The sequence below is a fragment of the Electrophorus electricus genome, chromosome 4, assembly GCF_041902795.1.
Source record: "Electrophorus electricus isolate QZ-2024a chromosome 4, ASM4190279v1, whole genome shotgun sequence".
Lineage (NCBI taxonomy): Eukaryota > Metazoa > Chordata > Actinopteri > Gymnotiformes > Gymnotidae > Electrophorus > Electrophorus electricus.
In genome coordinates this window covers 28,479,213-28,549,304 of record NC_137500.1, presented here as the reverse complement: position 1 = coordinate 28,549,304, position 70,092 = coordinate 28,479,213, and the positions used below count along the sequence as shown (strand labels likewise).

General features: G+C 40.5%; 5 protein-coding genes and 2 long non-coding RNA genes across 14 annotated transcripts in view; 4 read left to right on the top strand and 3 right to left on the bottom strand.

The window, feature by feature from the left end:
* Positions 1–11,524, bottom strand: part of marchf4b (membrane associated ring-CH-type finger 4b) — a 12,186-nt gene extending 662 nt beyond the window's left edge. The window contains exons 1-4 of the mRNA XM_035534412.2: positions 10,094–11,524; positions 3,956–4,111; positions 3,469–3,661; positions 1–401 (exon numbers count right to left, since the gene is read on the bottom strand). The exon at positions 1–401 is cut by the window's left edge and continues 662 nt beyond it. Of these exons, the coding sequence (XP_035390305.2) occupies positions 1–401; positions 3,469–3,661; positions 3,956–4,111; positions 10,094–10,501 (1,158 nt within the window). The 5' untranslated portion in view covers positions 10,502–11,524. The remainder of the gene's footprint in view (positions 402–3,468; positions 3,662–3,955; positions 4,112–10,093) is intronic.
* Positions 11,525–12,176: 652 nt separating this feature from the next.
* smarcal1 (SWI/SNF related, matrix associated, actin dependent regulator of chromatin, subfamily a-like 1) lies at positions 12,177–21,075 on the top strand. Of its 2 annotated transcripts, XM_027010855.3 has the most exons (17): positions 12,177–12,934; positions 13,023–13,386; positions 14,354–14,404; positions 14,588–14,848; positions 15,134–15,184; positions 15,466–15,649; positions 16,397–16,547; positions 16,668–16,829; positions 17,235–17,300; positions 17,547–17,687; positions 18,013–18,231; positions 18,535–18,605; positions 18,872–18,974; positions 19,203–19,385; positions 19,754–19,854; positions 19,982–20,078; positions 20,636–21,075. In XM_027010855.3, the coding sequence occupies exons 1-17, from the start codon at positions 12,677–12,679 to the stop codon at positions 20,825–20,827; spliced, it is 2,655 nt and encodes an 884-aa protein (XP_026866656.2). In that variant the 5' UTR covers positions 12,177–12,676; the 3' UTR covers positions 20,828–21,075. The 2 variants fall into 2 exon arrangements, 1 of the variants encoding a protein (XP_026866656.2); XR_014123352.1 differs by lacking the exons at positions 18,872–18,974; positions 20,636–21,075 and having other exon boundaries at positions 19,982–20,020.
* A 92-nt stretch (positions 21,076–21,167) lies between these two features.
* On the bottom strand, positions 21,168–32,016 carry nme9 (NME/NM23 family member 9). 4 transcript variants are annotated; one of them, XM_027010857.3, is made up of 18 exons: positions 31,788–32,016; positions 31,520–31,577; positions 31,073–31,176; positions 30,753–30,824; positions 30,535–30,651; positions 30,240–30,321; positions 30,068–30,150; positions 29,816–29,908; positions 29,230–29,384; positions 26,976–27,184; positions 26,473–26,617; positions 26,261–26,368; positions 25,787–25,938; positions 25,119–25,263; positions 24,287–24,552; positions 23,989–24,084; positions 23,661–23,780; positions 21,168–21,599 (listed from the first exon to the last, which is right to left on the bottom strand). In XM_027010857.3, exons 1-18 carry the CDS (start codon positions 31,818–31,820, stop codon positions 21,550–21,552), a joined length of 2,088 nt encoding a protein of 695 aa, XP_026866658.2. In that variant the 5' UTR covers positions 31,821–32,016; the 3' UTR covers positions 21,168–21,549. The 4 variants fall into 4 exon arrangements, with proteins under 4 accessions (XP_026866658.2, XP_081569212.1, XP_081569213.1 ...); XM_081713086.1 differs by having other exon boundaries at positions 30,068–30,147; XM_081713087.1 differs by lacking the exon at positions 31,073–31,176.
* Positions 32,017–34,264: 2,248 nt separating this feature from the next.
* dap1b.2 (death associated protein 1b, tandem duplicate) lies at positions 34,265–36,793 on the top strand. Its single transcript, XM_027010884.3, has 5 exons — positions 34,265–34,423; positions 35,172–35,259; positions 35,567–35,630; positions 36,318–36,472; positions 36,517–36,793. Exons 1-4 carry the CDS (start codon positions 34,357–34,359, stop codon positions 36,432–36,434), a joined length of 336 nt encoding a protein of 111 aa, XP_026866685.2. The 5' UTR covers positions 34,265–34,356; the 3' UTR covers positions 36,435–36,472; positions 36,517–36,793.
* An 11,776-nt stretch (positions 36,794–48,569) lies between these two features.
* Positions 48,570–52,969, top strand: LOC113577948 (histamine N-methyltransferase-like). Of its 3 annotated transcripts, none has more exons than XM_081713085.1 (8): positions 48,570–48,590; positions 49,214–49,354; positions 49,501–49,553; positions 49,644–49,751; positions 50,253–50,383; positions 50,611–50,643; positions 50,754–50,847; positions 52,396–52,969. In XM_081713085.1, exons 2-8 carry the CDS (start codon positions 49,218–49,220, stop codon positions 52,749–52,751), a joined length of 912 nt encoding a protein of 303 aa, XP_081569211.1. In that variant the 5' UTR covers positions 48,570–48,590; positions 49,214–49,217; the 3' UTR covers positions 52,752–52,969. The 3 variants fall into 3 exon arrangements, with proteins under 3 accessions (XP_081569211.1, XP_081569210.1, XP_026866675.2); XM_081713084.1 differs by lacking the exon at positions 48,570–48,590 and adding an exon at positions 48,608–48,763; XM_027010874.3 differs by lacking the exons at positions 48,570–48,590; positions 50,611–50,643 and adding an exon at positions 48,609–48,763.
* Positions 52,970–55,031: 2,062 nt separating this feature from the next.
* Positions 55,032–67,983, bottom strand: LOC113577955 (uncharacterized). Of its 2 annotated transcripts, XR_014123351.1 has the most exons (4): positions 67,679–67,983; positions 66,627–66,778; positions 59,926–60,111; positions 57,800–59,819 (listed from the first exon to the last, which is right to left on the bottom strand). It is a non-coding gene; the product is annotated as an uncharacterized LOC113577955 (long non-coding RNA). The 2 variants fall into 2 exon arrangements; XR_003410692.3 differs by lacking the exons at positions 57,800–59,819; positions 59,926–60,111 and adding an exon at positions 55,032–55,114.
* LOC145657653 (uncharacterized) lies at positions 62,009–64,076 on the top strand. The gene is made up of 3 exons (XR_014123528.1): positions 62,009–62,330; positions 62,855–62,946; positions 63,039–64,076. It is a non-coding gene; the product is annotated as an uncharacterized LOC145657653 (long non-coding RNA).
* Positions 67,984–70,092: the final 2,109 nt, after the last annotated feature.

Below are 70,092 nucleotides of genomic sequence, written 5' to 3'. Positions count from 1 at the left end.
TTCCCTGGGCTGGTTGCTGGCAACGCTGGCTGGGGCCGGCTGGCTGCGCGGTTCGTGGGGCCGGAGGTGGCTGAGGAGCTGGAGAAAGCTGTAAGGGCAGTGCTGGTCGGTCACAGCTGGCCTGCTGGCCTGGTTATGCAGCGGGTCATCTACACCAGGGCCCGCCGTCACAGTGCCGGGTGTACCGGGGGCTGGCGTGGCCGCGGCAGCCATCAGTGAGGAGGCAGAGGGTGATATCCCGACTCCTTCCTGCAGCGAGAGTGTCCACTCACCCTCCTCGCTGGCTTTCAGATCCTCACTGTCCGTCTTCTTGTCATAGTTCAGGACTTTCCACTTCTGATTGACTGCCTGCCAGCGACTGAAGATGCGGAACACGGAAGGGCCCTCGTGGACGATCAGAGCTGAGGGCATACAAAAGGAAGCTGCACTTTATTTTACTGCATCTTCATTTTATGCTAAATTATATACATTAACAGCTCTGGCCATTTAATAATGTCTGACGTTAACCACTGTGCTATGATAAAGCAGATACATTAATGTTACTCTTCACCCTTTGACTTTACAGCAAACCTAATTTTGGCTCCAAACCTTAGCACTGTATCTAGTGTTTAAAAGAGATCCCACATACAGTATTTTTTGCCATACAGCTTTTAACTGGTTCTAATATGCCTGATTCTGCTTATTAGCTAATAACAAACTCGTGATCTCAATGAGCAGCAAAGCCTATAAGCACAGTGCAGATGACACAGTGCAGCCTGCTGGGTCTTCCCTGCTAGAGTCCTGGATCCCTTGTTTTTTTTCCATAATATTTTCTACCAAGTGAAAGTGTTTGAGCCATTCTGCTTAGTACCAGAGCCAGATGCACAGCTCATAGCCAGCAGGTATGATCTGATTCCTACATTACTGCTCAGAGATTAGGTAACTGAAAGCATTGTATTGCAGAGACCATCATAAAGGAATAGTGTGCATGAGCTAAGGATTAGGGTGATAATATCACCATACTTTTTGGTAAAATGTCCTTGTTATTAAATACTGGCCAACGAATCATATTTTTCTTCAAAAGGCCTTTATTGAGAACTGTTTTAGACTGAATGCATGTAGCAATCAAGTGAGCCAAGTTCTAACATTCCACTTTCCAAAACAGCTGTCAGATAAGAAAGACCACATAACACAAGCAAAATACATAACATGCCCAGAAGTTGGCAGGTCAGTGAGATGGAGAAGAAAGTGATTTGCAGCACAAACTCACATAACCTGCCAGACTCAAAGTAGTGAAAATGAGAAACCATATTTTTTAAACTGGGAAAAGGTTCATCACCAGGTTAGCTAACAGTGAAAGAGCCTGAGATCTAAATTATATCTTATGTTATCTTCATCTGACAGCATAACTGTTATTTGCTGAAGCAGATTATTGCTAGGTGGAGCTTTATGGTGTAAGCAATGATAAAATTATGTCATGGCTCAGATTTAAGACTGGATTCAGGAGTCCCTCTTAACTCTATCTGATATTTGGGTTCTATTTTCTGTGTTCTAGGAAATGAAGATCACTTCCTTGCCCTTTACTGAGAACAGTCTCTGAGTCAACACTTTCATCAATGCCAGCTCTCCCTTTCTCTCCGTGGTGTCTGCAAGCTGCCACACGGACCTCAGTAGATTGGCATTAATGGCCCTCTGCAGTCAGCCACAGCACTGAAGGCAGTTTACTACTCCTTACCTATAACCCTCTGCTCATTCTTTCATGCTCCACTCCTCTCAGTTGTTTTTAACTTGAAAGCTGGCATGATACTATATCATATGATAGTTTTTTGTTTTAAGCTTTTTGACCAATTAAATATTTCTCTATCTCTTTCTGATTCCCCCTCCCCTCTACTTCTGTACGTGAACGTTTGTGTGCTAGTAGTATTCAATGAAATTTGTGTTTGGTTTGAACTGAATATATCAACAGCCCAGAGATCTCAGAGTGCATTTCTAATTTACACCAGTGGCTCAGAATCATTCACGTGAGACTATTCAGTTATAAGGCAGAGGTTATTTTAGTTAGGTCTTACTGGTTCCTTTCTCACGGATTCTTTTCTAAATGACCCTTTAATTTTGGTTTGTGTTTACATTCCCAAGGAACCTTGAAGACAAGTTCTTTCTAACAAGTACAATAAGCACAAGTATGTATGGATTTTTAAATGTATGCTATTTAATGAGTTAATCTGTAGTTAAAATGTTAGAGATTCAAGTGTGGAGAGGGTGCCTCAAGGTAGTAAGGTGATTACAATTACAATAATATAGATACAACCCAAGCAAGTCTTTTCATTTCACAGTACCCACATATAGATGGATTTATGGATGAGATAGATCAAGATGGTGGAGTTAACGGTAGACGCAATGTGTTCAACTGTGAAGACAGCAAAATACACCTTCTTGCCTGTAAAGCGTGATCTGTGTTCTCACATTAATCATGTAGTTATGCAACAGATTGATTACATCCAAGAATGATCATTTACATTATTCAGGGGCTTTGCTGAAGACAGGCAAACATTCTAATTTGCCAGCTTGTAATATGGGATGTTTGTGATGATGTTAAGGCTGATAAAGATTACTATTATTATAATTATTAATCTGTATATTCTGATTTGTCCAGTGTGGAAAAAAAAAAATGCTGCTAAGGGGCCATCTATGCTGCTCCACCATGAGCTATATCACAGAACGCTCGCGCCCGCAAGTCACGGGGTTTGGCTTGCCACGTGAAGTGGGAGGATATTTGTTTGTGGCCACACCTGCACACACCTGCACCTCGTCTTGTCTGCGTATATAAACCCTTGTTATTGTGTGCAGCGTGTTGGTCATTCTTGGTGTAGCATGTTAATGTTAAGGTTAGTCTCATTATTGTTGTGTTCATGTTCATCTTCATCGTTCGTGTTATATGTGAGTGCCAGTATGTCGTATGTAATAAATGTTCGTCCATGTCAAGAGTCTGTGCGTCCTGCTCCACGTGCTTCGGCACAAGCTGCAATTACCAAGCCATCGGGCACATTTATGTAAAGTTAGGTAAGCTATATAGAATAAAAGACCAGTTACATTTTTTCAAGGGTAACTCTGGGGTCTTTTTAAAATAAGTTACTACCTTTCCATGATGAAAGGCATGTAAACAACAGATCCAAGGGACTTAATGTTTACCATTTATAGTTAGCTGTGGTTATAACTGCGAAGAACAAAGACGAATTGTCTGGAACTCTACACAGCTGATTAACTTGCTGGATTTTCTCAGCAGTGAGATGCAGAAGACAATTCATATCCTCTGAGTCCAAGCATTTTTGATGTCTTTGGTTTCTCTATGAGATTTTGATCAATCCGATTGTGAATCATAATTTTTTTTGTCTTTCTCTAACCTAAAAAAACCTTCCAGTAGAGACAGGCTCCCTGTGTGCCAGGAGAGACAAGCTCCTTGTGTCCAGGAGAGAGAGGCCCTATGCTCACCAATGCAGACCACGTCCATGAAGCCATACATGCCGTAGCAGATCTGGAAGAGCAGGTCCTGCCGTTGCCACTTGGCTGAGGGGCTGAAGGACGACCAGACCAGCCATGAGATGCTGGCAATGAGGAAGAGCGAGCCCAAGATGGCTGCTGCAATCTGCACCTTCTCAATTACTGTTAGCGAGATGGCCTGCCACTTCAAGAAACAAAAGAAAAAAGTGTTTTTCACAGAATCTTTTTTTTTTTCTGTCATGTGAGCAAACATTTGCTGTACTTTGTCATGTTTTTTTTTTTCCAGTGCAGTATCACTAATCATGTTGCCATATACACCACATTTAGGTTTAAGCTGTTAGAAGACTGCCGGTGAAGATCTAAACATGCTACTCCTGTTTAGATCCTGTTTAGATCCATTAAGCATTTCTGATTAGACGTCGGAACTTTTCTGAGACACACAGAGCTTGGCAGCATCAGCGTGGGAGAAGATGCTCACCTGCAGTGGGTTCTTGGTGCTGATGGCAATGACCTGGTACTTGTAGTAACACAACTCACATGTCCAGGAGCCTCTCTCACTGATCCACTTAATGAGACAAGGCTGATGAGTACTGCGAACAGAGCCACTACAGCGGCATGGGCTTAACAGCTCCCCCTGACACACAGAAAACAAACAGACGCACACACACACACACACACACATGCATGCACAAGTTACAATGACTGACCTAGAAGGAAGAAAGAGCGAATGAGAAAGCCAGTAAGCTTAGGTTTGCTCTTATCTTCTAATTCTTTATTATATTCTTTCCTTTTTGTTAAATCACAGATTTTTCTAATTAAATTATATCTTCATCTGTGGTCATTTACAATATTAATAATGAAAAGACAGGCCAGGAAGGTTATTATTATTATTATTATTATTATTATTATTATTATTATTAAATTATTACATTATTCTTCCAAAAAATGAATGTGTGTCAAAATCATTTCCATTCATAACTATTGCCCTGTCCATATTTAATGGGATTTTCTTGAAAAAAAATCCTGAAAAAACATTACCTTCTTCCATTAGAATTAAGGACAACCCTTGTAAATGGTCACATTCTTTTAATAAGTGATAAATAATAATACTTACTCATTTTTTTCCACTTGCAGCAATATATTTTTAGGACCATAATTAGTTGATAACATATTCTTATATTCTTATGCCTTTGTAGGTATTTTCAACACACTCCATTTAAATCACTGAAGGAGCTTTTGATGCATTTGCTTTGTCTGTTTGCATTCATACCAGTATACATGGAAAATCGTAAAAAGAGATCTGGGAAGAAAGCCAAGAGTTCCAAGATTTATACATCAGGTTTCTGTCTGCCGTATTTAATAACCTTGATTCAAACTATTGATTATAGGGATACAAACTTATCACCAGCTTGAATTGAACACTCCACACACACCATCACTCCTCTGTAGTCCTGAGCACCAAAAACTACAGAGGCTGTAAATTAATTAATATCTGTTGATGCACACTAGGCTGTGGTCATCAGTTAGACAGTTTGTAATGTTGGTCTCTAATTTATGTACAATGGATAGGAAAACAGATGGATAGGAAAATCATGATTTCATGATTTCAGAAAAATGGTCAGAGTAACAGATACATTGAAAATTAAATTTTATTAGAATAGTATTTTTAACTTAAACCTTGCTTTAACCTTGTTTTAACTACTTTAACCTAAACAGTGAAAGCTAATAAAGATTTTAATTTCATTTTCAGTACAAAGAAGACAAAAAGACATCAAAACACATCGCAACTGCACATACCAAAACACAAAGGTTACAACCATATAATATATAATACAAAGGTGTAATAATGTAAATCTATAAACAAATAAATAACATATAATGCTGAATGCTGCACATTGTCAGGTATGACCAGTCAATTTTCAAACTCAGTTTTACAACTTTGTATGATCTCTGTACCATGTTGTACAAGTGGAACAGAGTGCAAGCACTGCCTGTCTGAAACTGAGATATGACATGACACTGGGTAACAAGGACATATGGAGCAGCTCTGCTATTTGCATGTTTGTAAACGATACTGTTATAGAAATAATGATCAGGCTGAAATCTTCCGGCTGTTCTGGCAGAGAGCAGAGAGTGGAAAGCACACTCAGGAACAGGTGCCGCGCAGTTGGAGTGGTCATCTCAGCCCAAACGCGCCACCTTCCCACTGAGCAACATGAACATGCAAATACACAGTGTGCCATCTCCCTCCTCTCAGGGAGGAAGGCACAGAGTGAGTTTGGGGCCCATCCATTAGCTTTAATTTTAGCATCTTGCCCAAGCTTCTAAAGGAAATCAAGGCATAGTGGCTACATCATTAAAATCAAGCCTGTACTTGGCAGGTCAGTTCAACCAAAGGCAAGTAGACTGCACTCAAAGGATTAGTCTGAGACAGAAGGTTTGTTGATGTCATGCATAGTGCAAATACTGCAGTGCTTACACTGTGAAGAACAAAGAGGCAAGCTTTTAGTAGTAAGATTTGGTTAAAAAACTAAATGCGGGTGTTAAATAAGGGAGTGACACCTCAGCCGAGGCAGTAGGAAGAAGCAGGCAGCGAGAGTCAGTGCAGAAACAGGCCTGTCTGCAGATGGACATGGTGGGAGCAACTTGGCAGGAGTGCATGAGGAGAGTTGCACTGACCAATGGAAGTGAGGCATCTCAGGGAGAGTGAGGGAAGCCAGCCAGGTGCCCAGGCTAATCCACCTCCGTGCACTCAGGGTGGAGAGCGAGCAGCAGCACTTGTACTCTTATTACAATGGTGACAATCTGCTGTGCATACACTCTCTCTCTCACACCATGAAATGTTCCTGACAAGTTAGTTAATGGCCTGCAGCAAGTAAGAGACCTTTCAGCACAAGCCTGCACGGAACCGGCACAGCGAAGGGGGCTGTGCTGGATGGTAGCACAAGCACTGGAGTCTCAAGTAAGTCGTTCAAAGTAACAAATCTCTTTAGAAACCGGTGGTGGTGTAGGGTTCTAAATCAATATATACCATGACTCTAGCACAAATTTACATCTTATTAACTTGCTTGACAGATTATCAAAAAAGGCTCTGAATTTAAGATGAACTTCATCAAAATGTTGAAAACAACTGTCTGACACTCTATAGTAAATCCACTTAAGTATGGTATAATTAAAAGTCCTTATTTGCATTTAATGCATGTAGGCATAGGTAAAAAAAAAAAAAAAAACTACATATAAACTTAACAGCTACTTAACTTCAGACGAAGGCAGAATAAGAACAACTAATTAAAACTGATGCAAAAAAACCCAGCCTGGCTGACAAAAGTCAGACATGTGTACCCTGATTTAGACACATGCTTTCATTTGAAATTGGTTCTGTATAATTATCCAGAATATAATATTAAGCCTTAGTGGCTAGAAGGTAGTTTCATTTAAAATAGTATACTTTCTTTGGGGTCACCAATTTGAATTTGTTTGATAGCCTGATGTTGAAATACCCAAACTGTACCCAAGATTACTAAACTATTCAAATTCTTTCAGACTGATAGTCTATTTGGAAAGATTCACAAAATGTGCTATAACTAGTGAGCCAAGGTTCACAAGAAAATTTGTTCTCATGTAAATGTGCTACCGTGCAAAAGCCATGTCAGTTTCTGTTTAAAGGTGTGGTGGGTCAAAGAAAATGTCTTGGTTCCTTGTAGCATAGTCTCAGCAGCCTCTGTGTGTAAATTCCAGACCTCTGTAAAAGATTGGTCTGTTTGCTCTGTAAAACACTGCAACATGCTTGCCACTTCCAAGAGGAGATATGAAATGCATCTATCACAAACAACAAAAGAAATATATATCAGGAAAGGGAAGTCTGTCACTCCTATTGGTAAGATATACTCCACAACAAAGGACCCACATGAGAACAGCCTTGAGCTGCACTGAAATAAATAGATTTTTTCATTGCCGTGGTGAGGGCGGGGGGGCTGTGATGAGAATTTAATATGGTAGTGGAGTGGAATGCTGACTTGTGTTATTGTGGAACCTGGTATGTAGACAAGCCTCCTCTGGCTTATTCAAAGCACAGTGTTGCATACCTCATGGTCTTCAGAATATAGATATAAATTTTAAAAATGTGCTGTGTAAATTTGGCATCATTACAGTTTTATGTGCCAAAAATGGGTCCATGAATTTTCGCATTTTACTCTCAGTTGCTATTAAACTGGGAAATGATTTTTTCCTGCCCTGTTATTAATCTGTATTAAGTACAATGTTACTTAAAATGTAATGAAATCATCAGAGCACTGTTTGAATGGTGTTAAATCATACGATGGAGATAATAATGCAACACTGTACTGTAAACATGCATATACCAGAGATATCAGATACTGAGTTGTGTAACGTGTTGACAGAGAGATGAGAGGCTAGACCTAAGCGAGATGTGTCTAGTGTCAATGTTTCTTTCTCAGCAAAAAAAACCTTTTTCTGTAAAAAGATAAAAGGTTGATCTGCTTTTTTGATGATAATTATTTTTTAAATTGAGTTTGCTGGCCATTGACTGACCAAAAATTACATATGCTAAAAGCCAACCACTAACATGAAACAAAAATACCAGCAGGTATCATAGCCATATAAATTCACACCTAGAATTCACATATCAGTGTGTGGCCTACAAAACATCCATAATACCCTCTCTATGGTACCTTATTTAAGACTGTTATAATCAATTGGCACAAGAGAAAGAGGCTTAAGTGTGGCTCTCAGGAGTGATGCTGCCAATTAGTGCAGTGTGTGTGTGCATGTGTGTGTGTGTGTGTGTGGGTGTCTGTATGCATGCACACAGGTAAAGTAACAGCATCTGAGTAGCTGGTAATGTCCTGCATAGACAGACAGCATGACTGAGCAAACATCAGCATGTTTTGTACAGGAGAAAGATATTAACATGGCATGACACTCTTCAGTGACCAAAAAGGAGACAACAGCATGTATAAGAGAACAAAGGCCTTAGTATCTCACTCTCCATGAATTAGCATACACATCATATGCTTTGACTTATATCTGATCTGTGCATAGAGAAACCATTTCCTGCTGAGCAAATAATGCCAGATTTAAATGGATGAATGGGCCCAAGAAGACATGATACAAAATTATTCTGTACCCAGATTTTACTGCCATGTTGTACATTAAAATGGAAGCCAAACACAGTGTACAGCATGAGGCTCACAGACAGAACCATACAAATGTAATGGTGTAAAATTACTCCCTCTTATATAAGTCTACTATCCTTATACTGATTGACAACATTGTTGTGACTGACTCAAATCAGCAGAACATGCATATATTAAAGAGAAATAAATAAATTCATAATCCTAGTTTTCTACTGGGAATACGCTCCACTTGAGCTCTCTGTTTCTTGATTCATTATCTCAAAACATATTCTAATTGGTTATGGCTCTCAGTACCCACAACAACAATGAAATTGCAATATAGGTTTTGTTCCCCTCTAAATGGAACTGTAGTCTGATAGATTTTCTTCTGCATTGAGTTTTAATATCTCTGAGTTCTGTAGTACAATGCTACCATTTGTATTCAGTACAAAAGCAGTAAAAGTTGTTGAAGCTCCTAAATAATACACCCCAGGTGCTTCATGTTACAATCTGGTAATTGAAGGAGACAGAGGATTTGCTTGAGGTCTCCATCATGACAGTATTCTCCTTAACTAATTAATAAAACAGCAAGGCAGAGGTCAGCTAGAAAAGCTACAGTTTGATGCATCACGGTACACATAGTCTATCCCCTGAGAATCTGTAAATGCTTAGACATGAGCCATTCAGACATGATCTAATGAAAAGCATTTTATATGATAGACTTTTCTGGTTGTGGAAAGCCATGGCTTTTGAACCTTCCTCATTTGTGACAAAATGAAGCACTACTTTATAGAGCACACTTAGCAGAGGAGTAAAGTATCCCGCACTGTCGAATGGGGTCAGGTTCCTTTCTTTCTGTACAGGTGAAGCCTGCACTCAGGTAACAGGCTGACACAAAAGCTACTGTTCTAATTACTGTGTTACACATGTGTGAATGCACCATGACTAATTTTTAGTAATGAAACACATTTTTGAAACCAGCACTCTTTAGGCGATGAAGGGGGTACCTTCAATCAAATCTATTTATGTGAATTGTTGGGGGAGTGAGGCAGTCAAAACACACAAAAAAACTACTCTCATATAATAAAACAACCTACAATGAATTAATTCATTTTTTAAAATGTCAGCAGTGTTTTTAGTTCATGTCTACATAATGATTTTATAAACAGGTTTATAACAGGTTAGTACTATTTATGGTAGGATTGAAATATCTCTCTATACACAGATTAAAATACTTGCAGAAGTGTAAATGTAACTAAATGTAATTTTAACTTTGTAGTTTGTGTAACTTTTACTGCATGTTTCTTAAGATTCTGTAGGATGAATTCTGTCCTTACTTGCAACTATATATAAGGCAAGTTTTACCAAGTTATTTTCTGGGCTAATGAATGTTTAACAACTTGACCTAATGACCTTATAAGGCACACAGGGTTGTGATTAAAAGTTCAGCTTGAACTTTTTAGTATTCTGTGACTTCATACCTGCTCTGGTCCTTGAAAACATATCCTGCACACAGGGGTGCCCTCGGCATAACTGATGAAGGAGAACCTCTCATCCCGTTTATCTTTGACGAACTCATCAGTGGAGTAGCTGCTGTGCAGAGCTCCGGAGAGCTCGGTTGCCGTGCCCGACCATCCCGTCGTGTCCTTCTGTAACTCCGTCCCCACAGCGTCTTCTGTTGACGGGGTATTCCAGTGTTGTAGTCGATGGGCGCGCAGTGTGTTGTTATTGCTTGCGACGCACGAGTACGAGTTGACTTCGCTCTCATGGCGCGTCGGCGTTTGTCCGCTCATGGGGCCGAGCGCGGGAGGAGGATCACCCGGAGTCTGTGGCCTGAGCAGTAGCACCTTCAGGTCATTGAAAAGAAAACAGCAGCGGCCTTTCAGCATACCTCGGCCGCACAGTATCCGTTCCTTGGTTAAAAAACCCCAGTGATACTGGTTGCTGTCAGATTTTAGTGAGATAGAAAGTTTAATGCCACCCTTTATTAAGAACGTAGAAAAGACGTATGGATTTCCCAATATTCCTTTAAATACAAACTTGCTGGTCTGACATCCGAAACAATCTTCTGTGTAAAGCACTTTCGTTTTAACTTGGTTTCATGGTTAAAATCTCCTTTGCTCCTCAGATACTAACAGGACGCGCACAGCTTCATCAAATATACATTCCAAACAGGTATAGATCGCAAATATTTAAGCAGATGTTAGAACCCATGTATTCTGTCAATACAGAAAACTATTTTATTAAGTAGTAAGTAATCCAACTCTCAGGGTTGCACCTGTTTATTGGTCCCACGAATAAAATTATAAACTGACGTCCTAAACAATAAAAAATGTCATGTCATTCATTTTTGTGCTTTACTTAAAATAAGCATGTCGAAAAAGGATCCGTCAGGCTGAAAATATGTCCAGTTCATAATAATGTCCAGTTCAACCACTCCACGTAGGCTGGCACCTCAACAGCAAAACGTCCTTAATGGCTAAAAAACCTATAGTTTCCAGGACTTCTGCCTGCGATTCCTCTCAAGGCAGGCGACTCTCCGCAGCATCTCCGTTAACGATCCGCAGTGCAAATAAACGTAGGACAAATCTAATCCTGCGAGAAGCGTTCAGATTATTTACGCAGGCTACTTTAAATTTTATTATGTGTGGCTGTACTTTCAGTAAAAGTCGATTCTATCTGCACATCCTTGTCACTTAGGAATTCGTGCCTGTCTCCGGGAGGTTGTAGCCATGAAATAGGCTATAATCCGAGTGAAGCTCTATCGGATAGGTTTGCGGAGCTCACATCAAATTTCACAAAAATGTTGCAATGTCCAAACGGAGAAAAGTAAATCTCGTTGGCTCTGATTTGCAGTCTTCCTGGCGCTGCGGATTCAGCACCATGGTTCCCGGGACAGCTCCCAAGCATAGTACGTCACACAGACCTGTGTGATTCGTAAATTGGAAGGTGTTTTGCTGGACCCCTCTTGCATCACACAGACCTGTGTGATGCAAGAGGGGTCCAGCAAAACACCTTCCAATTTACGAATCTGTTTAATTGTACTGAATTATTGAAAAATCCCCAGGAAACTGCTTCGTTTCATGTAGTCAAACAACTACTACTATGTCATTTCTCAGTAAACGGTGTTTTACAATTACTTTGTATGACTCAATTTTATTTAGGATCTTTAAATTTGGTTATGATGCTATTTTCTTCTTTTCTTATCTTAATATAACCTTTTAACCACGGAGGGTCAACTGGCCTTTAACCTTATCTTAACCGACTCCTCGGGTTCCTTTTCTTCTTAAGATACATGACCATCAATTTGTTGCTTATCAACTTTTACCCTACAACTATTTTGAATATCTGGAGAGAAAAAAAGCAAAACAACTCACCAATAATTTGGTTGGTCTACTTAAAATGTAATATAATGTAGGTCTATAATATTATATATATATATATATATATATATATATATATATATATATTCGTAGTTTTCACCTAGAGAATTCTAACATTTTTGGACATTGGGGAAAATAGGGACGTCACACCTCCACTAGGCAACGTCATATCCGCTTGCGACTCGCTTAAGTGAAAAGAAAGTTAACAGAATGCGCAGCACGCTAGTTTGAAAATTAATAACATTTACTTATTGCCGCAGAAACATGCCGTCATGCGTTCTTAACACGAATCATTTTGTGACATTTGGATAATTATTCTTAACCGCTGTTCAATGTAACAGATGATAAACAGCTAACTAGATAGCTAGCGTTAACTAACCATACTTTCTCGCTTGATAGATAGCACACAGCTAACGTAAGCTTAAGTTACAAACTTATTTAAACACGTACAGCTAGCTATGTACAGTTAATGTAAAACTCGTATTCATCTAGGTCTCTGCGTCTTATCTTTTGTAGGTACCTAACAACGCTAGCTAATATAGCTGAATCTGCAATATATTCGCGTTCGTTTATTGTACATCGGTATTGATATGGCTAGCTAGGAAGAGTAACACTTTGAAGCAAATGAAAGTACGCGCAAATATAGCTAGCTAGCCAACTAGATAACCTATTGTAGTGGGTATGTCCAGCAATCTAACACCTGAACAACAGAAAAGAATCGAGGAGAACAGAAAACGAGCAATTGAACGGAGAGCTGAGAGACTTGCGCAATCAAATGCACATGTCTCTGCTCAGAACAAAGCATCCACATCTCAGCATGTTTCCCCATCGACGGGTTTTCTGTCAGATACAGCCGGGAGACATACAACATACGTACCGACATTTCCTTTGAACTACGAAATCAAGTCTGCCGCAAGAAATGCGGGCATTACAAGACAGGTATGCGCAAATTGACAAAGTGGCCAAGTAATTTTGTTATTCGTTAATGTTTTCTGTATCAAACATGCATATTGCTTTTTACTTCCAGATTCAGGTCATAGACCCTCTTCCCACTTCTAAAAGGCCCTCTTCAAAAGAAGAGTCTCAGGCATCAGCCCCTTCAACTCATTTCAAGCCCCCTGAGCTAAAATCTGGTGCTGGTCATTTCCCTGGAACAAAACAGGCTTCCACAGTTGGTAGTTTCTACGGGCATAGTACAAAGCTTCCTGGTCAAACCTTAAAGAATCAGAGATCTAAAGCTTCAGACACTGGCTCTGCTGTGCCTGCTAAGAGGCCAAGTGTGTGTGTGCATGGGAGATGTGTACCTCATTCCAAGGAGAGATTCAGAGTTGAGGTTGGCTACCATATGGAGCTCATCGCAGTGTTCAAAAACATACCCTCGAGGAACTACGGTAAGCCAAACAAGACTGTAACTGGGACTTCACTCTTAAACATATAGTTTTAAAAATGCTATATGAGATCTTGCTAATATGTCCATGTAAAAATTCTAGCAACACTGCTATGCCTAAAACACTCATATCAGTACAACACGCCACAATACCGCTATCATGTTGCTGTTGCTGCTGTGTTGAGAATGGCCAACCAGTAAAATAACATGGTCAGCAGTGGACCTGTGTTCAAAACTTGGAACTATATGGCAACAGATCTGTAGCAGTGTGCAGTTGGACACACTATTACTTTTCATGTGCTTAAAGGCAGTGGTAGCTCAGTGGTTAAAGTACTCGACTAGTAATCAGAAGGTTGCCAGTTCAAGCCCCACTTCTGCTAAGTTGTTACTGTTGGGCCCCAGAGCAAGGCCCTTAAACCCTCAATTGCTCAAAGTGTACTCAGTCTTGATTGTAAGTCACTTGATGTCAGCTAAATACCATAAATGTGAAGGCCAAAGTCAGTGTAGAATATAGCCAGAGCTCCTCAGGTGGGGATCAATATTTTTACTTTACTCAGTTTCCAAAAATGGGACTATTGCTTGTTGTGCCTTTGGATAGCTTGTATTTCAAAAATGCTCTTTGTAATGGATTGCAGGCATGGATAATGAAGCATGACGTCATCAAGGGCTTTATTTAGTGGCCTGTCTGTTTATCAAAGGAGTCTAAACATTGTTCCAAGTTATAACAAAATTCTATGTAATAAACACTGATATAAAATTTTATTTGTCCCCTCCCTCATGTTTGAGGTGCCTGTAGAGCATCAAATTAAAGCAGACATGAACAGTGTTGTCAATCAAATATAAGCTGTTGTAAATTGCAGAAATTTCAATTTATATATTTTGACCAAATGCATTTTGTCAGTTATTGGGTTTCTGTGATTTATTTTTTCCTTTAATTACACCTCATTCTGGGAATGCTCCTTCTCTTACAGACCCTGCCACTAAGATGTGGAACTTTAGCCTTGGAGACTATAAGCAATTGAGTAGGTCTTCATTGCACGTTTAAAATATCACTGTTTTTAATATGTAGGTCTTTTATATTTTGCATACAAGGTAGATGTGTATAAGTAACCTTTCACAGCGTTTGCCAGGATTCTTGTAATAGTCTCAGTATGTTCCAGGTACTATATGTTTGTTGATCTTAGTGGATTTTTCTCTTGTCTTAGTGGAGGAGGCAGCAGGCATCTCCTCTGTGTCTCTGAAAGCTCTGGAGGGGATGGAGGGTCTGGACCTGAATGCCTCGAGCAGCCGCCCCAGAGATGCAGCAGCTCTGGCGACCCTCATGAAGTTGTGCCAGGGCTGGCAGAAGCCCAGCGCTACAGTAAAGGGCCGGTGCACCCTCATCTCCCGCTCTCGCCTAGAGGTGGATGTTGGTTACCACGCAGATGTTATTGGTGTCTTCAAACAGATGCCCTCGAAAAATTATGGTGACTTTCTGAAATTCTTAATACATAGATGTGAATAAGTCTTTTGTTTTTGACAGCTTTGGCCTGGGAGCCACAATAGCTAAGACCTTTGAGATGATTATTTAGAAACAAAATTACTGTGACATGTCAGTTAGTGGTTACCATTAATGGTATTAATGGTTACTTTGTAAGTTATTTTATAAGTTATTTATAAACTGCTTCTGTCTTGTAAATGCTTTGAAAGTCAATAGTAATAAGATTTTGTAAAGTCCAGTATATGGTCCAACTTGCTTTCTTTCATTAAAGACATGAAGACAAGAAAATGGAGTTTCTTGCTCGAGGATTATGGAAAGCTGAGTGAGTCTTTGATTCAGTGAGATGGCCTTGAGAAGACCTTAAAATGCTTGTTGTTGAGAATGATCACTGTAACAAGATACAAAACCCTACACACCAAAATGGGGAATTTTGACTTCTATTTGGTTTTTTGTTATCAATACTACTGACACTTAATATATTACTAACTTGATTCTTGCGTAACAAGATATAATTAGTCCTAATACTATTTATGCAGTTATTTATGTTGAATTCAAATGAGAGCTAAACTATTTTGTTTACTGCTATGTGATCCCTGTGACCAGTGGAGGCTGTGAACAGCATTTCAGCTGTGGAGATCGAACCATTACCACGGGCAGTGCTGCAGACGTTCTCCTCCCAGTTCGAGAAGAGCCAGGTCAGAGCTGCCGACGTGCCTGCGGCCGACCTCTCAGCGGTGGACCCCGTGCTCACCCGCTCCCTCATGCCCTTCCAGCTGCATGGCGTCCAGTAGGTGTCCACCGCTTCCTCCCTCAATCTCAGTGTTTTCCCACAGTGTTTAGAATTTTACTGTAAGGTCCAGATTCTTTTATGAGTTCTGAAATAGATTTTTCAGTGAAACATATATACAGCTCTGGAAAATTGAGACCATTGCAAAATGATCAGTTCCTCTGTTTTTACTATTTATTGGTATGTATTTGAGTAAAATGAAAAATGTTATTATATTCTATAAATTAGCAACAATATTTCTTCCAAATTGCAAATACAAATGTCAGCATTTATTTGAAGAACATGTTGACTGGCCAAAATAAATTGCACCGTTTTCAGACCAATATGGTTTATAGGATTGTGCACTTCTGGACGTTCATTGTCATTCATGGAACCTGTTGGAGCCACTCCTCCAGCCTAGGGGACACAGACCCAAGTACCCCTTTACTTGAACAGCTGTGTCCCTTGTGTACTACATTACAATTTATTACAACCTCCACATCTTTTAACTACAATATACTGCAGTTCCTCCCTGGAATCATATAGTGATTATATAGTCTTTCTTTTGACCAATTGAAAACAATCTGGAACATAACTGTCAGTTATAAAGATTTAAAATATTGCAGAATTTAAAGTTTACATTTATCCATTAATAAAAAAAAAAAAAAAGAGAATAATTTCAGTAATTTGACTGTAATAATTGTATTTATTAACAATAAAATAAACTAGCCTCTTAACGATTTGTAAACCGTCCATTTGCTTGTGCAGCTTTGCTGTTTCTAGAGAAGGGCGTCTGCTCTTGGCTGATGACATGGGCCTGGGGAAGACGGTGCAGGCCATCTGCATCGCGGCCTACTACCAGAAGGAGTGGCCACTGTTGGTAGTCGCACCCTCCTCTGTACGTTTCACATGGGCAGAGGTGAGACGATTGTTTTGTCCTGTTCCATCTTAGACAGATAGAGCTGTAGGAATATAAATAGTATGTTTATCTCTCTCTCTCTCTCTATCTGGGTGGGTGGGTGTGTGTTTTCTGCATTAGGCGTTCCAGCGCTGGTTGCCTTCGATCGCAATGGACAGCATCAACATTGTGCTGAAGGGTCGAGACAGCCTTTGCTCTGGGCTGGTCAACATTGTCAGTTATGACCTGCTTAGTAAAATGGACAAGCAGCAGTTAGCAAGCCCCTTTGGTGTGCTGATCATGGTGTGTTTGCTTGATTATCTCCCCTCACGCACACCACACTACACAGCTGGACAGTGAATGTAGCTCAGGCAAGGGCAAGTCTAGTACATGGTGGGGTCGTGAAATGTAGCTCTTGACTGTGAACTTTGTCACCTCTTAACAGTTATAGTTTTAGAAGATATTGATATTAACAGCATTCAGTTTAAACTGCACATTGTTGAAATATTGATTAAATTTCACAAGATATATTGAAAGCAAAAACAAACAAAAAAAACCCCACAAAATATTGTCCTTTTACCTCTGCAGCAGTGCTTGGGGTCAGTGAAAGTGGTCTTAATAGTGGCAGATGTGCTTTCTGAACTCTTTGTGCGTGTGTGTTGTGCGTGTGTGTTGTGCGTGTGTGTGTGCGTGTGTGTGTGTGCGCAGGATGAGTCCCACTTCCTGAAGAACATTAAAACAGCTCGCTGCAGGGCTGCTCTTCCCCTGCTGAAGGTTTGAGGAATGTCTCCATTACTCCTGCACACAAGTTGGATACATGCACACAGCATGTGCTTACTCAGAACTAGTTACCGATGTTTGTTCATGCTGTGTTGCCCCAAAGCCTCAGTTAGACTACTAAAATGCTCACCAATCTAATAAGGCTGCCTGTAAATGACGCTGTTTTGCTACTTTATCTCCATGTGTTCTGTGCTGTTAATGTTGAATTCGTTCCTGTGCTTCCCTGGATGCACACTGCAGGAGACTAAGAGGGTGATCCTGCTGTCAGGAACGCCTGCCATGTCCCGCCCCGCTGAGCTCTACACGCAGATCCTGGCTGTGAAGCCCACACTCTTCCCCAGATTCCATGAGTTCGGTGTGAGATATTGTGATGCTAAGCAGGTAGTGAAACCCCACAAAGCTTTAATCTTTTTTGTTTGTTTATGGTCACCTCACTGTGGTGGGTTAAACTAAACAGTGCGAATGTGATCTTAAATAATGCTGTTGAGACGATGCATTTTCCATTGCCTTACCTGCACTCTTCTCTCCTTTTTCCTGACCCCTCTTTCATTTTATCTCCACTCCCCTCCCTCTTCCCCTTCACCCTTTCCTTTCGCCTCTGTCCCTCGCTCTCCCTCTTCATTGCCACACCTCTGTTCTTGTCTCCCTCTCTCTCTCCCTCTCCCTCCCTCCCTCCCCTGTCTTCCCCCTGTGTCCTGTCCTCCAGCTCCCTTGGGGTTGGGACTACTCCAGCTCCTCTAACCTGGCTGAGCTGAAACTGCTGTTGGAGGAGTCTCTGATGTTAAGGCGGCTCAAGAGTGATGTGCTCTCACAGCTCCCTGCCAAGCAGCGCAAAGTGGTTACCGTGACTACAGATGGCATGGACTCTCGCACCAAAGCTGCCCTCTCAGCCGCAGCCACAGATCTCGCCAGCAGACGCCACAATGTGAGTGCTCCTTAGAATGATGAGGCAGTCTGACAAACATTTGACTCCTGGATACTACCCAGAGAATGGAAATATCACACATAATAACAAAAGGGCCCTAGATTCCTCTTATTTGTTACTTTATCATATTAATGTTATTCTCTGGAACATTTTTGGTCTTATTGTATATTATACATGTGATCTTTTATTTTCCATCATTACTTGGTGTATTGTTTTGATAGTATAATAATTTATATCCCATATATATTTCAAATATTTTTCACATTTGAATGAATGGTGATTTGGTTTTGTGTGTGTCTACAGAAGATGCAGGAGAAAGAGGCTCTGCTTGTCTTCTTTAACCATACAGCGGAAGCCAAGATCAGAGCAATCTTGTGAGTATCTCTTTTTGCTGCTGCTTTCATTCAGGGCTTACTCAGAAATATTCCAGTAAGGCATAAAATGCACATGTTGCCATACAATGATAATGTTGCCCGAGTGATAGGGCAGTGTAATGTTTCACTGTTGAAGAGAATTTCTGCTCCTCCTTTCTTAGCCAGAAGTATTGTTGCTGTCAGAGAAGTGCCAGAGATGTAGATGTAGAACTGTAGATCTGCTTGTCTGCAGTTTTGTTCATGTTCTGCTGTGTGCCTTCCTTAAGGGAGTACATGTCAGACATGCTGGAATGCGGGCGTGACAAGTTTCTGGTGTTTGCGCATCACAAACGTGTCCTGGACAGCATAACCAAACACCTCTCTGACAAGGTGAGAGTGGAAGGTTGGATCTTTCAGACAGTTACTCAGCAACCCCAAAACTGTCATAGGCTCAAAGGGTTTGGAAAGTCCTGGGCAGTGTATGAATGTATGGAAAAAGAAAGCAGTGAACAGAAAGTTTCGTCATCTTGGGAATTATTTTTTTGCACACTTCCCCCTTCCCCTTATAGTACAGTGTTATACTCTGATAAGTGCTTTTCAAACGTTCTGTGTTGACAGACGGTTGGTTACATCCGCGTCGACGGCTCCACTCCCTCAGCAGAGCGGCAGCAGTTGTGTGAGAGGTTCCAATTCTCACCGCAGTGCCGCGTGGCTGTGCTCTCCATCATGGCAGCCAACATGGGCCTCACCCTCCATGCGGCAGACCTCGTGGTGTTCGCTGAACTCTTCTGGAACCCAGGGGTGGGTGTGCTTCTGCTGGCAGTAGTTCGGGCGAGTGGGGATTTGATTCCTTATGTCCCTGCCCTTCGTTTGACTCTCAACCCCTCTAGTGCTCTTAATCAGAGCTGTAAGCCAGGGTTGGCTGCTCATGCATGCTAAATGGTCCATGCACATAGCTCTTTTGCAGGCCACAAATACAGTCTCTGATTAGCTCTACCCTTCAAAAACTGGCTCTGGGCTCTCAGGGAAACAATGGTTTTTTATATATATATATATATATATATATATATATATATATATATATAATAGGATACAAAACTAGACACAAAAAGGCAAACTCAGTGTTCTAGCTTTGTGCTGAATTTAATTTCATTTTCTTTTTAAAATAGATATTAATCCAAGCTGAGGACAGAGTGCACCGGATTGGTCAAACGAGCTGTGTGGACATTCACTACCTGGTAGCCAAAGGCACAGCTGATGACTATCTCTGGTAACTCTGAAGTTCTGTTCCTGTGTTAGTTCCTGTGTTAGTTCCTGTGTTAGAACATTAGCCCCCAGGTGCTGCATTGCCCCCCTTTATTTGTGACTCCATCACACTTTCTCTTCCTATGATCCAGGCCTATGATCCAGGAGAAGATGAATGTCCTAGAACAGGTCGGCCTGTCCGAGTCCAATATATCGGGAAAGGCAGTGTGTGCCAGCTTCCACAGCAAGGTTTGGACAGTAATATTTACATTTACATACAATATTTGACTGATGGCAACACACTGAAATTCCATCGAGAAACTGTAAATATATGTTTAATAATGGCAGTACTGAAATAAATGTAAATCAAATTCTGAAACAAACATCTAGGATTTAAAATTGATATAAGCAGTTTTAGGAATATTTAATCTTGACTGTATTTACCTCATGATGACCATCACTTTAATACTGAAGAACACACACACAAAAAAACATCTCAGAAAACATGTTCTGGCCTTTGTAGGCAACTAAAATTTAACATGGTCAGGCTGTATTAACCAATCAACAAATGTCTCTACTAGGGCCCCCTGTCCTTGCATGGGCACATGAAGGGATTACAACCTTCAATGGCCAAATCTGACTCTTTTTTTTTTTTACTGTAACATTAATTACAGCAGCTGTAGTGTATACTAATGTATATAGTTACAAGTTGAAAAGTTCTAAAAGTAACCTCCCAATTACAATCTCAGATGAACGTTTGACCCTGAAAAGACTCTGAAGATCAATTATGCTCTTTTATTTCTCAGGACCCCAAGCAGCAGAGCATCACTGAGATGTTCCAGAGGTCGTTCTCAGAAGAGGATGTGGATGAGTCCGTGTTGCTGGAGGCTGTGACTGACTGGGAGGACACGGAGCACCATGGCTCAGTCTCCCACCAACAGGAGCGCGTCTCCGCAAGCACCAGCAAGAAAAAGCATAATAAAGACTACTTCAGCTGATAACCAGCAATTTTTAAAAAGAAAAATGGTACTTGGAGTTAAGTAACTAAAGTTGGGACATTTACCCAAAGACCAACTAAAGTTACCCAAGCTCATCTTTTCACAAAATAATGAGTATATCCCTTTTGGTTATCATGAGTGAGCAAGTGTCGCTTTGGTCTTTTTGTTAAATGGGAGGGAAATTGTAAGTGTAACTATTGTACATATGGCTGTTAAATAATAAAGCTCTACATTTTAGTTTACCTTCAGTTATTTGTTTGGAACGTTTTACATAAACACCTAATATCTGTAAAATTGTCAGATGAAATAGATAAACCTATAAAACAGGCCACAGGTAATATATATTTTTAGAAGTGTTTGTTTTAATCCAAACAACTTTGTGGCGATGGTTAAACTAGTGGAGAAACCCCTTAAGACCTAATGGGTTGCCACTGATGTGTTCATGAAACATAAAACTAATGACTTGGATGCAAAGAATAGGAAGAAATACATGGTTGACATAGGGCTTAAAAGGTTAAAAACACCAGGTTAGATTACAAACTAGACTACAAATGAAAATTCCTAAATGTTTCACATTTCTGCAATCATGTTGAGCTTGTCTGAACTGCCATGTGGGTCCAGGGTGATCCCTGCTTTACCATCTGATGATCTTAAAGCTATGGGGACTGGCACAGTAAAAACAAGTCTTCAGAGCTGCAGAAACAGCTTTGCTCTTGCTCTTCTCAGGCATCAGAAAATTGATCTTGTAGATCTGAAGTGGGTGTCTGGTGTCCTACAATTAAGGTTAAAAATATGCATGTATTCAGTATGAGTCATTTAAACAGCCATCAATCACCAACCATTTGAACACCTATACCTGCAGAGGGCTACAGTTTGATCTGACAAATTGATATTAAATGAGCAATACCTTTTTTTCACTAAAATACAATACATGTGATATTAAGACTTATAAAGGTAACTTGGCAGCCTCTAAACTGTCATACCTAGCCATGGAACCCACCAGTAAGATACACTATATTGCCAAAAGTATTTGCTTGTCTGCTGTCGCACGCATGTGAATTTGAGTGACATCCCAATCTTAATCTATAGGGTTTAATATGATGTTGGCCCACCCTTTGCAGCTATAAACAGCTTCAATTCTTTTGGGAAGGTTTTCCACAAGGAGTGTGTTTATGGGAATTTTTGACCATTCATCCAGAAGTGCATTTGTGAGGTCAGACACTGATATTAGATGAAAAGGCCTGGCTCGCAGTCTCCACTCTAATTCATCCCAAAGGTGTTCTATCAGGTTGAGGTCAGGACTCTGTCCAGGCCAGTCAGGTTTTTCCACACCAAACTGGCTCATCCATGTTTTTATGGACCTTGCTTTGTGCACTGGTGCACAGTCATGTTGGAACAGGAAGGGGCCATCCCCACTGTTCCCACAAAGTTGGGAGCTTGAAATTGTCCAAACTCTCTTGGTATGCTGAACCATTAACAGTTCATTTCACTGAAACTAAGGGGCCAAGCCCAACTCCTGAACAACAACCCCACACCATAATCCCCCCTCCACCCAACCTTACACTTGGCACAATGCAGTCAGACAAGTACCATTCTCCTGGCAATCACCAAACTCAGATTCGCCATTGGCTTGCCAGGTGGAGAAGGATGATTCTTCCCTCCAGAGAACACATCTCCACTGCTCTAGAGTCCAGTGGCATCGTGCTTTACAACATTACATACGATGCTTTGCATTGCGCTTGGTGATGTAAGGCTTGGATGCAGCTGCTCGGCCATGGAAAGCCATTCCATGAAGCTCCCTACGCACTGTTCTTGAACTACTTTGAAGGCCAGATGATGTTTGGAGGTCTGTAGCGATTGACACTTCAGAAAGTGGGCGACCTCTGCGCTTCAGCTGACCCTGCTCTGTCACTTTATGGCTGAGTGTGGCTGAGTTGCTGTCATTCCCAATCGCTTCCACTTTGTTATAATACCACAGACTGTGGAATATTTAGTAATGACTGGAATTATTGTACAGGTGGCATCCTACCACACTGGAATTCACTGAGCTCCTGATAGTTACCCATTTTTTCACAAATGTTTGTAGAAGCAGTCTGCAAGCCACAGTGCTTGGTTTTATACACCTGTGGCTGTGGAAGTGATTGGAACTCAATTATTTGGATGGGTGGACAAATACTTTTGGCAATATAGTGTAACTGTAACCACTGTCACACTCCCTAGCCTGGACTTAATTTCCCAACATTCACCTATTAGTTCTCCAATGGTCATGAGCTCATCAGATCTTCCTGATTATATTTGTAAAAAAAAAATTGTAAAAAAAATTTTATTTGTGAAATATTGCAATAAGAATTACATGCATACAAATGGGTTTCTGGCCCATTTTGTTGCATGGTTATTGTCTTTGTCTATTCCCTGTTGGATGTGGTTGCTCTGTGCGTTTTACAGCAGGCTATATAACTGATTAACTTCTTGCCTGCTCCTTTTGTTTTGGCTGCCTTCCCTGTGGTTACCAATCTGCGTAGTTTACAAATCTGCCTCTGGATAATCCCTTTATTAAAAAAACAATTCTGTTACTCATATCTGCAATCATCTGGTTCTGGCTCTGGTTGTTACAACTAAAACACACCATTCTAAACCTAGTTCAGAATTTAAATGCTCCAGAGAGTTTCTGCTCAAAGTGTTATGAAGTCTGAGGTCAAGGCTTAGTGTCTCACTAAGCTGCAGACATGACAGAAACCTTCACTGGTAGGCTGGTGGCTGTTCTATCTTTGAAAAGATTATGTTGGGAACAAAGCCAGACCAGACCAGTCAATGGTTAAAGTGAGAAACAGACCTGTATTATGACTGTCATCCATCTCTTGTGTTGCCTGCTGCTCTGATGAGTCCATGTTTAGATCAGGAGACAGTGGCTGGCACTCTGTTGCTGGGTCCAAATGGATAGTACTTCCTACTTCTGCACAAACATCAATGGTAAAAACAATTTATTAAGTAATTGTCCCTAAACATTATTCTAAGAACAGACCTGCAAATGAGCCTGTGTTGACAGTGTAAGAGTCTGCAGAAGCTCACTAAATGGAGTTACAGACTTTGTTCATTTCTTTACCAGCAGTACAAATGACTGATATAGTATAAAACATTCTTTTACTCTTCTCTAGACTGACCTTCACTGCTTGGCTCAGTCTGGTTCCTTAGTTCACTAAATGAGGGTGATCTTGATGTCTGGAGGTTCTTCAGCTCTGCAAAACTTTCTTCTGCTTCTATAGCCAGAAAAGTAGTTTGTTTACCCTTAAACAATGTATTTTCTTGAAATATGCCTAAAACATCTTGCCCAATAGGGCACAGATGTAGGCGATTTCAAGCTGTGAAGTAGTTTCCAATGGACTGTACAAATATCTCCAAATACACTGGAGTGCCCGATGGGTATTGGCTATTGAAGCTCTTGACCACTGATTAGTTTACCTAATGGACAAGGCCCATTATCTTCCCCTGTGCTGATGACCTCACTCTCTGAGCTGATGTCTCCGAAGATGAAGTGTATCTTCTCCTGTGCATGCTTTGCGCTGGAAGAACCATGGACGGTGTTCTCCAGGATGTCTTTAGCGAAGCGGGCTCTCACGGACTCTGGTGCTTTCTCTCTCGCCTTACTGGGGTCAGTAGGTCCCATCATGGCTCTCCACTCCTCAACCGCATTCTCTTTAGTCAGAATCATCATTGTGCATGGACCACTGTGGGAAAGACCTTAATCTAGAATCTAGAATAAACTCTCTATATATGTATATCTGTTTTTATTAAAGGTAAAAAAGTATCATAATATACATAACTAATCTATTATGTACAAGACCTGACATTTCCATCACAGTAAATAAGCATGATCTTAACAAAATCTCATCAGACCTGATAATCATCAAACAAGTGTTCAAATGAGACATGTCAATCAGATTCTGTTGGAGTGAGAATCAGCCTATCCTGCTGCTAAGAGGCATGTGCAAATGTTGAATAGTGAAGTATAACTGACATGTCTAAATTTAAATATACAGCATGTTGAAACCAAATTGCAATGGACATGTAAATTGAGTCATATTTTTAGCAAACTTCAGGTAATCAGATTTAACTATCTTAATTTGAGGTTATCACATGTTTGAAATATGGACTTTATGAACACACAATCGCACTGAACTATTAAGTAACTAAAGTGTGAGACAAAATATAAAGCTTTGACATTTGACGTTGTATATATTTGCAATTGTTAGGACAATAAAGTGGTTTTAAGTTTGTCTGTGTATGAGCTCACCGGCACATATAGTCCACTAACTGGCTAAAGAAAGGCTTATCCCTGTGTTCTTTGTAGAACTCCTCAGCCACCTCCCTGGACAAGACCATCTCATGCAGTCGAGTGATGGTGAAGCTCTTGGATTGGATCTCCCCCAGGATCTCCTCTGTGGAAGAGACAGCCATGCAAATCCAGACAAACATGAAACCCAGAATAAAATTCCTGACAACCTCAGGATGGACAAATGTGCATAAACATCTATTCTTGTACACTGATATAGAGATTCCAGACAACCATACAGAATATCTACAGTGCACAGCAAATCCATAATTTCTAGTACTTTTACTTTCTTTGCCACACATACCCAATAACAAGTGAAAATCAGTAACTTCAAATTTTAATTATTAAAATGACATCAAAATGACATCAAAATGACATAGTGTATTTTAGCTTTCATTTATCAGCCATGTTAATACTCCATTTGAATGACATGTCTGAAGTTGTTGTAGTAAAAGTACCATCTTAAAAACAGCTTAATCAATAAGGACTTGGCTTCTTCTGTCTTCCCAACCTTTGAAATGTGATTGTGTTTCCTTGATATTAACAGTTTGCCTATAGAAGCCATGCAGCACAAGGAGATGTTAACACCTGTAACATAACAGGATGTATGGCTGTACTTGCCACACTACCTCTGTGTTCCTCTGCAGTGTCGGGTTTGATAACAGCTAGTGTGTGCTCCTTAGGGAAGAAGAAGTTGATTTCCTGCTCAGCCTCCTCCAAGCTCCCACTTCCATGCAGCTGATTCAAACTCTCACTTTCTCCCGCAAAATGAGCTCGAAGGCTTAAGAACCAAACATGCACATATACTTGAATACAAAAGGATTGCGCAGATTTAGATTGAGCACTTGAAAATGTACTGATAGAAAACTGATCATATTTAAATGTGTACATCAGTATCCTGGTTATGGAATGTGCAGTGTCCTCCAGAATTACTGGCACCCTTAGTCAAAAGGAAAAAAGGCTTCACACTCAGATCATGCACAATAAATCCCATGGGTCTGGAATTCACAGAAATTGTTCTGAAATAGTATGTTTCTGCAGCTGAATTCAGGATGATACACTGCATGATCAAACACAGCATGAGCTGGAGCCATGGTGCCTACCAGGCTGGCTGTTCCCGTTTTGCTTGTGTGGGGTCCTGGGGACCCAGAAGGTCCCTCCAGTGCTGCACTGCTCCTTGCCTTGCCAAAGCCAGAGCCAACAGTGGGCCACTGCACACAATACCACATACCTCATTATACATAACACTGTATCACAGAACGTTGTTTTAGTGATGATTTGTTTTCTTAATGCTAAGGTATGGAAAATTGACTACCTGGTCATGTTTGTGAGTAGGGCAGGGAAATATGCCTCATGCTGAAGATGACTGTAGAAGTGACACACCTGCTCTTCTGTAAGCATCACCTCCTTCTGCATGGCCACCGTAAAACCCGCTTCGTGGATCCTCTCTAGAATCTCCTCTGCCAACACAAGAACATGTTTTCATTCAGCACACTTAAATGGTGAAATCTGTCACAGTTAGAAATGTCAACATAGTATGAAACCAAAATCGACCCAGTTTCATAATCAGTGTCTTATGAATGATCATTCTTTTACAAGACTTTTAATTTCCCTGAACACATTGCAAGGCTTTAAATTATAGGAACACCAATAAACAAAAATCATGCAACTTCTAGTTGTACTCAGTCCAGGAAAGTGCTAAATTACATAGGTGTCTGTATTTCTCTCTCTCTCTGTTTTGCTCTCCTTCTCTGCATGGGTGTGCCTGCAGGTCTGCATTTCGTTTCCGTGCACCACAGACATAGTTCTGGCACATGCCTCTGTTCTCTCTGGCTGCGTCAGGCCGAATGAGTGCCAATGTCCTCTCCACAGGCTTCAGTTCCGGCCCGGCATGGCCCGAGCGCCGGTCCGACCCCGCTGGCCTGAAGTTGGGAAAGAAGAACGCCAGCTCCCTGCCAGCCTGCTCGACGTCACTGCTGCCATGCAGCGCATTGAAGAGGGTCTCCGTTCCATACTGAGCTCTCAGACTGGAGGAGCCAGGGGAAAGAGGGAAGAGAGAGACCGTGGGGGGGGGACAAGGCAGATATGTCGGAGTGAAGGAGGCAGAGATGGGGGTGGGGGTGGGATAAGACAGAGAAAATGTGGAAAAGAAAGGAGGGAATAGAGAGACAAAGTTGAAGAGAGAGATGAGGGGGTGGAAAGAGAGTCAGATGGGGATGCAGGGGGAGTTAGTGGAAAGAAGAAAAGTTAGACAAAGAGAAGTATGTGGATTAAAGACAAAAAGAGAGAGAGAGGGAGGAAGAGAGAGAGAGAGGAGGATAGCAGATGGTGTGACTGCTGGTTCTCAGCGAGAGCAGAGGGAAGGGGGAAGCTGACAATAAGCACAGGATGCATAGTTATAGCAGTTAACACACAAATCTGTGAAAGCAATATGGCTCAGCTCTCTAAGAACACAACTGCTGGTTCTCAGCTTTTCCCTATAATGCAACCACAAGATATTTAAAGCCTACTAATAAACCATAGGGAAACCCTATATATTACAGCACTGTGCTTGCACAGCTGATGAAGAACCTCTGTCTGAAACACCTGGGTTTGAGGGAGCAGTGCAGTATTTTTTGCTGTTTCTAGCATTGCACTCTTTGATTGATGTTGTCATTCCTGTTGGAGCCACTCCTCCACTCGACAGCCCCAGGTGCCCCTATCACCACTGAGGCAACCTTGGTGTTAACCTTCCACATTTCATTTTCTCCATTTCTTCTTTCAGTACCTGGTATTTTTCCAATTTCTCCTTCTTTTGGATGTTTCCATCACTTGGGACTGCCACACCTATTACTACTGCTGTTTTTTGCTTCTTGTTGACTATCACGATGTCTGGTTGGTACACCACTACTTGTTTATCTGTCTGGATCTGGAGGTCCCAGGGGATATTATCCGATGTTCTCCACCACTCTCTGTGGTTTCTTTCATTTGGAATTGAGCCTGGCCAACACATTTTCCTTGCATATGTTCCTGCTTATGATTCCTGCAATTTGTTTATATCAATAAGGATATGCTTTCCCTGCCACTATCTTGTATCCTGCAACTGGTGTTTGTGCTGGATTATTGCAGAGGTATCTGTGCACAGACTATATTTTCTGTCGTTTCTGATGTGAAGTCCCTCTGCTTCGAGCAGCACATCTTGTGCTGCCATGATTAGTGCCTTCAGTCCCGCTTTTTCATACCATTGGTGGGATTGTCTTATTTTGCTGATACCACTATCTATTAGTGGTACATCACATAGAGAACATGCCTTACCCTGTGGAGGGACTATGGAGGGACTACAGTACTGATATCACAGAATGGTGCAATATTCAAATGACCTCTCAAACAAATTACAGCATTTTTCTCAGAAATGCAGATGAATCACAGCATTCACAAGCTCCAACAAGAGGTACATTTGGTAAAAAATGATACTGGCCTATTGTTAAGCATATCAGATCAGTGAGTCACGTCTGTGTCTTTTAATATATTTCAAAATGTCACAATCTTTGTTCGTATTGTGCAGCCCTATTATATACTAATGCAGTGAGACTACAGGACCAGGTGTAGGCCGGTGAAGTTATGCACCTAACAGTGGCAGAGAGGCCACCCAGACACATTAGACACTGACCCAGGACAAGGATATTTACTCGCTACTCCCCCTGACCAGGATCTATATAAAGGACACAGGAATGTTATTTGGGCCAAAGTGTGGTCAGCTGAGAGTAAAAAGAGGAAAAGTGATAGGACAGAGGGAATGAACTTCCACAAGGCCTTATAACAGACCTAGATGATAGCTACAAATGCCTCAGGACTCTCCTATCACATGGGGTCCATGTGGTAGAAAAGCGAAGTCTCTCCATAGGGTAGGGCAATATTGAGATACTGATTAATAAACAATACTTATCATGGAGCCTTAATTAGTGGCTCAGAAGATTTGATTATGAGACTTTCTGAGGCATTACCATTTTGTCAGAGGCTCCATTCCTAGACAATAAAACAGTTTAGCATTAACCATAAATCTTTCAGATTTGAATGATGAGATGTATGCTACCTCTCTGGATGCTCTCTCTTGGCCTCCTCTACATCCACGGGGCCCAGGAACTCCCGCCAGGCTGGGATGGTATCATCAGAACCCTCAGGCTTAGCGATAACCAGAACATGGGAGGGGCCTCCAGACATGAATCGCACCAACTCCTCAAAGTATGGCTGGAGACAAAAATACACATACACATGGCATAAGGCATTTACACGATGTTATATGTTCAAAACAACCCTCGGCTCTGTCCCATACGGCTCTGTATTTCTGCAGCATAAGCAGAACAAGTAGGGCGTGCACAAAATCAGCAGTTCTATTCTTAGACTCCCACGCAGAGTACTTCCACAAGGAACAGAAATCAGAGAGAGAGAGGTTGAATTTGGTCATGCCACACTTAAAAATGTTTTTAAAAATTGTGGTGTAACAAATAAAGCTGTCCTACTGAGGCTGCATGAAGTTCAAAGCACGTTCAGTAACTGTGATCCATCATTTCTAAACCACTATTGCGTCCCGAAAAGCTGAATGTACCTTGTAGAGAGTGATAAGGCAGCTGGTTAATAGGGCTCTCGGGCAATATTCTGTGCGGACTACATCACAATACCTCGCCTGCTCGGTGCTGGTAAAACTCCCGAGCCTCTGACACACTCAGTGTGCGTTCCTCATGGGCCAGAATATCAAAGCCTGCATCCTGTATCTGAGAGAAAAAAAGGTTGTGTACAGACACCCTTGTTCATGGTTATACTGTAAATTACATTGTAACTGTTACATAATGATGCAAAGCTGCTAAAACATGCTTGTGGGGAGAATAAACACTTGCTATTATAAATAAGCTTTTGTTCTATCCATGTTTTACCTTCAAAATGATTTCATTGGTCTTTCCATGTGCAACAACATCTGGTTTAATGATCGCCACTGTGTAAGACTGGTTCACAGCTACTGTGGGGTGGAGAGGGTGCAAAAGTGTGGTGATCACTGTACATTATCATTTGACCAGATATGATTTTTACCCCAGGAGGTTTGAGTACCAAGAACATCTTCATAATTTTGATGGACTTCAGCATCCTTTTCCTCTTCTTCTGTCTCTTCTGTCAGTCCATCATCCTTCACCTGAGAAAATACATTAAAAACGTTTGCAGGAAATAAAGTCTACTTCCTGTACATTTCATTTAACCAGATACATCCATGGGAGTTAAAACCCTGTAAAGTGGAAAAATGTGGAAAAATGCATATTACATTATATAGACAAATATGCAATAGCCTAGAACCCAGGACTTGTGTTTGTGGGGTCAGTCTGAGATTCTGCGTTGCAGTGGCGCTCACCGCAGTGCGTGCCATGCCCTGCTCCAGCACTTGTTTCTCCTTGGCCAACTCCTCCACCACCATTCTCTGCAGGAGTGGAGCGTTAGCCCCCCGCAGCACAGCTATGAGAGCCCCGCCCTGCACAGACGCCAGCTCCACGTCAGACTGCCGAGTTCAACCATTGCCACCACTCGATTACAGCTTAGCAATAACAAAGCACTCTCTGCTCACAAGCTTACAGCATAGAACAGGAAGGTGGGCTTGCACTTTCCTCGATATTTCTCCAGATCTTCAATACTGTCAGCCTCTGCCTGAAGAGATCAAAAGCATAATAGTATCTTTCCTTACAATGAACATTATGAGTGTGGTCAGAACTGAAAAACCATCTTCGAAGACTAAAAGATCAAATTTGGTGTAAAATAACTGCATAAATTAGGGTTAGTTGATTTAGAACTACATCTCAAGCTACTCTCAAATAACGATTAAATAACAGGAAGTTTAATGTATTAAAGAAATCAATTTCAACAATTATTCTGAGTAAATATTATTACTAGCTTACTATAGCGAAGTGTAAGAGGTCGTCTCCTAGCTCATTTTTTATTTTTCTGAACAGGCTGATGACAGCACGACAGGGCCCACACCACTGCTGATATACATCCACCACTGACAAAAACATACAGCAATCAGGCACTTCACAATAGGAGGAAGTTTCAGAGTTTCAGTTTAAGGTAAACAGTATAAGGCTAGCTGAGTAGGAGTTTATAAAAACAAAAGGTCTTTTTCCACATATAGTTGCTCTAAACCCTTAGAAAATACACGCATGAATTTTAGGAGGGACCATAATCTCTACTAATCTACTACTCTACACAATCTCTACTATAATCTCTCTAAAACTCTGGCTTTGCTGTACTGAAATGCGTAACAGTTACTTTAATATTTACCTCGTATAAAACAGCTTTGTTCTGTAATCATCCGTTTGTTTGTTTGTTTGTTTATTTCCACTCACCTGTTAACCCATTCGTTGTCAGCATTTCTCCCCATTGCTCGTCATTATTGATCGACACCTATAATTTATACATTATATATTTATACAATAGATAGATAGATAGATAGATAGATAGATAGATAGATAGATAGATAGATAGATAGATAAACTTAAAATATAATATATAACTAGTAATAAAATGTACAAATATAGTTAATTTTCAAGGCAGTAATATGTCGGTAATATATCGCCTACTACCCACACTCTGCCCAGAATCAAGATGGGTTACCTGTAAACTAACTTCTTTCTTCTTCCCGGCCATCAAAATTCTTTTGAAGTGAAACAATCAATGATCATATGGGAAAAAAAGGATTGTATCTATTTAGATACGAACGCTGTGGTTTTGAAATCTTCACTTTGCAACATGTAATTAAGCATAAAATGCCACAAAAGTTGTTCTGTTTCCAAATGTTTCGGGTCGAAATGTACCAGAAACGTGGATTTGTTTGGCGTTGTCGTTGCCTAGCATTGTGGCACCATGTGAGTTTAGCTAAACTCCCATATTCATTGCGCCATCTGCTGGAGCCTATAAATGTTATGTTTTATAAAGTTCCTGGTATGTTAAGACATTTACAGCGAACACAGCCTGTGTCATCATCTTAACAGTAATCATTTGATAATTCTGGAGCCAAACCACAGTTAAGTGCTGTTAGATTTGTCCATTTACATTTGCAGCATTTATTTGACACTTTTATTCAAAGCGATACAATTATGACTGAGTTCAATTTATAAAGGGCCTTGCTCAGGGGCCCAACAGTGGCAACTTGGCAGTGGTAGGACTTGAACTGGCAACCTTTTAGTCAACCTTCTAGATTACTAGTCAAATACCCCAACCACTGAGCTACCACTGTACAGGAAACCATATCTGGAAACCATGGTTAAATAATTAAAACAAACTAATCTGAGGAAATGTCTGAAGCCCAGTTGTCCATTGGAATCTGAGATCTGATATATTAATTGGAAACAACATTAAACTCCTGTAAAAAAGTTTAGCAGATTTTACGGTCGCTGCGAATAGAATAGAGGAAAGAAAGATGATGAGGAGAGGGAAGGAGATGTAAAAGAAAGGGAGGACAGGAGGAAACAGAGAAGATAGAGCAGTATGTTAACAAGACAGTGTATAGAAAAGAGCAAATTAAAAAATCTGAGATTAATGAAGTGAACAAGGTATAAGAAAGAAATGTTAGAGAAGTTCCATGTGTTGCAAATCTTAGTCTCGGGGTGCATCACCACTTGAAACTCAATCATAGACCCTCATCATCCACCAAGAAATTGCATTTGTGCAGTTCATCTGATCCTACACAATCTCAGACACACACACATGCACACACACACATACATACACACACACACACACACACACACAAGGGGTAGGAGAGGGGATTGAATTGTCTATCTCCTACTGCCTGTGTAATTTAAATGACTGTTCATCTCCAGTTATGTGTGAAAAGACTTTCAGTCCAATGGAATGTCCATGAATCTCATTCTGTCCTTTCATTAATCAAAGTGTAAGTATCAGTTAAAAGATTTTTTAAAAAGCTTTTTACATCAGGTATCCTAAAATGTATTCAAATGTATTCTATGTAGTAAGTTACAACAACAAAACAGATTTTACTACTAAAATAAACTTTTTTCTTTACTTTTACTCTTAATGAAAATCAGAATACCCTCATTTCCATATCTATATTGCTTACCATTCAGTTATAGTACCTTTTTTCTGATGCACTTTAAGTTTAAATTTAAAAAAGCTAAAAAGATCACTTTCCAAAAGACCTACATTTTCAAACCCTGTTAATTAGCAAACATTAACAAACACTGCTTTGTACTTAAAAATGTTCAAAATACTTTCTATTTTCACAAGATGCACTGCTGAGTCATGCACTGACTCAGATCTCATACGTTTGAAATATGTATCATGTTTTTTGTTTGTTTGTTTTTTTAAATCTCAGCACAAATGGAAAGTCTTATTTCTACTGGCTATTATGTATCATGCGTGGATGTACACTTTTATTTATGTGCATTTTGTTCAAAATGAAATTGCAAAATCACAATAGGAACAAAGAGGTGCAGTCATTCCACTTTGTAGGCTACTACAGGATCAACTCTAGACCAACACACCTGCAACTATTACAATATTGTGAATACTGCATCGCTCAGAAACCTTCACAAGGAGGATTAAATTTGCATGCTGCAGCATGTCTGAGAATAAAAGCAGGCGCAGGGTGTGCTATGAGTGTGAAGCACACAAACAATCCCTACTGTGAACACCTGTTTGTCCCAGAACGGCCTTATCAACTAGCCAGTTAATTTAGGATGGAAAGGTTTAATGTTTAGTAGTAATATTTAACACAGGTTAAAGAAGCTGAAATGCAAGCGCCAGAGACGAAACGCGAAACGCAAACTATATCACCGAGAGTGCAGTTTAGTGAACAGGCCAAGACAGAAAGGAATAAGCCAGTCAGGCCCGTAAACAGCGGTGCTTACGTTCAAACAAGTGAAACTGAAATACCAGAAACAAAACCACATGAAACAAGCACGTTGCAATGCACGCTTTGTGGTAAGCATATATGCGCTTAAGCCTGCGCGACAGGAGCCTAGATTCTTGTAGCATATGGAAAGACTCAATACGTGCAGCAAATTCACCCAGTACTTTTCTCTTTGCAGGTGGTACAGGCTCAAGCGCGCTCAGCTTCCTGCCATACGGTCAACCCGTTTTGCGTCACGTCTGCTTCACGAGTATAAAACACAAGCGTGGGCGTTGGGAGTTGGCGTACTTCTGTTGTAGACAAAGTTAAAAAATGGTGCAGCTGTTTAAAGCTGGAATGAAAGACAATCTAGTGCTGAAGGCTGGACACCCACCTGCAGGTCTGACATCGTTTTGTTTTCCAGAATTTTGTTTTTTACCAGCTTTTCAAAAGTTCGATTATTTATCTCTTATTGTGTTGGCTTCTGTTCGTCGCTGCATGCGTCGAAGTGAGGATGATTGGAAAGCTTTCTTCTAACTAATGAAAAGCCTGTTTTGGGTCAGTTTATCTGGTCTGCGTAATATCAAAACCCCATCTAACGCCTTTTTTTTTTTTTTTTTTTTGATATTTCGTCCTTTTTCGCCTTTGACTGATTAGAACTTCCATCACGCTCGAAGTGTGCCTGTGTTTCAAACGCAATTGGAGCGGCTCATAACTACAGGGGAAAAGCAGCAGTAATACACTAGTTAAAAAACCTTTCCTATTTAATATGCTTTTTGGATTTCAGATTTTGTGAAAACCAAGGTAGAATATGCTTCAGTTTTTTTTCAGTCTTTCAGATATTGGTTATACTTTTGTCATACCATGGATGATCTTTACCCGTGCAGACTGGATTTATTAAGGTACTAGATTAGATGTTGGACATCATCCAATGTAAAGATACTCCAAAACTTCACAGGCCATATATTTGACATTTTTGACACTTTTAACTTATGAATAACCTTGCAGATTTAGCATGACATGTATCAAGAGGTGTGGTGTTTACATATCATGCAGTCGATCAGTGCAAGCAGATGTAGTTGGCCTGCATGGATGGTCATGTGAGACTGAAGACTTTTACCTGAATGTTTCACTGGGTATCTCTGCAGTGAAGGCAGGAGGGAAGCGAGTGGCTAAGAAGAGTGGTGAGGACAGTGGAATCCTGGAGAAAGAGAGCAAGAGAGCGGACAAACCCAGGTGCTTGTTTTTGACCTGCATTGCCTTCCGTGTGTTCTCACAACTTGTCCTGACCACTAACCTTACTGCTATAACAAACATGACTTTTTAAATCTGTTGCAAAGATATTTTTCTCATACATGTGCTACTGTTACACCTAACACTACTGGTACTTTTTATATATTGGTGTAGCTAAGCACAGAATCAGCACATGAAGTACTGACTGATATTTTGCAGGACATCCTCAGTACATGCATCATCAGTGATGAATGGTGTGTGTGTGTGTGTGTGTGTGTGTATATGTGTGTGTGTGTGGTTTTTTTTACAGGTCTCTGACCACCTCTTCCCGCATGCAGCAAATTGGGATTCTTTTGGCAGGCCCACTAGACAAGGTCTGTCTCTGCCAACTGCTGATTGGGCAGCACAATACCTCATATACTGTGTCATTTGTAATATTGGCCTTTTGTAGCAGTGGTATTGCTATAGCAAGTAGCATTTTTAATGATGTGCTATGAGCATCTGAATTTCAGTCACTCCATGTTTGGTGGGAGAACTGATTGTAGCAATCTCATGATGCAGCAAATGTAATTAATTTTACTCAAAATAATAAAGGGCCAGTGTTAACAATATTATATCAAGGGATCTAGTGTATTTTAAGGCGCATCCTAATTTGTAGGTTTATTATTGCTATACTGTATTGTGACACAATAACTACTGTGCCATGAGTGTCTCCAGGAGATATATATTTTTTAAATGCTGCTAGTCCATCAAAACCATTTATAGCTTTTAGTTCCACAAAATGGGAATGATGCTTATTTATGATGGGGCTGAAATGACTTATTCATTTCATTAGATGTTTTGTTTGTGTTGTACAGTATTTGCATGTAGGTGCCATCTGGTTGTAGATACAATTCCACATTTGTTTGCCAACAAGTGGCATAACATGATATATACTGAGAGGTTTACAAACTGATTTTTGGTGGTGGTCGTCAAGGGCGATTATATTTTTATATATATATATATATAAATTTTTATATATTTTTTTAAATTAAATTATTCTTCCTGTGTGTTTTCTGCAGTTGAGTCATGATTTTCCTGAGAGTCCAGTTTCAGTGAGGCATGGAAGGGTCAGACCTAGCATGGAGAAACCACACATCCAGCGTACCTTCTTCATCCAGCAGCCCCGCAAGTGTTGAGTCCAAATGTCTGCAAATAGTGAGTGTGTGTGTGTGTGTGTGTGTGTGTGTGTGTGTGTGTGTGTGTGTGGGGGGGGGGGGGGGGGGGGGGGCAGGAAGCAGGTTTCTTTGAGGTCAGTGGTGCACACTGAAGTTATTGATGTTTGACATGTGGTTTAGCTGTTTTTTTCCTAATCTTGCATCTTTGAATCAGGACTCTCCTGCATAGATTCAAAAAAATCCTTGCACTTCTGTCTGCTTTGATGTATGTGCCATTAAGCAACCCAGTGTGGACTAACCACAATTTGGAATTGTATTGCCTTGTGTCTATATGAACTCATGTTACTGGTTGAATAAAAATGCGTAGTGTTAATAAAAAATCTGCTTTGGTGTGCTTTGTTCAGTAAAAATGCAAAAAAAAAAAAAAAAAACTAGCCATACTGCAATGAGGTAAAATGTTCCATACTTTTGATGCATATTGAATACATGGCCACAAGATGGAGCTATTCACCTGGTTCCTAATCTCACTGCTGAGCTCGAAGCTGAAAAAAAGGGCTGTTTGAGAACATGCTTTCAGTAGTCTGCTGCAGTCAACGGAGGTGATGATCAGAGAGCTGTCAAGCCAGACAGTTTTACCTACTGTACCCCACGTGTGCTGACAGCTCTGTTGGAATTTAATTGATGAATAGAAAATTAAGCTTCGCATGTGAGCGTAATATTCACACAATTTCATAGTCTGTGTGCTGTATTAGCTAGAGTTTGTGGGTACTTTGTCGGCGGAGATTCTAGCCAATGCGGATTGAGATGTGTCGCCATAATACCGTCTCAGTTTGTACAGGCAGCTGGAGAGTGACTGCAGCGACCTTGCTCGCACAAAGTAACGGCGGACGTCATTATGAGGCTCCAGAACCCACCGGCACACACACTAGCAATCCATGTGACAACCAATCTGCGCAGTGCTGCGTTCAGTTGAATAAGCCTAATATTTTAACCAAGCATGTGCTGACAGCGCTGGGTTGCACTCTGAATAGGTCATTAGGACCAGTAACAATTAAGAAAAAGACTCGATGGCTTCGATGCGTCAGTCGACCAAACCCTGCTTCTGCTAGTTTTATCGATCGCCAATATATCCGCTGACTGTCTGTTTTGTTAGTATTTTTTTTCTTCTTCTTTTTCTCCCTTAAAACAAATCGTGCAGACCAAACCGTAAGTCCTACAGACATGAAACTTGGTCAGTAGGTAGTAGTCCCTCCCGGCTACTCAGGCACACGATGCCAGCCTGATCGGACTGTAGGAGGTACTATGGCGCACCCAAACGCGTTCCAGTCCATACATCGCGCACCATTAGGCCTTCAAACAAAATTCCACTTCCAATGAATTCCTTGGCTCAAGCCAATCAAAAAAAAAAAAAAAAAGAAGAAGAAGAAAAAAAGGCTCTAGAACCACTCAGCTCCGCCACTTAGATTTTTTGCTAATTTGCATAAAATGCAAACCCTGCTTTTGCGAGCTAGTCCTAGGTTTTTCACCCGATCACCACAATTTTGGTGTCAAAATACTCAGTAGAGTTTGATCCTCAATAATTCTCAAAAACATTTTGACGTTTAAAAACAATATGGCTACTATATGCAAATAACCCTTCCAGCAAAGCGCATATTTAACATAAATGGCTGTAACTCATGAATGCTTCATTCAGTTTTGATGAAACTTCAGACAGTTTAGGCCCCTAATGATGGGGTGACCTATTCATATTGGCGAATGTATGTCAATAGGATATATACCCCGATATAAACCCCAGAAAACTGTAACTTTGCATCCTCCATCCATTCACATTAATATACTAGTATAATTAAGCAATAGCTGATATGTCAAAAACTGAGATCACCATTGGCAGAGCAGCATTCAGATGTTATTTGACGGGTTTAACATTGACCAATTATGATGAAATGATATGGATATTTAAGGATTCTCTGTGATTCTGTAAAGATTCAAAACATTTGGCTGTTAGGGGGTACAATTCTAGAAAATCAAGTATGTCCTACATATTTTCACATAGGAACATACAACTAGATTTAAATTATTCTTTGCAGTAACATTTCAGTAGTGCTTTTTGTCACAGTTAGTCCCTCATAGCTTCCCTGTTCCATGGTTTCCATCTTGTGTTTTTGTTTCATTCTGTAGTTTTGTTTTCTTCACCCCTCTTTTGGTTTTCAATACCTGTTCCTACTTTCTAGTCTTGTTAAGTCCATGCATTTAAGCCCTGACTTGTTCCCTGTCTCTTTGCTGTTCATTGGATGTTTGAATGTCTGAATGTTTTTGAAAACCTGTATCTGTAAGTTTGTACTCTGTGTATACTAATCTGACTGTTTTTCCTAGCCGTTGTGTTTCTTAGCCTCTGAGTTCTTCCTAGAATCTGTTATATGCATGTTGGCTCAGTGACCCTGGACCGTTATAACAACTCTGACTCTGGATTTACCCCTAATAAATCTTGCTCTTCTTCACACATGCATCTGCCTCCTTACCGTTACACTTTTCAAAAATGTTTAGTTTTGTCAAGTTTAATAGTATAAAATTTGCACTTTTTGAACTAGTCCTAAGATTTTCATTCAATAACATCAAATCAGGTCTTGAAATCATCTTTAGAGACTGAATCTAAATAATTATCAAAAAGATAACTTTTGGACTGTATGTGGCTGCAATACTTTGATCAATTGGGTACCATTATCACTTTTCTGAGTCATATCACCGAAACACTATAATTTGTCTGATTTTAACCAGAATGGAAATATATATTCAGACTTCTGAGGAATACTGCTAAGTCTGAGGCAGATCCGTTGCCAGGAGGCTCTACAGCGCAGCTTACATATGTTCTTTATAATTGTAAGCCTTGTGTTTCCATACCTAGGTAGAAGTCAGGAACAGCATGTCACATCAACACAAAAAACTACAGACACACATGTAATGACAGTCTGATGATGCCTGCCAAGTTTGAGCCACTTATGACATCAGGAGGCTCTACAGTGCACAATTACCTACTTTGCATATAATTGTCTACCTTCTGTTTAAATCCCTAAATGAACAAATTTAGTTCACAACAACATGGAAATTACATGGACATACATGTAATGACAGTTTGATGTCAATCATTAATGTCATATTCAGAAGATTATGGGCTGAACATGCCAGTGTGTAAAATTTAAACATTCTCAAGGCATGCACTACTTGTAGTCATAGTATCATATAATCAGCACAGTACTGCACAAAATACTCAAAAACACATCAGCAGACACAGACATACACACACATACAGACAGACAGACACACGAAGCAGTTCAAAGCAGTTTGTTCCCCCATGGGCTCAATGAACCAAGTGTGTTTGAGGTGATATTTCAGGTGTACCTGAGGTGGTATGTCAGGTGTGCCATGGTCATAATACAGGCTAGATTTTGTCTGAAGTTGTCTGTGATTCTTATTATCTGCTGGCAGTTGAGTGAAACCTTTGACCTCAGAGTCCCCGAGTGTGTCCTCTGTAATACAGCTAGGCAGGATGTAATCACCTCATCCAACTAATTACATTCATTAACATGATTCACCCTGAATGTGTGTGTGTGTTTAATCATATTTGCATTTTGCATTTCCATGGCGAACTGTCACAGTGCACCAGGCACCCCGCTGCAGGGGCATGCCCACTGTCTCACACACACACACACACACACACACACACACACACACACACACACACACACACACACACACACACACACACACACACACACACACATATATACCTGGTGAGTCACACCTCTAGAAAATCTGTTCCACAATTTGAGATCCCAGTCAGCTCCACAATGTCTGTTCCATTCCACAGCAGAATTCTTCTCCTATAGGAGTCTGGGTGATGCTTGTAAAATAATAATTGTAAAATTCAATAATGTGAAAAAATCATCAATGTTATATGTTTATTGTGTGGTGTGTGAGTGTTGTTGAAGTAGAGCTCAGACATCTATGTCAAAGCATATGTGCAGTGCTAAGCTAACTGTTAAGCTTGTCCCTCTGTGCTTGGTGCAGGAGGGAAGTGTCACAGCTATGAGTGGCAGACCAGCACAACTGACCTGCTGCCCTGTTCTTCATGAAGGCTGTAGTTTGAATGGCGCTGCATTTCTACAAACACTTGGAGTGGTTTGTTAACCCTTTCACTGCCTGCCCTGACCTGTCTGCTGGGAGGACTGGTCCTGGTCACGGTGAAGCTACAACCTGTGTCACATGCACCCCTGACAGTGGTTCACCTTCCATCTCTTTTACTTATTTAACATTTATCTTGTGTTACTTCCACCACTGGCACCTGTCCAGGAACGCTGCATCCAAAGACACGAATAAAGAAAGAAAGAATAATAAAGAAAGAGTCTCCGCTTTCAATCACCGGCCCTTCAGTTCAGAGGGAGGAAGGAACTTTAAAGCCATCACAGTAATGATTTCCGTACACGACTGACTGGAATATTCATCGAGGGAGCGGCGGTTCCACACCACCTGTGCGGTGTTGCAGTAATCTCTGGTTAAGTGGTAGTCTGACGTAAGGCTCAGTGGGCTGCTGCAACTACCACTGCAGTACCTACAGCATCAGGCAGAACCTCTCAATCTAAAAACATTTCATGCAGGTCACATGTTTTCTGATACAGTTCACTCCTTTTTATGGCAGCTCACATGGTTTTCTATGCAGTTTACATGTTTGGGGGGTTTTTTTAAATAAAGTTCACATGGTGTTTTTAAGTGGTTTGTGGTTTTTATGTGGGTCACATGTTTGTTTTTTTGCAGTTCCATGGTTTGTTTTCTGTTTGAGCTCATCTGATGGCTTCAGATCAAGGCAGAGTGTTAAAGGAGTCTGATCAGAGTTCTGAGACTCCCTCCTCACACTGCCGGCATCATCCATAAAACATGGCATTTCACCTTGATGAGCCATACAAATGTGATAAAAAGAGCCGCTAGCACTTCCATAAAGTGACCAGGGCTGCAGCTATGGGCGCAGAGAGAGCAGGGGCTTGTGGGAAGAGTCTTGTTCTGTGGATTAGAAGCAAGGAATCTCTTTATTAAACCGCATGATATAGCTTAGACACAGCAAATGACGCTTCATGTTTCCCGCACTTTCATCAGCACTTGTGGAGCGCTTTAATCTCAGCACCAAACGGCAGTAACTGTGGCGGTTGTTGGTGTTGTTGTTGTTTACGTGTCCTGCTGACAGGAGGATGCTTCGAGATCAACAGGCCTGCAGGCGTGTGACACTGCCATCCGCCCCCGAACCAAACCCTTCTCCCAGTGCAAGCAGTTGAGTATTCCTGCCTCACTACTACGCAAAACACACTCTCTCTCTGCATCGCATCCATAAATACAACCACATGTGTTTCACACTAGGAGGCTCAAAGAAACAAAACGATTAACCCTCCTTTGGAGTGTGTGTGGGGTTGGTTTATTTATTTATTTGCTTTTTTATTGCTTGTTTTAATTGAATTATGTATGTATAATAATATCGTGTCTCTCAAGTATCAGATCAAAATATATTATTGTTATGATTAATGGGATAATTTAGGGGTGGATGAATTTGCATAATTGTGCAAAGGAGCCAAAACTCCAGAAATACAAGAGAGTGTGTGTGCATTCAGAGGATACTGCAGGTAAGGCGTGCACTTCTGGCCTCCAATATCAGACACCGTGGAATTGATCAGACACTGTGGAGTTTATCAAAGACTGTGAAGTTAATTAGAGATTATGGAGTTTATAAAACACTGTGGAGTCTGTCAGACACTGTGGAATTTATAAAAGACTGTGAAGTTAATTAGAGATTATGGAGTTTATAAAACACTGTGGAGTCTGTCAGACACTGTGGAATTTATAAAAGACTGTGAAGTTAATTAGAGATTATGGAGTTTATAAAACACTGTGGAGTTTGTCAGACACTGTGGAGTTTATCAAAGACTGTGAAGTTAATTAGAGATTATAGAATTTAGAAAACACTGTGGAGTTTATCAGACACTGTGGAATTTATCAGACACTGAGTTTATCAACTTAACATTTCCACTGGTTCATATTGTGGAAGTCAATTTTTGTTTAGTCCAGCAGAATGCAATAAAATTAAATAAATAAAATTGTAGACAGAGAGCCCTTAAGTTCTCTGAAAATGTGAAATGGATCCTCTGAAACAAGTCTTATGAAGTGATGGGTAATAGTTGTATTTAAACCAAAGAGTAAGGTTGGAGTACTGATCCCTGTCAGACAGTCTTTACATGGGCTTTGGGTATCTGTTCTTCAGTATCAACCATATTAATGTCATTATATATGCAAGATGTCAGAAGCAAGAGAGCTGTTATATCCTCCTACGTGAATCCTACAGCACATTATGTGTGTGTGTGTGTGTGTGTGTGTGTGTGTGTGTGTGTGTGTGTGTATGCATGTGTGCATCAGATTTTAATAACAGCACAAATACAGTGGTTTTTAAGGACGATACCTAAATTCATGGACTTCTTACAGTCTGTTCTACACAAACACATGAGTGATAAGTGTGAACATGCAGGCGATATCTGGTATACGTGTGTGTGTGTGTGTTCAGCCCTGCGGAGAGTTCCTCACAGGTGCTGACTTGCCTTCGTTACCTGTGTCCTTTCCAGAGCGGTGTGTGTGGCTGTGAGAGGGGATACACAGAGGCAATGACCACGCACAGCTTCCTGGACTGCTGCACCAAGACCCCCGGCAGTGATTACAGAAAGGCAGACCTGAAGACCAGCACAGGGCGGCAGTAGCTGGGCCCCTCGCAGATCCAGGACTTCTCCGGCGAGTAGTCCCTACAGGCCCTTAGTCTAGGTATTTGACAAGCAAATGAGGAGTGGCACCATTGCCATGGGGATTTGCTGTGTTGGCAGCATGCCATTGGCTGGGTTTGAGTTACAACAGATGAGCTCACTGCCTTTATGAGGGTTCAGAGGAGGTGCTAATATATCACGCAGTTTAATAAGGAGCCGATGTTTATGCCTGGCGGACCTCTGCCACAGGTTAATTGCGCAATGATTTCTATTAGCTATTTCGGCCATAGCGTCAGGCCTGTCGTGATTACATCCAAATTTACTCTTCAGCGCTCCAGTTACACATTTCTCACGTTTGTTCGACTCTCTGAGCTGGAAGCATGTAATCCTTTTCCAAAACACTGATGTCGAGCAAACATTAGTCCGAGTTCAAGCAGAGTGAGTCTGTGTTGAAAGGTGATCTGAAATGAGAGTCCCACTTGTTAATCCTTCCTTGGTCACCACCACCACACTCTGCACAAACATTCATCCTTAGACCCTCTCACAACACCCAAATATGTTTACAACAATTATCTGATACTTCTATGTGACTTGCAATCATGATTGATCAGAACTTGAGGCTTAAGGTTTCTTGCTCAGGGGCCCAACAGTTGCAAATTGGCAGTGGTGGGACTTGAACTGAAAACCTTCTGATTACTAGTCAAGAAGCTTAACCACTGAGCCACCACTGAATTAGGAACCGATGAGATGACATACAGCTGGCCGAGAGATAACTGTGTAGCCAACGACTGTCCAATTACCACTGCTCCCCTAAATTGGGAAGACTGTGTCTAAACAAGACTGTAATTCCTGCATTAGTTCACCTAATATGTTAAGAAATTATCTGGAATTACAGATAATTTGCACTTTTGCAAATCATTTACCGTTTCACTTCAAATGCACTTCAAATAGAGGACGGATCTAAAGGAATATTTTTTAAAAATCACATCACTGTCCAAATAATTATGAACTGTACATAAATCACCGTTTTTGAACCACTGTGGTGTCCCCCGAGGTTTCCTGCATCTTCCACATATGTTCAGTTAGCCATTCATCACACACGCTTGTTATGGCCTTAATGCCACACACAGTCATAACCTTAGATGGAAACTCAAAAATCTGCTTTTTAAAAGGATGGAGGGATGGAAAGACTAACAAAGGTTTTTTATAACTTATCTCTTTTCTTGTCTGTTTTTCTCAGGGTGCTGCTTTATTCGGCACATGCCCAGACAATTCAGCTTCTATAACGCCCACTGGCTCTTCAGCAAAGGGGAACCTCTGCGCTCTTTTATTTAATCAAATCCTTTTTGTTAAGCATTTCATTTTCGTTTGAACATCATGAGAATTTAAGACGTTTTGTCACCGAAACCCAGATGAGCTGGGTGTGAATGGAGTGATCTCATCATGGCCTGTTCGGCTGTTTAAGATCCTCCACATATGGACTGGGCTTCACGCGTCTTTCCACACACAGCCTGCCAAATCCACACTCTTACTCCAATTTTGATTTATCACTCCCCACTGGCCAACTGATTTGAACAAAGTTTGAAAACTAGAATTTCTTATCAAAGTGACATAGCCTGTGGCAACTGTGTCTCGACTGAGTAGATTCAAACTGACTGAGGAACACAAATCCATTCACTTGTTCAAGTTTTAATTAAATATCTATTATGGTTACTTAAAAACATGTTTATAAACTCAGACTGAGTGTTTAAATAACTTGCATCTACAATAGCCTACTGCAGCTATTTTTGGAGATCTCCGAACTTTAGTCATTCTAAACTTTAGCCTTCAGTGAAGTCATGGAGATTCAGTTGCGCATTACCAGAAATGTCTAAGGTTTGTTAGTCTGATCTACAGGTTTGCCAGTTGATCATTAATCTCTGAAATGGCCTCCAAAGTTAAACTCTGTACATGTGATGATTTACACAAAGATAAGCACTGTCTGACCCTTGACCTTTAGTTACTGTAAGCCCTGGGAGTACTCCTGAACTCCCCCTTATACATCTCTCCTTAGCTTATCATTCTTTCCTTTTTGATAACGATTGAAATAATTGGTGTACTGATATGGTTCTGCAGGACGCCGCGCTGACGAGGTTCTGCAAGACGGTGCGTGGTTCTCTGAGCTGGAAGCATGTAATCCTTTTCCAAAACACTGATGATGTCGAGCAAACATTAGTCCGAGTTCAAGCGGAGTGAGTCTGTGTTGAAAGGTGATCTGAAGTGAGAGTTCCACTTGTTAATCCTTCCTTGGTCACCACCATCACACTCTGCACAATCATTCACCCTCTCACAATGCCCAAATATGTTTACAGCAATTATCTGATACTTCTATGTGACTTGCAATCATGATTGAGCAGAACTTGAGGCTTCTTGCTCAGGAGCCCAACAATTGCAAATTTGCAGTGGTGGGACTTGAACTAAAAACCTTCTGATTACTAGTCAAGAAGCTTAACCACTGAGCCACCACTGAATTAAGAAATAGCTATTCTCTGCTGCATGCATTTACTGGGTTTACTAGCATTGACTCTAGAACTAATTAGAATTGACTCTAGAATTTTTTTTATCCCTAGCTCTTCTGTTTGAACAAATGATGAGATGACATACAGCTGGCCGAGAGATAACTGTGTAGCCAACGACTGTCCAATTACCACTGCTCCCCTAAATTGGGAAGACTGTGTCTAAACAAGACTGTAATTCCTGCATTAGTTCACCTAATATGTTAAGAAATTATCTGGAATTACAGATAATTTGCACTTTTGCAAATCATTTACCGTTTCACTTCAAATGCACTTCAAATAGAGGACGGATCTAAAGGAATATTTTTTAAAAATCACATCACTGTCCAAATAATTATGAACTGTACATAAATCACCGTTTTTGAACCACTGTGGTGTCCCCCGAGGTTTCCTGCATCTTCCACATATGTTCGGTTAGCCATTCATCACACACGCTTGTTATGGCCTTAATGCCACACACAGTCATAACCTTAGATGGAAACTCAAAAATCTGCTTTTTAAAAGGATGGAGGGATGGAAAGACTAACAAAGGTTTTTTATAACTTATCTCTTTTCTTGTCTGTTTTTCTCAGGGTGCTGCTTTAATCGGCACAGCAAAGGGGAACCTCTGCACTCTTTTATTTAATCAAATCCTTTTTGTTAAGCATTTCATTTTCATTTGAACATCATGAGAATTTAAGACGTTTTGTCACCGAAACCCAGATGAGCTGGGTGTGAATGGAGTGATCTCATCATGGCCTGTTCGGCTGTTTAAGATCCTCCACATATGGACTGGGCTTCACGCGTCTTTCCACACACAGCCTGCCAAATCCACACTCTTACTCCAATTTTGTTTTATCACTCCCCACTGGCCAACTGATTTGAACAAAGTTTGAAAACTAGAATTTCTTATCAAAGTGACATAGCCTGTGGCAACTGTGTCTCGACTGAGTAGATTCAAACTGACTGAGGAACACAAATCCATTCACTTGTTCAAGTTTTAATTAAATATCTATTATGGTTACTTAAAAACATGTTTATATACTCAGACTGAGTGTTTAAATAACTTGCATCTACAATAGCCTACTGCAGCTATTTTTGGAGATCTCCGAACTTTAGTCATTCTAAACTTTAGCCTTCAGTGAAGTCATGGAGATTCAATTGCGCATTACCAGAAATGTCTAAGGTTTGTTAGTCTGATCTACAGGTTTGCCAGTTGATCATTAATCTCTGAAATGGCCTTCAAAGTTAAACTCTGTACATGTGATGATTTACAGAAAGATAAGCACTGTCTGACCCTTGACCTTTAGTTACTGTAAGCCCTGGGAGTACTGCTGAACTCCCCCTTATACATCTCTCCTTAGCTTGTCATTCTTTCCTTTTTGATAACGATTGAAATAATTGGTGTACTGATATGGTTCTGCAGGACGCCGCGCTGACGAGGTTCTGCAAGACGGTGCGTGGTTCTCTGAGCTGGAAGCATGTAATCCTTTTCCAAAACACTGATGATGTCGAGCAAACATTAGTCCGAGTTCAAGCGGAGTGAGTCTGTGTTGAAAGGTGATCTGAAGTGAGAGTTCCACTTTTTAATCCTTCCTTGGTCACCACCATCACACTCATTCATCCTTAGACCCTCTCACAATGCCCAAATATGTTTACAGCAATTATCTGATACTTCTATGTGACTTGCAATCATGATTGAGCAGAACTTGAGGCTTAAGGCTTCTTGCTCAGGGGCCCAAGAGTTGCAAATTGGCAGTGGTGGGACTTGAACTGAAAACCTTCTGATTACTAGACAAGAAGCTTAACCACTGAGCCAGGAAATATCTATTCTCTGTTGCAGGACACCGTGTTGATGAGGTTCTGTAAGATGGCGCGTGGTTCTTCAGGACAGAAGTTGAGCTCCTAATCATGCACTGACTGTAGGTAAATGGGAAGCTTCCAGCTACCTCATGTGTTCAAAACAAAGCCAAATAAGCCCTGCACTTTGCTTTTTGGAAGAAACAATTCCTGCACACATGGTGAGACAGGACCACTCTCATTCACACCAGTCACTTACAGAGGGGTAAACACAAATGCAATGAAACAAATGAACAACAAACATGTCGATTTTCCTTTCTAAAAGTTTATTTTGAAATCTGACTTAAATCTTATTGAGATTAAAACCCTATGTAAGCTTTCTGTCCTACATTAATGAACGTCATTATTATTATTTTTGGTAGTAGTAGTAGTAGTAGCAGCAGCAGTAATAGTTGTTACTACACTATTACTACACTATTACTATTACTATAAAAGCTTCCTTTATCACAAAATATACATTGTTGTCATGTTGTCACATTGTTTAAACACATTCTCACGTTGTTGTCAGATTGTCACATGGTTGTCACGTTGACTGTTGTCTCTGCAATTTGTCTTTGGGCTCTAGCTGGGCAGATATAGATAGATAGATAGATAGATAGATAGATAGATAGATAGATAGATAGATAGATAGATAGATAGATAGATAGATAGATAGATAGATAGATAGATAGATAGATAGATAGATAGATAGATAGATAGATAGATAGATAGATAGATAGATAGATAGATAGATAGATAGATAGATAGATAGAAACATCCGCGTGCACAGTTGTGTACAGATCTGTGCAGTTCACGCACACAAAAGTCCCTAAAACCTTCTTGATAGTAATTGCAATTCTAGACAAAGAAGCAAATAACTATGCACATTTGTTTAGCTCTATGTGCACGGTTATTATGCTTCAAAACAATACTGATTGGTTGGGGGCGGGGTGCACAATAATAGATCTTATACACCTATGATCTAACATATGAGGTTACAGACTGAAACTTTGTGCAAAGTGAGTATTCGGGGAGGTTAACACGAATTCTGTTCTAAATCAGCAGAACGGATCGAACTGTTTGCCTGGGAACTGGGTCTTTTAAGGTTTGGGAGGGGCAGGTTTTATAAGGATTTTCTGTTTTCCACCACTCACATTTCCACGTTCACACTGATCACTAACGAAACGCGGACGTAAGTCGTAATTACTTGTGTTATGTCGTTGATAAATCAAAGATGTCTGAAATGTGTATTTAGCTGAATCTCACGTCGAAGATCAGTGCTTTCATTTTACGCTGTTGAATAAAGAAGAACGGCGAAGTCGCTGGGTGTCAGTGAATTAGTAGGCTACTTAACTTGTGCATAAATATCACAACACCCATATCTTCGTCTTTTGTCTTGGTGAACTACCTCGACACACGTTTACCAACGTTTTAATAAATTCTGTTTTCTACTCAGTAGCTTGTGAAATTCAATTCTGCGGTTTCTTATGTAGCAAAGTTAGGCTTTGAATTGTGTCTTTGCAAAAAGAATAAATAATGACTCGCCGTGTCATAAATCGCAGTGGCGCGTAAGTCGCTGCGATCGCGGTGGGCTCCGTTAGATTACAGAGGGGATGCGCGTGCATGTGTTACTGTGTTTCAGAAAGATGGCAGCTCGGCTTCCCATCCTGGTAGACGATAATCTCAGATACCTGAAATCATACCAGGTTTTTTTGGATAATTCATCAGAACACCAGAGCGTTAAGGCCTTTATCAATGGACCTCTCGCGGAAATATTGGCCAGGTACTTGCTCTTGTATCACAGAAAATGGACAGGTACACGAGTCGTGTCATAAAAACGTAAAATATGTGAACTGTTGACTTGCTGGTGTTAACAGTGGCGTAATGATTATTGTTCTATTAATCTTCCATCTCTGTCTCACTCTGCAGTATTGGAAAAGGGAAAACTGCCCTCCGTGTGATGGGGGTGGGAAGTGGTTCAGGTACAACGCTTCACACCTGCATTATAACAGCCCTTATACCTGTGTTATGCACATTCAGATGGTACGTAACACACCTCATACTGTTTCCAGGTGAGAACGATTTGGAGATCCTTCGCCAGCTCCATTTACAGCACCCAGGAGCAAAAGTGGATTATGAGGTGGTGGAACCCAGCGGTGACATGCTTCAGAAATATAAGGGTACTGACTCACATGCTGGAGCATATTTGTTCATCTACACAGCTCAAAGTTCAAAGAGGCTTTATTGTCATTTCAGCTATATACAAGTACACAACAAAAATGAGACAATGTTCCTCCAGGACCATGGTGCATCACAAAACAACAGTGCAACAGACAACATGCTACACAAGTGCAAACAGTCCAATATAGTGCAAAATGTCATAAACATTAAATAAACAATAAATACAGGACAGGACAAATACAAAATGAGTAGACAGTTCAATTGATCTTGCTTCAACCAAATTAATGTGACATTCAATGCACCAGATGAGCCAGTTACAAAGTTTCTTTTGTACAATTATGCACACAAGTATAACAAAGAACTATATTATTAGTACAATGTGTATTAGTACCCAGATCAGTAGTAGTAATAAGATAGCAAGAGCAAAGTAATGAGGACCAGTCAAAGAGTAAGACTGTATTTATTTGCGCAGATCCAATTCTGTTATATTCTTTTTTTAGATTTAGTGGAGAATACTCCAGACCTTGATCACGTCACCTTCACATGGAATAAAATGAAAATGTCTCAGTTTGAAAACGACTGTAAAGGGAGGAACCTTGAGAAGAAGATGGATTTCATTCACATAATACAGGTTCTTAGATCAACTGTGGAGTAATGCTCCCTGTGGTTTTCATATGGCCACTGTTCAGTAATGTTTCATTCATAGGTGTAGTTTGGTGGGGGGGGTGCCCACCCCCATAATTTCTTCTCACATTAGTCATATATAATGTGTTAGGTTGGGTGGTGTGAACAGTGCCCCCCCCCCCCAAAGTGGAAAGTAAACCTCTGCCACTGGGTTCATTTAATTCTTATCTATAGACAACTAACTGGGACGACTGGATCTACCTCAAGGTCAATCACTCTCTTCCACTCTAGTCAGGGCTGAAAAATGTTTCTAATCTGATCCCGATGTAATATTTGTTGGTTTCATCACTTCCTGTTTTCTGCTTGGTGGGTTCCAGGCATTGTACTATGTGGAGGATTCAGAGGCTACGATTTTGTTCTTCAAGAGCTTGTTGGAGAAGAATGGCAAGCTCCTTATCCTTCTGGTCTCAGGTGAATGAATCCGTGAATCATTATGAAGTTAATCAAAGATGAATGAATCATTTATGTTTTGACACCTGTATCTTTATTAGAGAGATTTAGAGGAAATTGACAAATTACCACTGGGTATATATAGTATTATATTTTAATTAAAATGTTAGGGTTTTTTTGTTATAAAATACTACTATCACCAGCCCAATGTTGTGGGAAAATGTAATATATTTCCTCATTTTCACTGAATAATTCACATAATTTGATCCTAAATTGACAGATTATTTACAAGATTATTGCTCAAACTGAAATGTTTTGGTTTGTTGTTATAAACCACCAGCTGCCACCGAATACAGAGTTAATTTGGTATTAATGTACAATTTGTGTTTATTTCACCACTTGGTGTTTGTATCATGGCCAACTGTTCTTGTTAAGGTGAAGTTTACTGTAGTGGGTGCCAAAAATAGATCGCAGTAGTTTTTAAAGTGCCAGTCCCCGGTGTCGTAAGAGGGAGCCACATGTGTTTGCTTTGATTGCAAGGTTGAACCCAGATCTCCCACACCAAGTTCATAACTGTGTTACCACACACTGGTTAGTGAGTCAAATATTGTATGGGGGGTGGAATGGGACAACATTTGAAGTGGGTAATATTTTGGTGATGTATAGACATGCAATATTAGTTTAAATCGTCGATAGTTCTCATTCATTCTATCTTATTCAACTGTGCCATCGTATCCAGGCACTAGGACCTGGGTGCTGCCGTGCAACCACAGTTAGAGTCTCGTTACGCCCCGATCTAGGCTCCGGACCGTAACGGGGAACAGAGAGACGGTAAAAGGAAGTAGTGAAGAAAAAGGAGTTTATTTCGTAGAGGAAGTGTACTTCAGGAGTTGACGGTGCCAAAATAACAAACAAAAAGTCCTGTAGCGAAACTAGAGCAGATATCTTACCTTAAAAATAAAATAAATCATTCAATTAATTAATTAATTAAATAGATAGATAAATAAATAAATAAAAATAAACAACAATAACAATAATTCCGTCCTCTTCATCCTCTAACTTGGGTGGGATGGGAACAAACTAAGGGTTTTCACAGCATGACAAACAATCTGACACTACATTGTTTTTGCCTTTTTTTGTGTGCGTGTACGATATCCAGGTTAGAATTCTGACAGGTTAATGACGAGCACAACACCTGGAAGAGGTGCTGTCCTACAACAACCCTGTAACGTTACTAAAAACAATTACAGCATTTAGGGCAGGTGTTAATGGACGGTTCTTTTTCATTTTTTCAATTCTCCTGGTGGCTTTGCCCTGCATTCTTAGATTTCTAATGACATCCCTGTTGGCAGGAATAACAGATTACTCACATGGCCAAAATACCTGGTAAATATCTATCTAATTATCTCGGGTTTAAATTCAAGCCTTGGAGCGGAGAAATCCTGAGACTGTAATGGTGTGTCCAGAGAACTGGAGCTGGGAACATCTGTGCTTTCTCAAACAAGCCATCATAGAAGTAACATGAGCAGACATGATGATAATGTCTCTACCATACTGTGCTCTGTGCAGGAGAGGGCAGTTGGGCAAAACTGTGGAAGATATACAGGCCCCAGTTCGGCAAAACCGACATCAGAGAGAGTACCACGATGGGAGACCTCAGGAGCTTGCTGGACTCCAGAGGGATCCCCTATCAGAAATACGAGCTGCCGTCCAAAATGGACATCACCAGCTGTTTCACTTCTGGCGACGAGAAAGGAGAGTTGCTGCTGGACTTCCTGACTCAAGTGCAAGATTTCAGTAAGAATGCCTCCCCAGACCTGAGGGCAGGAGTGCTGGATCTGCTCAGAGGCCCAGACTGCAGCCAGGAGGTGGACGGCAGAATCATGTTCAACAATAACATAGAAGCCCTACTGATAAGTCCATAGCTCAGAGAATTCGATTTACTAAACAGAGAGACTTAAAGGTGTACTAAGTAAGATTGTTTTTTTAGGTAATTTTATTAATTGACCTAAATCTTTTGCTAGCTTGATATCAGTAATTATCTGATGTTTGTCAGTACAGCTTCGGTGTCTTTGAGTTTATCATTTAAATCATTATCATTTTATCATTAAAATCATTTTTATCATTAAAATCATAAAACCTTTTCGTTGTATTTCACAAACATTGCAAATTCAGTGCACATTCATTACTGGCAGACAGGGACAGTTTTTGCACAAGGCAAACGGCAGCAGTTTCTCAGGGTGCCCAGTCAGTTAAGTTCCCATGAGCCATAAGACAAATACAAATGAGATTTATGTATTGATGTTAAATAACGCGTTCTTAAATGTATATGAATATATTTTAAAACAAGCCTGCTATCTGTAATTGTAGCAATTGTCTTCAGTAAACTTATTTCCACACCACACCCAGTACATAATGCCACCATTTTGTGAATGCAGACAGGAGCAAGCAGGCAGACCAGCGATGGCCACAGTGTAGGTAACGTGCTTCAGAGTGACTATAATCACAGTATAGGTAACGTCCTTCAGAGTGACTTTATAACCACAGTAAAGTTTTTAATTCGGGACGAAGTGCTGCCACACACTGCAGACTACGTAATTCCAGCACTAATGTGTCGGGCGTGTCGACTGTGTTTCTACTGAGTCATGTCAGTCGGCTCAGCTCACCAATAAGAGCTGACTATTTTGGCTTCCAAATGGCTCTTCCTTTACTTGCAGCGAACATTTTTTAAATGCACCAATATTAATTTACAACACATAATTCCAGTGTCAGAGTTAAACATTTCAGTACTATTGCAAGATTTGAATCGAAATCTAAAGTTAGATTTGGATCTGAGGTTTAACTTGAGACTCCAGCTGAACTTCAGGTGATGGTGTTTTATGATCTAACTATTTTACTCATCTTAAAAACAAACAAACAAACAACCTCCTCTTCAGTGCTCCCATCATTCACTTAAACAAGCCTTCAGCAGGTTGGACAAATGATCGTGGATCAATCGCCAAGGTACTTGACAACCTGAACTTTACCATCAACAAATAAATATTAAACTTTACATCTTGGATAGAAAAAGGCATGACATCTTATACATATTTATCATATTTATCATTACTTTAATGTCAGTTCCACAACTATCCCAAAAACATGGTAGAAAAACCTCCCAGTTCCTAAAATGTTAGCTAAAATCAATGCCGAGTTTTGGATTTAAGTGTGTAATAATAATTATCACATGACCAGCAACACTAACCTACAATGCATTCAGTACAAAATAATACATAGAGTACATTATACTACACATTAGATGTTTAAAATGGGACTCAAACTCAGTAACCTGTACATAGTTTACTCAAAACACAACTCACAGTTATATTCACGCCACGTGGCAGTGCATACCTATCAACCAGTTTGGCAAGATGTTATCACCTACATATCCCATGCTTTAAATAACTCTATCCATCCAACACCATCTTTATGTCTCCTAGCAAACATATCAACCAATATGCCAATAGAAAATACAGGATACTATATATAATATTAATGATTGCCAAAAAACATACAATACATTAGTATTATCCACTGGATCAATTAATCTATCTATTAATCATATTATCATTATATTATAATAATAATAATCATTATTATAATATAATGATAATAATAATCAGTATTAATAAAAATCTATTAATAAACTATATACAAATGGAACAATTATCAAATGAATCGATAGGGTTAGAGTAAACCCAAACTAGACTGTTGGTTAACAAATAGATTGTCAGTTTTCAGAGCAGAACTAACAGAACTTTTAAAGATTTTCAGAAGAAGAAAAAAAACTACCTCCCTGTAGGACTTCACCAAAGGGTTAAAACGACATGTTGAGCTGGAGGTTTGTGGAGAACAGGCCACGGTGTCAGAACTGCATGTCTTACTCTGCAGGTCCAAGATTTGAGGTTCCAGACCATTCTGCAGGTCTTCTTCACCTGGGTTCTGAGTCAGTCCTCTGTTTCTGTTCCACAGCTGTATTGAGATTCCTAACCTACACACATAACCACACAAACACACCCACCTCGCACACATACACACAATCACCCCCCCCCCACACACACACACACAGACAGATCAGCTAAGAACCAATCAACAGTAGACCAGCCCAGTGGACGAACAGCAGCATTTGTGGGTTATGGCACCCCCTACCTGTTCAAGCAACATCTCCTCCTCCACCACTACCTTCCTTTTTGTCGTCTCCTGATCACTGGGACAGAACTGCACCAACATCCACCTCAGATGTGTCCACCTTAACGATAAATGGAAGCTCTACATCAGGGAGCCGAAGAATAGGAGCCGTGATTAGATGGCACTTTAGTTCTTTGAACACCTTCTGGCCTTCGTTGGACCAGCAGAACCAACCAGATGCCTTCCTGGTCAACATGGTCAGTGGGGCTGCAACTGTTCTAAAGTTGTTCACGAACCTGCGGTAAAAGTTTGTGAAGCCCAGGAAGTGTTGAACCAGATAACAGGTGGGTCTAGGACAGTTCTCCACAACCCATGCCTTGGCAGGATCCATGCATAACATGTTGTGGGAGACGACAAATCACAAAAAGGAGATGGTTTGCGCATGGAATGTGGACTTCTCCAGCTTGATGACGAGCTGGTTCTCGAGCAGGAGCTGGAGGACCCGGCTAATGTGGGTAACATGTTCGTCTACCGTTTGGCTGTATATCAAAATGTCGACTAAGTAGACGAACGCGTACCTGTCAAGGGTTTCCCTTAAGACCTCATTGATGTACTGTTGGAAGACAGCAGGTGCGTTCATCAACCCAAATGGCATAACAAGGTATTTGTAGTGCCCAGAGGGGGTGATGAATGCTGTCTTCCTCTCGGATTCTCACCAAGTTGTAGGTGGTTATTTTGATGACTCTAGAAAAGCATCCATTCACATCCAGTCTTATTTTTCCATCATTTAGGTTCCATTACAGCTCATCTACTACAGAAGAAAAAGTAAAAAAAAAAAATGCCTTTGATTTTTGGGGTGTATAATGTGTATTTTGATACTGGAGATTCATTTTCAGTCATGCTCTACATTTCCTGATTCACTTGGGTCTTGTTTAATAAATTGAACAGTTTTGAGCGTTTACATAAAATTAATCATTAGCTACACAATATTTGCCACTAGGTGTCCTAGACATCTCCACAGTGTCCAAAAAAACTCTCCAAAAAGTCATCAGTCACTATACATCGTGTGTTCATGATTCTTTTGCTAAATCTTCACTACATTGTGAGGCAAGTTAATAAAAGACTTTTAATTTTCTCCAAAAGGCCTTTTGGTTACTGCTACCACTGCTATGCCGATAACACTCAATTATTTCTTTCTTTTCCACCCTCTGACACGCAGGTCTTCAGACGTATCTCAGTATGCTTGGCTGACATTGCGTCATGGATGACAGCCCACCACTTGAAGCTCAATCCCAGTAAAACCGAGCTTCTGTACATCCCAGGAACTCCCAGCCCTTACCATGACCTCACGGTTTCCTTCAAGAACTCCCTGGTATCCACATCCAAAGCTGCCAATAGCCTGTGCATTACTTTGGACAACTAGTTGTCTCAACTCATATTTAAAATCTAACGTGGTCTTGCAGAATTCTGCTTTGTAATATATGAAGGATTCGGCCCTTTGCAGTTTAGTGTCAGTGTCATATAAGAAAGGGAAGGAGTGTGTGTGTGTGTGTGTGTGTGTGTGTGTGTGTGTGTGTGTGTGTGTGTGTGTGTGTGTGTGTGTGTGTGTGTGTGAGTGTGAGTGTGAGAGAGAAACAGAGACAGAGAGTTAGAGTGTGTGTGTGTGGGTGTGGGGGTGGGGGTGGAGATTTATTCTGCCCATGTCCTTCTCTCAGGTTCTGGTCAGGCTTCAGCCAAGGCAGAGATTGGGTTCTGAAAAGCACTCACTCCTCACCATATTATGCAGACTTTATCATCATCATCATCATCATTATTATTGTTTGTTTGTTTGTTTAGCTCAAGCCTTTGCAGTGTTCTACTTGTTGCTGGGAACAGCATGATACAGTCTGACATCTGGAATCTCTATGCTTGATGTTTTTCTGCCCTGCAGGTAAGTTTGCGTGTGGACATGTGTGTGAATGTATGTGAATGTTTATATGTGCGTGTACATGAGTGTGTATGCACATGTTTGTTTTTGCAACTATGCTCTCTAGCTCTAGCATAGCTATGTTCTCTCTCTGTCTCTCCACAGATGCAATACAGGTATGAGGAAGCCTATCCTTCTCCTTCTCTTCTTCCTCTTGCTGGGTTTTAGTGAGTCTGCATTCCTGAGTCACTACAACTCAAAGCATCTCATGTCCTAGCTCCTGTGTGGGGAAAAATGTAAAGCAACACATAAAAGACACAATGACAGGAACGCACATGCACCAGTGCAGTGTGAGCTGACAGGTGTGCTGGTAGCAGTTAGGAAATGACAGCAGGTGTATTGGTAACAGATGTTGTGATGACTGGAATGTTAGTGACAGGTGTGTAGCTGACAGGTGTGTTATTTTTTACAGGAGCATGGTACTGGTACTTGTTTGTCAATGAACAACTGTTAGACACTGCAGAAAAGAATAACTATTGATCCCACGCAGCTCAACACACCTGTCCAAGCCCCTCTGGATGTAGGTACTCTCACTGGTTGAAGAGTCACTGCAGGACCGACAATATATATATATATATATATATATATATATATATATATATATATATATATATATATATATATATATATATGTCTCATACATATATATATGTCTCATATGTATGTTAGGCATATGTATTAATGTTATGCATTATGCTGTGTGGGTTTTAAAAATATTGTATTTTAACCAAAGTTAAATACATGTAGCACAATAATAATAGTTTTAATTAATAATTTTATTAATAATGATTAATAATTTCCCTTACCATAGAGCTGCTCCTTTTTAAGGGACCAGAGAGCAAATCCTCCACTTGCTTACTAGAGTCACTGCCCACACTTTCTTAAGGAAATAATACCTGAAGTAATTGAACCTTTACTAAATTTAATAAACTCCTCCATGAACATTGGCTACATTCCTAAAACATTCAAATTAGTAGTAATTAGACCACTTATCAAAAAAATCTAACCTTGACCCATGTGAGCTGTCAAACTACAGGCCAATTCCAAACCTTTTATTTATTTCCAAGATCCTAGAAAAAGCTGCAGCTCAGCAGCTCATATCTGAATCAGAATCAGATAAATTAAGTCTTTCAGTCAGGGTTTAGGACTAATCATAGTACAGAGACAGCATTAATTAAAGTAGTTAATGACCTGTTGTTGGCTTCTGACCAGGGTTATGTCTCTTTTCTTATATTACTTGATCTGGGTGCAGCATTAGACACTATAGATCACATCATTTTACTATATAGACTCAAAAACGTTGTTGGGATTAGGGAAATAGCACTTTCCTGGTTGAAATCTATCTAGCTGGTCGCTACCAGTTTGTTCACATAAATGGAGACCTCTCAGCACACAACGTTTATTTTGTCCCACAAGGATCTCTTCTAGGGTCTTTGCTTTTTTCTTTATATATGCTACCACTAGGTGACATTATACTGTCCTAGTTTTCACTGCTACACAGATGGTACTCAGCTATATGTCTCAGCCAAGCCACAGGACCTACATTATCTTAGTATTACTGACAAATGCATAAAGGACTTCAGACACTGGATGTTGAGGTACTTTCTCTTACTTAATCCTGACAAAACAGAGGTGCTTCTATTAGGCCAAGAGACAGCTAGGTCCTTGCTCTCTAATTACTCAGTGAACCTCAATGGTCTCCCAATCACATCTTCTCTAACTGTTATGGATCCTGGAGTTATTATGGATCCCAGTCTCTCGTTCGAAGCTCATGTAAATATTTCTAGGACCACCTTTCTTCACCTCAGGAACATTTCAAAGATTAGGAACATGCTCTCCTCACATGATGCAGAAATGCTAGTCCATGCATTTACCACTTCCAGACTGCACTACTGTAATGGCTTACTATCTGGCTGTACCATTAAGTGCCTAAACAAACTCCAGCTAGTTTAAAATGCAGCAGCTTACCACTTACTAACTTACTAGATCTGAGTGCAGCATTTGACAGTATAGATCACATTATTTTAACATCATTTAAAAATGTTGTTGGGATTAGGGGATGGCCCTTTCCTGGTTTCCCTTATCTAGCTGGTCGCTACCAGTTTGTTAACATAAATGGAGACTTCTCAGCACACAACGTTAGTTGTTGTTGCTAAGTTTGGCTAAGGAAGCCATTGTATAGTACTGTTAGTGCTGAATTTTGATTTGGGCCATTTTTCATACATTTGGTAAAACTGTGAACACAGTATTTTCCACTAGGTGTGCTAGACATCTCCAATGTGCCCCAAAACCTGATTATAACACGCAAGCGCTGGCTGCAGAGTTATAAGTGGCTAAAGGGAAAAACAAACAAGGCAAGTGAAGTGTCTACATTACATTTACGGCATTTAGCAGATGCTCTTATCCAGAGCGACTTACAAAAGTGCTTTGTCATTTACTCATAGAATATATCCAAGTAGTAGGTTAGAATTAAACATACCAATGAATACTGTAGAATACAGGGATGAATGCTGATACCTAGAAGTGCAAAATACATAAGGTCTATCTTAAACAATGAAAAGTGCTATAAACAATAAGTGCTAGAGTTTGTTAAAAAGCATAAATAATGCCCTACAATAAGTACTAAATTAGTCAGTCAATAAGGGAGCAGTGTCAGTTGTCTTCCGTCTGCGATTGAAGACTGCAGTTGTCTATATGGGTCTTCAGTCTGCGATTGAAGACTGCAAGGGACTCTGGTGTCTGGACAGCAAGCGGGAGTTCATTCCACCATCTTGGAGCCAGGACAGAAAATAGTCTTGATGCTTGTCATCCATGAGACCTGAAGCAAGTCAGTCAAACATGCCGAGATGCGTCTGGAGACCTGCATGTCAGAGGGTGGAAAAGAAAGAAATAATTGAGTTTCATCGGCATAGCAGTGGTAGGAGAAACCACGAGAAGATATTACATCACCAAGAGAATGAGCATACAAAGAAGAGAAGGGGGCCCAATACTGAGCCTTGTGGAACACCAGTGGAGAGTCTGCACGGTTTGGACGTGGATCCGCTCCATGTCACCTGATAGGACCGTCCGTCCAGATAGGACTGAAACCATCTCCAAGCATCTTCTTGAGGATTGGTACCACCCTGGCGGTTTTGAATGCAGTAGGCACGTATCTAGAAGATAAGGAGTTGTTGATGATGACAGAGCTTAAAGGAAGCAGATCTCTTGCGATTGTCTGGAACAGAGCAGAAAGAATCGGACCCAGCGGACATGTAGTCGGATTGCTGGAAGTCAGGAGTTGAAGAATTTCATCTGTGGAGAGAGGAGAAAAAGAAGTCAGAGAGTTGGATGTTGGGGAATGCACATTAGTTGGAGGAGTGGGAACAGGAAAAGGACTGGTGGATTGCTGCAACCTTCTCCTCAAAGAAGGTGATAAAATCTTCCGGAGTAAGAGATGAGGAAGGTGGGGGGAATTAAGGGGAGAAGAAAAAATTGTGACGAGTTTGCGTGGATCAGATGATGATTCGAATTTCTCCCTGTAGTAGGATGACTTTGCAGATATTACTTCCAGTGAGAACTTGGAAAGGAGAGACTTGTATGAGCTAATATCTGAATCTATGCAAGATTTCCTCCACCTCCTCTCTGCAGTCCTTAGTTCTCTCCTGTGGCAGAGAAGTGTTTCTGTTAGCCAGGGGGCAGGTGGGGAGGACTTAGCGGGTATAGAGCAGAGAGGGCACAGAAGAGTCATTGATGAGGAGTGTAGAAATGAAAGTATTTGTAACTGTATCCAAAGAGAGAGAGAATAGAGGGTCAGGATGAGGAAGGGTGGACAAAATAGTAGAAGGGAAGAGGGAGTTATGGAGTGCAGATTGCGACGGAGGAAGGAGGAACATGTTGGAGAGGACCGGATGGAAAGAGAAGGAAGGGAGAGAGAGAAGGATAGAAAGTGATGGTCCGAAAGGTGGAGGGGGATGACTGCGATGTCTGATGTTGTGGTGGTACGGGTGAAGATCAGGTCCAGAACATTGCCCGCTTTGTGAGTCGGAGGAGAGTGGTTGAGGCTGAGGTCAAATGCTGACAACAGCGGAAGGATGCAGGAGAAATGCAGCTTGTCTGATGGAAGGTTGAAGTCACCAAGGAGAATGAGTGGATTTCCTTCAATAGGGAAATGACTCAGAAGGATGTTGAGCTCATCAATGAAGTGATCTAGGGAATCTGGAGGGCGGTAGATGACAATGATAAGAAGTTTAGTGGGGAAAGACACTGTAATGGCAAGAAATTCAAAAGAGGAGATGGAAAGTGTAGAGAAGGAAAGTGGAGTGAAACGCCACTCTCGGGACATTAGTAAACCTGTGCCACCACCCCTGCCAAGACGCCTTGGAGAATGCAGAAATGAAAAGGCAGAGGACAGGGCAGCCGGAGTCGCCAAGTTCTCAGGGGTGATCTATGTTTCTGTCAGAGCCAGGAAGTGTAGGGATGCTAATGCTGAGATGAAGTCAGCCTTCTGGACAGCAGATTGGCAGTTCCAGAGCCCTCCTGCCACCACATTTCAGATGCTTGATTTGTGGATGTATGAGATAAAGGATTGAAATAATATGAGAAGATACTTAGTGAAGTCCTGTAGGTGAGATGTAGATGAACTGATTGAGAACACCACCAAACCTCCTCTAGATGTTGATTACCGCTGTGAGTAATTACCGCTACCAAGCAACTAACAACTAGGTTTAGACAGCAAGCCTTGAATTTCACAGAATCTAAGACAAAAGTAAGTGAACTCAGAGCCTACCTTAACCAACCAGATGATAATCCGAGACAAACCAAAGCACACATCTAAGCATCCTCTATTTATTGAAAACATTTACTGAAAACGCTATTTATTGAAACAGCTGCTAATCACACCACTTGTGCCTGGAAAACATTTGTGAAGTAATTTGATAGCCCCACCGCCCCTTCCCCATTCACACCTTGGTGAGAATTGCTGTCACTCAAGGACAATAGGTCTTCATTGGCCCAACAGAAACCACAGAATCCTCTATTCAGGAACACTGCTATGTGAGTAACATCCATTTTGTAGTAACTAAAGGCTTGCGTATTTTGTGTTAGGCTACAAAGGAAAAGAACTTATAAAGTATAAAGCTCGTTGGCTTTGGAGAACACTGGAGCGTCTCATACAGGGACCTGGACGAGGCCAAGGAGAGAGAGAAGAGGCGCTATGTACTGAATTTATGCAAAACAAACAGAGCAGCGGTGGAATGTGGAACATTGTGCAGTTGCATGCGATGTTTTGTTGATCCAGCTACGTCCAGCGGCAGAAGGTCAAGCCTGGGAGCAAGATGTAGGTGCTGTAAAAGTACATCCAGCACAGAGACATGAAGGAAAGTGAGACATGAAGGTGAGTTGTCCTGCTAAATGGACTGAGTGAACTACACAAGTATAAAATTGAAGGTCTGTCTTGTTGTTTGGCCTGATTGTCACTTGTTTTGTTGTAATGCATTGTAATGCATTGTAATGGAAGTGGTAAGTTAGGTGATATGAGATGGTGGTGTTAGAATAGTCTCTATTTCACCCTGCACGGCCATTAATTTATGCTGCATTTAATCATTAAATGCATGTTAAGTAGTGTTCTTCACTTTTGTTGGCTAAAACTGTTGGCTAAACTTCATTTCATCTGCTTATTTCATTAACATATCTGCACATAATGACATAGATTTGCTTGGCACTGCTGTCGTCATCGAGGGGTGGGTTGGAAGCAACTCACACTTCAGTAGCACTTGATGCTTTTAGGTGTAAGTAGCATTAGATACATTCAGGCTTCTTGGCTGTGTCAGTCGTCTCCGCAGGTTGATGTACAACCATGTTGTGATGTTAAGTGATATGTTTGCCCTTTTCTAAGCTCATTAATGTGTGTTGTTGCAGCTCCCTCTTCCTCTGCACCACCCCTGTGCTCCCTGTTGACAGTTGGACCGAAAAAGCAGCCTTCGCAAATGCAACCGGTGCCCACTGCTGTGGTGAGTAGCAGCACCCTGCCTCTGGTGCTTTTGTCGTAGGTTCAGGAAAACGCCAAGCCCATATTCATGATGCCTCTGTTTGTTTGTTTAAGGTGCTTCTGCCCAAGGGCTGGAAGCAGATGCAGAGGGTCAGCTGGGCGCTCTTCACCAGAAAGCAGTCTGAGAGGCTGGCACTAACCAATAGGCTGCGTCTGTGTTTGGCCACAGCCGATTTTGTGTGGTGCACTTCTGCACAGCAGCAGCGGGGAAGACCGTGGACCAGTAGAAGGAGATGAAGAGAGGAGATACTGGATAGGGTCAGTGATCTGCTGACCACCCCACTCACCCCATTGTAAATAGTTGTATATAGTTTTATACTTATTACTTTTTTCATTATTTGTTCTGTGTGTTGTGAATGAGTAATGTTTCGTAATCATTTGTACTTTCAAAAGTGAATGAGCACTGTTTAATTCTATATTATACTCCACAAAGTGAATGAGCACTGATTTATACTGTATTGTACTTCTCACAAAGTGATGCACACTGATTTATTCTGTTTTTCACTTCACAAAGTGAAGGAACACTGATTTAAACCACTTTGGATTTCACAATTTCAATGCACAGCAGTTAGTTCTGTATTCTATTGCACAAAGTGGATGAACACTGATTTATTCTGCTTTGTACTTCCCAAAGTGAACGAGCACTGATTTTATTCTGCTTTGTACTTCCCAAAGTGAACGAGCACTGATTTAAACCACTTTTTGCATTTCACAAATTCAGTGGGTAGCATTTTATTCTGCATTCTATTGCACAAAGTGAATGGGCACCGATTTAAAACGCTTTGTTCTTTAATAAAACATTTCTATATAAATCTTTGTTCAGATACAGGGAAAAACACAAAGAAAAAAAAAGGCTTTTTCAAACTGTGTGAATAAATGACCAGAGTGAAATTCAGCATCAGTTGAACATTACAGCCCCCAGATTAAATGTTTTTTTTCTCCAATTACTATCCTTTAAACTAAATGGTCTTCTACATGATAACTTAAACCTCCATATAATAAATCAGTCATTTAGCTGGAGCATTTGGACCTCACCATGTGTCTCTTGCACAAGCTGGATTTGATTACCTGCACTTGCACCTGAACAGTAAAAATATACGAAGAAATATTTTTACTAATCAAAGGAACAAGATAATGGATCTCTCTCTCTCTCTCTCTCTCTCATTATATATATATATATATATATATATATATATATATATATATATATATATATATATATATATACACACACACACACTGCCTGGCCAAAAAAAAGGTCTCACACTAGACCGCCTTGATTACAGCACGTGTTTTTGCTGTGGCATCATTTCCATAACCTTCTGCAATGTCACAACATGTATTTCTGTCCAGAGTTGTATTAATCCCCCCCAAGATCTTGTATTGATGATGGGAAATTTGGACCACTGTGCAAAGTCTTCTCCAGCACATCCCAAAGATTCTCAATGGAGTTCCAGTCATGGCCAATCCTTGTGTGAAAATGATGTCTCATGCTTCCTGAAACACACTTTCACAATTTGAGCCCGATGAATCCTAGCATTGGATTCATCTTGGAATATGCCCATGTTATCAGGGAAGAAAAAATCCATTGATGGAATAACTTGGTTGTTCAGAATATTCAGCTGACCTCATTCTTTGGGCACATAATGTTGCTGAACCTAGACTTGACCAACTGCAGCAACCCAGATCATACCACTGCCCCTACAGGCTTGTACGGTAGGCACTAGGCATGATGGGTGCATCACTTCAGCCGCCTCTCTTCTTACCGATGCACCCATCACTCTGGAACAGGATGGATGCATCAGACCACATGACCTTCTTCCATTGCTTCAGAGTCCAATCTTTATGCTCCCTAGCAAATTGAAGCCATTTTTGCCAGTTAGCCTCACTGACAAGTGATTTTCTTAACCCATTTTAGTAGTTTCAGCAATCTCCTTAGATGTTTTCTCTGCTTGATGCATGCCCATAATTTGACCCTTCTGAAAGAGATTAACATCTTTTCCACAACCACAGGATGCGTATTTCGACATGGTTGTTTAAAAAAAACGAGAAGCTACTCACTGCATCAGTTAGGGTTAAATAACTTGTTGCCAGCTCAGACATAATCACCGATGCAGTAATTATCCAATGGGAGGCTCTTACCTATTTGCTTAGTTAAATCCAGATGGTGTATATAACTCCCATTAGTGCATGGGCTAGGTACTACCATTACAGGCTTGAGCATTTTGGTCTGATACATTTAGTACACTTTTTGAGAACAGACCACAGGTTCTCAATGGGATTGAGATCTGGGGAGTTTCCTGGCCATGGACCCAAAATTTCAATTTTTTGTTCACCGAGGCACTGGGTTATCACTTTTGCCTTGTGACATGGTGCTCCGTCATGCTGGAAAAAGCATTTGACAGCTAACCCACTAGCAAGTATGGCCTTGGCATCCTAAGATGGCGGCTTCGTAGCTAGAAAGGTAGAACGCTAACTAGCTGTTTACCTAGCTAGCTACGGAAATTCTGTTTTAGGATTAATACAATTATGTCGGCATTAACAAGATTGCGAAGATTAATTAGGTACCTTGTTTCATTCTTTGGAAAGGTTCTATTTATAGCGACAGAGATGGCTATCTTATGTGCTGTTGTGTAGCTTAAACATTTTTTTTGCTGGGGCAGTGATAGCTCAGCGCTTAAAGTACTTGCCTAGTAAGCAGAAGGTTGCTGGTTCAAGCTTTAATCTTATGAATATACAGTGTTGCTTAGAATTTAAATGGGCTCTGCGGTCATTTGACATGTTTGAAGTAAAAAGACAAACACATCATATTACTGCAGATGTGCATATTTTATCGATCTTCTTTACTTCCTGCAGGGATTACAAAAAACGAGGACCCAATGCTATCTAGGGGAATCACCAAAGGTATTTCAACGCGAATGCCTCCCCCGTGTGGCGAACTGTTAACCCTGAGTGTGCATGTTAGTAGAGTTATGGTTACTGCACAATATTTTATCTTTTTATCGTTTATCTTTTTAACCTATCTTCCCTCCTTTTTTTAAAAACAAAGTAAAAATGTATTATATATATATATATATATATATATATATATATATATATATATATATATATATATATATATATATTACACACACTTGATTTGCCGTTTTCCTCACTTCATGTTATGGCCTGGAGCCTAAACAGTCATAATAATTTTCCATTAATAATTTTACAATAAGCATTTAAATATTATCTGGGAGATTATTTAATTAGAGTGCATATTCATAAAGCTTCTCAAAGCTTATCTAGGATTTGTTTGTCTGTTGTAAATAAGACAAATATGATCTTAGGTTAGCACTCATGCTTTGAGAAGCTTTAAGAATATGGGCCTAGATTAAGTCAAAACTTAGTTAGGCCTCTTTTCCCTGTAAACACTTTTTAGTTACCTCAGCACCACCTATGTTTCACACACATACTGTTAGCTTTAGGCTTTGAGTAAGTAGTATACTGGTAATGTTTTTGTTTAATAACGTCAATGGTTTTATACACTGAAATGGCCTGCACAGAACATGATGTGAGAAGTTGGTTACTAGATCACTCAGTTATGCTGCACAAAGCAGTACCTTTGACAATGGGACATGTATTAACTTATTAAACTTTCACCTCTGCCATGAGATGGTCCACAGTCTTCATCCGTAGATATAGACAGTGCAGATTTGGCCTCTTCTAAAAACTGTACATTACACCCACAAGAGCTGCAAAACTTTGGTGTTTTTTTCCAATCTGAAGCAACAGAAAGGACAAAACACTGTGATCTGAAAACAGAAGAAAATGGAAATATAATGCTCTATAAGTATATGTAACATTTAATATGAGAGTATTCTGACCAAACATGCTGCAATGAACAGGTGATGTCTTTAGGATATGCAAATTGTGGGGACATTCTATTTCATGAATTCTAATGTGTTATTTAAATACATAAATTATTACTTTTCTATTGGGGTTTTTTTTTTTTTTTTTTTTGCACTGTTAGAATAGATCTGTGTATATCTATGGTAAACTCTGGACATCAGTATCAGGCATGCTACAGCCCTAGCTACAAAATCCAGCTAATTTGCTGGTGTGAGATGATCTAATCTGGTCAATGATGGTCAAGATAATTGAAAAGATGTACATCCAGGCAATAGATATACCTTATGTTGTTAAAGCATCTGATTAAACTGGTAGACCAGCAAAGCTTACATTTTGGTTCAAGTTTGATGGTTTAGCTACAATTTCCAACTGGACAGCGGGTCCAGTAGCGTAAACAACTTGACCAAGTTGATCGAGCAGCAGAGTCATACTGGTCAAATCTCAATCTGATTATACTGGGCGACCAGTGTGTTCATTGGTCATGCTGGTCAACTATCTTGTTCTTATCTTATCTCAGGTGTGACGCTTATAGAGGCATGCATACAAAACACTCTAATTGTAGGTATTTAGCCAGAAACCAGAGTTGTATTATGCATTCTCTCATTAGGTTGAAAACTATTCTGTAAAATAGTAGCTAGCTAGCCAGCCAGCCAGGTATTTAGGCAGAACCTGAACTGTGTTAAATGGGATTTTTGTCGGCGTTTTTAAGGATGCGATATGTACAGCCTAGCATAAATAAATACGCAAGAATGTATAGCACGAATAGCCAGCCATGATAAAACCGTGGTAACCTAAAACCCTACTTTTAACTTGGTTGTTGCTGCTTCCCGATGGTCTCATTGAAGTCCACCGCGCTCCGTGTCCTCCGGAAGCAGCACTTCTGTTGTGTTGGGAATGGATTTGCGTGTTTTCTGAATTTGCACCGGGTTGTGTAGCCATTTTGATGAATGTGCTTTGTGCATTTGCGGCGCGTTTGTGAAATGTATCGCAAGTGTTATCATTTTGATGAATATGCTTTATGTATTTGCAGTGCGATGTGTCTTCCCGGCAACCGTAGTGGGTGTGGAGTGTGAATCACGTTCCAACTTTGCTAAACTGAAAATGTAAATAAAACAATTTCTCTCTACTACTTTATGTAGTATTCTTTAGAAAGGCTCTTCTTTCGCCACGTTTTCGGTTAAGCACGCATACTTAAGCAGAAATTCATTTCTTTAGCGATGGCTTCATGGAAATGTAACTGAAGTCCAACGACAACACATGCATTATTTTATATAAAGAAGAATTGATTTGCGGATCGATGCCTACTGTGTTTTCCAGTGTCAGCTCATGTTCTCCACTGGTCAATGCAGGAACATGGTTGAATATACGCAAATGCTTGATTTATGTCTGCCATGAACTACATGACACAATCTTAAAGCTACGTTTACCAAACTATAAGAAAAGGCTCTGTAGATTTTCTTATTCTTGGTACTAGTAAAGAGCCTGCACCTTTTGATCTAAGTATACATGGTGGATTGTAATGCACTAAGAGTTCTCTAAGGTACTGTGGGGCAAGACCATTCAGTGCTTTGTAGGTAATTAGAAGTATTTTATAATCAATATGAAATTTTACTGGGAGCCAGTGTAAAGTAGCTAAGATAGGCGTGATGTGGTCAAATGTTCTAGTTCTAGTAAGAACTCTGGCTGCTGCATTTTGAACTAGCTGGAGCTTGTTTAGGCACTTAATGGCCCAGCCAGATAGTAATCCATTACAGTACTCCAATCTTGAAGTAATAAATGCATGGACTAGCATTTCTGTATCAAGTGAGGAGAGTTTCTAATCTTTGCAATGTTCCTGAGGTGGAGAAAGGTGGTCCTAGAAATATTTACATGAGCTTCGAACGAGAGGCTGGGATCCATAATAACGGCAAGATCTTTAACAGTTAGAGAAGATGTGATTGAGAGACCATTGAGCTTCACTGAGTAATTAGAGGGCAAGGACCTAGAAAGTACCTCAACATCCAGTGTCTAAAGCCCTTTATGCATTTGTCAATAATACTAAGATTTATATTTATAATACTAACATTTACATTTATGGCATTTAGCAGCCGCTCTTATCCAGAGCGACCTACAAAAGTGCTTTGTCATTTACTCATAGAATACCCTAGTACAGTACAGTAGGTTAGAGTCCAACATACCAATGAACTAGAATACTGTAGAATACAGGGATCAATGCTGATACCTAGAAGTACAAAATATATAAGGTCTATCTTAAACAATGATAAGTGCAATAAACAATAAGTGCTAGAGTTTGTTAAACAACATAAACAATACCCTAAATTAGTCAATATGGCAGCAGTGTCAGTTGTCCTTTAAATTTTCTGAAAATAGATGGGTCTTCAGTCTGGGTTTGAAGACTGCAAGGGACTCTGCTGTCCAGACAGCAGACAGATGGTGGTTCATTCCACCATCTTGGAGCCAGGACAGAAAATAGACTCGATGTTTGTCGTCCATGAGTCCTGAAGCAAGGTATTTCAAGCTGGGCTGTACTTGATGTTCAAAGTACTCGAGGTACGGATCGGGCTTTGACCATTGACCTTATGTATGAAGGGGCTAGTCCATTTTTGGTCCATTACTGGGAGCCAATGAAGGGAGCGCTGCAGTGGAGTAACGTGTGAACTTCGGAAGATTGAAGACCAGTCGTGCTGCTGCATTCTGGACAAGTTGTGGAGGTTTGATGGCTCTTAGAGGAAGATCAGCAAGTAGCGAGTTGCAGTAGTGTAGCTTTGAGATCACAAGAGACTGCACAAGCACCTGGGTAGCTTCCTGCGAGAGAAACGCCGAATCCTTCATATGTTACAAAGGGGAAATCTGCAAGACTGGGTTAGATTAGAAACATGAGTTGAGAATGACAGCTGGTTGTTCGGATAGTGATACTAGGGAGTTCTCGAAGGAAACTGTGAGGTCCTGGTACAGGTTGGGAGTACCTGGGATGAACAGAAGCTCTGTTTTACTGGGGTTGAGCTTCAAGTGGTGGGCTGTTATTCATGACGCGATGTCAGTCAAGCATGCTGAGATACGTCTGGAGACCTGCATGTCAGAGGGTGGAAAAAAAAATACCCTTTTCATATCATTTTAATGCTTGTGCTTGACCCAGTAGAAGAACCACTTTCTTCAGCACCCAATAGTCCATGCATGTTGTGCAAATGTTGTTCTTTATTAAATATAAGACATGGTG

Bases quoted from the DNA above. Each gene is read 5' to 3' on its own strand.
- LOC113577948 (XM_081713085.1), top strand. From the start codon at position 49,218: ATGGCAGCTCGGCTTCCCATCCTGGTAGACGATAATCTCAGATACCTG. The intron at 49,752-50,252 runs GTACTGACTCAC...TTCTTTTTTTAG, and splicing joins CATGCTTCAGAAATATAAGG to ATTTAGTGGAGAATACTCCA. The intron at 50,644-50,753 runs GTCAATCACTCT...GGTGGGTTCCAG, and splicing joins ACGACTGGATCTACCTCAAG to GCATTGTACTATGTGGAGGA.
- dap1b.2 (XM_027010884.3), top strand. From the start codon at position 34,357: ATGGTGCAGCTGTTTAAAGCTGGAATGAAAGACAATCTAGTGCTGAAG. The intron at 35,260-35,566 runs GTGCTTGTTTTT...TTTTTTTTACAG, and splicing joins AAGAGAGCGGACAAACCCAG to GTCTCTGACCACCTCTTCCC. The intron at 35,631-36,317 runs GTCTGTCTCTGC...TGTTTTCTGCAG, and splicing joins TGGCAGGCCCACTAGACAAG to TTGAGTCATGATTTTCCTGA.
- nme9 (XM_027010857.3), bottom strand. From the start codon at position 31,820: ATGGCCGGGAAGAAGAAAGAAGTTAGTTTACAG. The intron at 26,618-26,975 runs GCATGTGCCAGA...TTGTGTTGGCAG, and splicing joins CGCAGCCAGAGAGAACAGAG to AGGAGATTCTAGAGAGGATC. The intron at 26,369-26,472 runs GTAGTCAATTTT...TATTGTGTGCAG, and splicing joins CTACTCACAAACATGACCAG to TGGCCCACTGTTGGCTCTGG.
- smarcal1 (XM_027010855.3), top strand. From the start codon at position 12,677: ATGTCCAGCAATCTAACACCTGAACAACAGAAAAGAATCGAGGAGAAC. The intron at 17,301-17,546 runs GTTTGAGGAATG...TGCACACTGCAG, and splicing joins CTGCTCTTCCCCTGCTGAAG to GAGACTAAGAGGGTGATCCT. The intron at 19,855-19,981 runs GTAACTCTGAAG...CCTATGATCCAG, and splicing joins ACAGCTGATGACTATCTCTG to GCCTATGATCCAGGAGAAGA.